We start from the raw sequence: 72089 nt of genomic DNA on the forward strand, positions 1-72089 counted from the left end.
TATATATATATATATATATATATATATATATATATATATATATATATATATATATATATAACAAAAAGTATATATATATATTTAAATAACAAAAAGTATATATATATATATATATATATATATATATATATATATATATATATATATATATATATATATATATATATATATATATATATATATATATATATATATATATATATATATATATATATATGAGACTGAGCCAGCCGATAGGCTAACTGGAAAAGTGCCTGGCTGAGCCACATAGCCACATAGCCACATAGCCATATATATATATATATATATATATATATATATATATATATATATATATATATATATATATATATATATATATATATATGAGACTGAGCCAGCCGATAGGCTAACTGGAAAAGTGCCTGGCTGAGCCACGTGTAACGTATAGGGCAAGCCGAATAATATAAGTTCAGTGTGCAATTAAGATAGGCTAACTGGAAAAGTGCCTGGCTGAGCCACGTGTAACGTATGGGGCAAGCCGAATAATATAAGTTCAGTGTGCAATAAAGACAATTAGCACGTAAGGTATACTTACTCTACGTATTGCTTACTTAGACGTACTCCACTATTTTGCTCCTATTGCATTTAATACTGTTTACTGTTTATACTGTTTATACTGTTTATTCCATGCTATGTTGTGTTCTTTCTTCTTCTTCTTATTCTGCTTATTACTATCGCATTACTACTGTGTATTTTATTTTATGCTATCTGTGTTATGTGAACGAGCAACTGTAACTTGTTCCAATTTCCCCCCGGGGATCATTAAAGTCTTTCTGATTCTGATTCTGATTCTGATATATATACATAACAAAAAGTATAGTTAAAATTAATTCCTACATAAAACTCATCATGTTACATTTAAATTGTTGCATTAGATTTTAATCAATCTATCAAGACCATGTTGTCAGCTAAAAAGAAATAAAAAAATTAATTTGGACTCCTGTCATATATGTACATTACAGTAGCCATATAGCTGAAGCTAGAAAATTCAGAGCGGAAAATGAATCTGTCTGTTTTCAACAGCTCTCACTGCTCTCTGTGCAGCTCAGGATCCTGGTGATGGTAAGAAAGGTTATTTACACTGTTTAATAAAACCTCAGCTTTTTAGTGTATCAGTGATCATCCAGGTTCCCATCAATTTTGAATTGTGCCATTCTAAAACATTGAACACTGAATAATATCAATATTTCAAGAGGACAGATGACCTTCAGAACATAATTGTTTTGTAAGCAAGAGTAATAAAATTAAGTGATTTAATAGTGACCATTAATTTTTATGGCAACAATCACTTTGTTAGATTGAGGTATTGTTGTTTTATATATAATTTTGGAACCTGATTCAGGTTCAAATATACATACTACTGCATGCGCTGCGACGCGTCATCAGTGATGTTAACTGGGGTCGTGGGGTGTTTCGGGTCTGTCAACATCATACACCCTCGCCCAGTAGACCCAGCCGAGGCCGATTACGACCACGACCCGCGTCCCAGAAGCAGCCGCTCACGGATCAGCCTTCCTACTCTTTCTGCAATGTTGCCCGCGGAAGGGTTGATCATGCCCAATCCGCTGCAATAGAGTTTAGTGCTACACCGCAGTATTGAGAGACCTTCGGTGCATGGAGGTCTAAGGCCCTGTGGGGTGATTTCAGGCCGGGCACCTCCTTCGTCTCACCAGAACCTCCCGTGGAAAAAGGCAATCCTACCATGCCGTACCATGGGCAGGGAGGATGCCTCAAGGAGGAGTGTGTGCTGCACGTCATTCACCTGCGCCAAGCACCTCGCTCTAGCCTGAAGGGCCACAGGCCGCGCCGATGTTTACGTAGATTTTCAGGAGGCTGATCTGTAGCGTTTGTGGATTTCTCCCTCACGAGAGAGCCAGGCTGGGGTGCTAAAACCCATCCCGTACCGGATGCCGTCTCTCCGACCATCAACTGTCTCTCCAGCTTGTCACCAAACTATACTTGGTTGTCACCTAGTCTATTCCCAAGTGTCACTGGCCAGGGGGAGTCAGGGGTTTAGGTTCAAATATACATACTACTGCATGTGCTGGGACGCGTCATCAGTGATGTTTGTGATGTGATTCATTCTTAATGGCACTTAAGACCTATTCAGCATCACTAGTTTCACAGTGAGGCACTTGGACATAGATGTGTATTGTTATTTCTACACAATCAAGCATATCTTTTAATAATCTTCCAGACCCACCTAAACCATCTCTGAAGCTGAAGACAGGCTGGTCAGATGTGTTCCAAACTGAGAAAGTGGAGATGAGTTGTAAGATTGATGGCAGCTCCGACTATACCTTTACATGGTTCAGAGGTGCACAGGAGCTCCATAATGACACAACCCTGTCCCTGGGTGCAGAGGGATCATCACTCACCATCTCTTCAGTCGGTCCAACACATCGAGGAGGCTACACCTGTAAAGGTCATCACAAAACCTGGAACATCAGCTCTGCACTCAGCAACACAACTTATATCACAGTTTATGGTGAGTTTAAAACATTTTTTGTGGTCAAATAAATATTTGGGAGCAGCTGCCAGTGTGCGGACTCTATTTTTATTACTTTAAAACATTTTGTCTCAGCTAGTTTAAAACACATTTACCTGTTTATAATGTATTTTAATTTACCATTTTTGTTTAATCTGACAAAAGACAAAACACTTGCATTGTTTGTAGCAGACACTGTTCCTTTGAGTGTTGTTTAAAACTCCTGCCAGTCCTCCAAATGCTAACCTGAACTGAAGACACATACTAGGCAGATGGACAGTATCATTTTGGTTCCTAGAATGCAAAGTATGTTTTACTGTTTACTGTCTGAAACTGTTCTGATTCATTCTTAATGGCACTTAAGAGCTATTTAGCGTCACTACTTTCACAGTAAGGCACTTGCGTATAAATACATAGATGTGTATTGTTATTTCTACACAATCACGCATATCTTTTAATAATCTTCCAGAGCTACCCAAACCATCTCTGGAGAGACTGACTAAGTGGAAAGATGTGTTCCCTTCTGAGAAAGTGGAGATGAGTTGTAAGGTTGATGGCAGCTCCGACTGGACCTTTACCTGGTACAGAAATGGAGTGAAGCTCAACGAAGACTCAGGAACTGTGTTGGCTGCAGACGGATCCATGCTCACTATCTCCTCTGCATCACAAACATATTCTGGCAATTATGTCTGCAAAGGAGTACACAAGACAAAACCACTGGTTACCACTCGAAATAGTAACTTACTTCGCCTCAAAGTCTATGGTAAGTTCTATTATGTTCCATCAGTCAAAATATTGTAGTATTTCAGGATAACATTTAATGTTGAATAATTGATATGGTACCTTTTGTCTTTCCTTTTTAATTAGAAAATATGCCAAAGCCCATAGTGACCCAATCTCCGAGCTTTGACAAGATGTACACTGGAGAGCCTGTTTCCATCAGGTGCATGGTCAATGAGTCGTCTGGCTGGGCATATCAGTGGTACAAAGATGGAAAAGAACTTCAAACAACTGCTATGCATTATACCATGAATTCTCCAAATGCATCTAACAATGGACAGTACTGGTGCCGAGCCAAGAGAGGCAAGGCCTCATTCTACACATCAGACAGTGAAACAACGACTCTGCAGTTCTCTGGTAAGTTCTTCAGTACAATATAGAGTCATCATCAAGCCGGGTCCTGCACTTCAAATGACCACCTCATACTTGTGCACATACCTCTGTACAGAACCTGGGTGTATTTTTGCACATATTTATGTACATATAGAACTTTCATTTCTAAACTAAGCTAACAATACATATTTGCTCATTCTGGGTATAAGCTCTTGCACTGCAAATCTGTAAATTCACACAATTTTACAATATACATATCTGTAAATCTATTAGTGAGAAGTGAGAAGTCTTTCTAGCAAATAGGAATTTGGTGCTATAGCACGATCAAGATGTTTTTAATCTTATGTATTTGTATTGCTATTTCCTGACTTATTCAATTTGCTATTTTCAATTCGTAGACTGATGCTAAGACTCCATTCCTGTTCGATTCGCTAACACCACCCATCTTTACTATCAAAATCTTTGTAAATTTTCCATTTGTTGCATACTTCCAGACCCACCCAAACCATCTCTGAAGCTGAAGACACGCTGGTCAGATGTGTTCCAAACTGAGAGAGTGGAGATGAGCTGTGGGGTTCATGGCAGCTCTGAGTGGACTTATACATGGTACAGAAATGACCAGAATGTGTCCCTTGGTGTGGATGGATCATCTCGCGCTGTGTTCCTTGCTAAAAAGGAATACGCGGGAGCGTACACCTGCAGCGGACAACACAAAACCAGGCCTGTAAAAACTGAACTCAGCAATCCACAACTTCTCACTGTTTATCGTGAGTATCCTGTAAGATCAGAATAACTTGTCCTCTTCTGGTTACTGTTCTTTATACAAATAACAATTGATGATGTCACAAAAATAAACACATTTCTTGTTTTGGGTATTTAGCGAACAAGCCTAAGCCCTTGATGACTCAAGATCCAAGTGATGAGAAGGTGTATACTGGAGAGTCTGTCACCTTTGGCTGTACAGTCAATGTCTCATCTGGCTGGGAGTATCTATGGTACAAAAATGAAGTGCTACTGCCTCCCAGTGGTGGTGATAGTTATAGCATCCCTGCTGCTAATTCATCGGACGATGGGACTTACCGGTGCATGGCGAGAAGAGGCAGTACAGCATTCAATACAGAGCACAGTGAGGAACGGAATCTACGCATATCTGGTGAGCCAAAGAAGAAGAAAATTGTTGTCATGTTTTTTTTTTTTTTGGCGTAAGTTTCAGCATATAAACACACCTTCCCGTTATTACATTTTTCATTTTTTTTGTCATGTTTTAATGTATATAGCAGCAATAATGTGGAAATATATACCATGATATATCTATGAATATGAAAAAGGGCTAATCCTGTATCTGTTTCTCTTTAGAAATCCCGGTACCACTCTTGAAGCTAATGAGCCCGTGGATGGATGTGTTCCCCACTGAGAGTGTGGAGTTGAGTTGTGGCATTCAGAGCAGCTCTGAGTGGAAGTATCACTGGTACAGAGACAGTGAGCCGCTGCCAGCTGCTCCTTCCATTTCTCTGACTGAGGATGGAGGGAATCTATCCATCCTCTCTGCTTCAGACTCACACCAAGGACAATACAAATGTAGAGGACAACACAAGAGCAGGCCTGTCAGCACCAAGACCAGTTCTGGACCTACACTCCAAGTCTATGGTGAGATGTTCTTTTTTATTAACCATATTCAATATTGTAATGATACATTATAGTTATTGGAATTCAAGTAATGAACTCTAGTAATGACCTGGGGTGAACTGTCCTTTCCATTTAGACAACAAACCCAAACCAACAGTGAGCAAGGATCCTGACTTTAAGCAGATATATGTTGGAGAAGCAGTGTCCATCAGCTGTAGGGTTGGTGAGTCGTCTGGCTGGGAGTATCTGTGGTACAAAGACCGACAACAACTCAACACTTCTGACACCAGTAAATACAGTTATATCATCAGCTCTCCTGCGCCCTCTGATGGAGGGAAATACACATGCAAGGCCACCAGAGGAACACCAGCATTCGTCACAGAGGACAGTGAGGAATTGACTCTAGATATTATTGGTAGGTAGAAACTATTATTTCAAATGATTATGTTTTAGTCAATTATATTGCTTGTTTGTGTATATCTAAAATGCTGATCTTCACATATGCAGATGACATGGTAATTTACTCTGCTATCCTCACTAAAGCCTTTAAAAATATCCAAGTTGATTTTAAAGTCACAATGGAATATTTCAAGAACATCTTGCTCTCCTAATTTGATATATTTGCTGCAGTTCTCTGGTAAGTTCTCCATTACAATATAGAGTCATCATCAAGCCTCGTCCTGCACTTCAAATGACCACCTCATACTTGTGCACATACCTCTGTATAGAACCTGGGTCTATTTTTGGACACATTTATGTACATATAGAACTTTCATTTCTAAACTAAGCTAACAATACATATTTGCTAATTCTGGGTATAAGCTCTTGCACTGCAAATCTGTAAATTCACAGAATTTTACAATGATACATATCTGTAAATCTATTAGTGAGAAGTGAGAAGTCTTTCTAGCAAATAGGAATTTGGTGCTGTAGCACGATCAAGATGTTTTTAATCTTATGTATTTGTATTGCTATTTCCTGACTTATTCGATTTGCTATTTTCAATTCGTAGACTGATGCTAAGAATCCATTCCTGTTAGATTCGCTAACACCACCCATCTTTAATATCAAAATCTTTGTAAATTTTCCATTTGTTGCATACTTCCAGACCCGCCCAAACCATCTCTGAAGCTGAAGACAAGCTGGTCAGATGTGTTCCAAACTGAGAAAGTGGAGTTGAGCTGTGAAGTGACTGGCAGCTCCGACTGGACTTTTACCTGGTTCAGAGATGCACAGGAGCTCCATAATGACACAACCCTGTCCCTGGGTGCAGAGGGATCATCACTCACCATCTCTTCAGTCGGTCCAACACATCGAGGAGGCTACACCTGTAAAGGTCATCACAAAACCAGGAACATCAGCTCTGCATTCAGCAACACAACTAATATCACAGTTTATGGTGAGTATAAAACATTTTTTGTGGTCAAATAAATATTTGGGAGCAGCTGCCAGTGTGCGGACTCTATTTTTATTACTTTAAAACATTTTGTCTCAGCTAGTTTAAAACACATTTACCTGTTTATAATGTATTTTAATTTACCATTTTTGTTTAATCTGACAAAAGACAAGACACTTGTATTGTTTGTAGCAGACACTGTTCCTTTGAGTGTTGTTTAAAACTCCTGCCAGTCCTCCAAAAGCTAACCTCAACTGAAGACACATACTAGGCAGATGGACAGTATCATTTTGGTTCATAGAATGCAAAGTATGTTTTACTGTTTACTGTCTGAAACTGTTCTGATTCATTCTTAATGGCTATTCAGCGTTACTACTTTCACAGTAAGGCACTTGCGTATAAATACATAGATGTGTATTGTTATTTCTACACAATCACGCATATCTTTTAATAATCTTCCAGAGCTACCCAAACCATCTCTGGAGAGACTGACTAAGTGGAAAGATGTGTTCCCTTCTGAGAAAGTGGAGATGAGTTGTAAGGTTAATGGCAGCTCCGACTGGACCTTTACCTGGACCAGAAATGGAGTGAAGCTCAACGAAGACTCAGGGACTGTGTTGGCTGCAGACGGATCCATGCTCACTATCACCTCTGCATCACAAACATATTCTGGTAATTATGTCTGTAAAGGAGTACACAAGACAAAACCACTGGTTACCACTGCAGATAGTAACTCACTTCACCTCAAAGTCTATGGTAAGTTCTATTATGTTCCATCAGTAAAGTTATTGTAGTATTTCAGGATAACATTTAATGTTGAATAATTGATATGGTACCTTTTGTCTTTCCTTTTTAATTAGAAAATAAGCCCAAGCCCATAGTGACCCAATTTCCGAGCTTTGACAAGATGTACACTGGAGAGCCTGTTTCCATCAGGTGCATGGTCAATGAGTCGTCTGGCTGGGCATATCAGTGGTACAAAGATGGAAAAGAACTTCAAACAACTGCTAATTATACCATGGATTCTCCAAATCCATCTACCAATGGACAGTACTGGTGCCGAGCCAACAGAGGCAAGGCCTCATTCTCTACATCAGACAGTGAAAAGACAACTCTGCAGTTCTCTGGTAAGTTCTCCATTACAATATAGAGTCATCATCAAGTCTGGTCCTGCACTCTGTATAGAACCTGGGTCTATTTTTGGACATATTTATGTACATATAGAACTTTCATTTCTAAACTAAGCTAACAATACATATTTGCTCATTCTGGGTATAAGCTCTTGCACTGCAAATCTCTAAATTCACACAATTTGGAATTATACATATCTGTAAATCTATTAGTGAGAAGTGAGAAGTCTTTCTAGCAAATAGAAATTTGGTGCTATAGCACGATCAAGATGTTTTTAATCTTATATATTTGTATTGCTATTTCCTGACTTATTCGATTTGCTATTTCCAATTCTATGCTGATGCTAAGACTCCATTCCTGTTAGATTAGCTAACACCACACATCTTTAATCTCAAAATCTTTGTAAATTTTCCATTTGTTTCATACTTCCAGACCCGCCCAAACCATCTCTGAAGCTGAAGACACGCTGGTCAGATGTGTTCCAAACTGAGAAAGTGGAGATGAGTTGTAAGATTGATGGCAGCTCTGACTGGACCTTTACCTGGTTCAGAGATGCACAGGAGCTCCATAATGACACAACCCTGTCCCTGGGTGCAGAGGGATCATCACTCACCATCTCTTCAGTCGGTCCAACACATCGAGGAGGCTACACCTGTAAAGGTCATCACAAAACCAGGAACATCAGCTCTGCATTCAGCAACACAACTTATATCACAGTTTATGGTGAGTTCTGTAAAACATTTTGTCTCAGCTAGTTTGAAACACCTTTACCTGTTTATCGTTTATTTGAATTTACCATGTTTGTTTAATCTGACAAAAGACAATACACTTGCATTGTTTGTAGCAGACACTGTTCTTTTGAGCGTTGTTTTAAAACTCCTGCCAGTCCTCCAAATGCTAACCTGAACTGAAGACACATACTAGGCAGATGCACAGTATAATTTCTGTTCCTAGAATGCAAAGTATGTTTAATACTGTCTGAAACTTTTTGAAATTGTAATGATACTTTATGATATGTCATTGACATATCAGACTAATTTTGTATTAATACATTATCATGTAGGCCTCGTGTAGATGTAATTGTGGTTTCACATATTTAAGGCTTCAAGTAATGAACTCTAGTAATGACCTGGGGTGAACTTTCCTTTCCATTTAGACAACAAACCCAAACCAACTCTGAGCAACGATCCTGACTTTAAGCAGATATATGTTGGAGAAGCAGTGTCCATCAGCTGTAGGGTTGGTGAGTCGTCTGGCTGGGAGTATCTGTGGTACAAAGACCGACAACAACTCAACACTTCTGACCCCAGTAAAGACAGTTATATCATCAGCTCTCCTGCGCCCTCTGATGGAGGGAAATACACATGCAAGGCCACTAGAGGAACACCACCATTCTTTACAAAGAACAGTGAGGCATTGACTCTAGTTATTATTGGTAGGTGACAATTATTTAAAATTATTTGTTATGTTTTAGCTTTTTGTGTATGTAAAATGCTGATCTTCATATATGCAGATGACATGGTAATTTATTGTTGTACTGTTATCCTCACTACGCATTCTGGTGAGCTAAAGAAGAAAACACTTTATTTGTGTTGTCATGTTTTTATGTGTATAGGAGCAATAATGTGGAAATATATAGCATGATATTTCTAAGAATATGAAAAAGGGCTAATCATGTATCTGTTTCTCTTTAGAAATCCCGGTACCACTCTTGAAGCTAATGAGCCCGTGGATGGATGTGTTCCCCACTGAGAGTGTGGAGTTGAGTTGTGGCATTCAGAGCAGCTCTGAGTGGAAGTATCACTGGTACAGAGGCAGTGAGCCGCTGCCAGCTGGTCCTTCCATTTCTCTGACTGATGATGGAGGGAAACTATCCATCCTCTCTGCTTCAGACTCACACCAAGGACAATACAAATGTAGAGGACGACACAAGAGCAGGTCTGTCAGCACCATGATCAGATCTGGACTTACACTCCAAGTCTATGGTGAGATTTGTTATTTTTCAATTTAGTGATGCAACACTTTAAAGGAATACTTTGACATTTTCACCAGACACTGGAGAAGGAGAGAGACATTCTATTAAAAAAAAAGAATATTACAGGAGTAATTTTAGGAAAACTAAAGGTTATGAATATAACCCGGGTTTTATAAAAAGGTGAGAAGATTCTCACTCGATATCTTTTGGATAAACTCTACTGCACTATATTACTGAAGAAATATGTCAAATTATCCCTTTAAGACAAAAAGGCCAGTTGCTCCTTGCACTGGAAAATGCAGTGTCAAATTATTAACATATTGATGACAATAGCATGATGACCTACCCTCAGATAAGATGCCCCAGGCTATACTGACGCAGAAACCAGAGCACAAGGAGATGTACATTGAGGAATCCCTCTCCTTCACCTGTGAAGTTAATGTCTCCTCTGGATGGGAGTATCTGTTGTTCCACGATAGCAAACCACTCCAGGTGTCTGGAAAGTCTCATGTCATCAACTCTGCTGTCAAACCAAACAGCGGAGAGTATCAATGCCAAGCGAAAAGAGGCAAGAACAAACCATTCCAGACCAACTTAAGCCACCCTCTAAATCTTCACATTCAAGGTAAGCTTCTGTTGACGTCCTCCTTACATTTGTCTGTAAGTATGCAGGTGTTGAATGCATCCATCTAATTTGCAACTGTGGTTCTGCAGTGCGTCCATGGGCAGTCATGACCCTGTTAACTGGCTGGTCAGAAGTCTTCTCCACCAACAGCCTGGTGCTCAGATGTGAGGTGCAGGGAAGCAAAGACCTCTGGAACTACACATGGTATGATCCACAGCTCCAGTTAACGCTCTGGAATGAAGTGTAACAAGCAAATAGTAGGAATTTAACTTAGTGTAAGTATGCAGCACAATCACAAAATTGTAATTGCAGTCCTTTAAAGTGACATAATGTTTGGGCAGGGAGGGACGGTAGAATAACGTCAGTTGGGGGGAAACCTGGGCCGTTACTAAGCCGGCTGTGCTCAGGGGGCACCGGGCGGGAAAGGGAAGGGGGGGCCGGTTTGAGGGGCTGAACACAGTCCTTTGGGGCGGATGGCAGTTGGGAAGAAGCTGTCCTTGTGACGAGAGGTTCTGCCAGACCTCAGTCTCCTGTCGGGGGAGTCCTCAAAGACTTTGTGGCCTGGGTGGGAGTTTGGCTATAATTTTCCGAGACCGCTTCAGCGTCCTGGCAATGTACAGGTCCTGAAGGGATGGCAGGCTGCATCCGATCACCTTTTCAACACGGTGGATGATGTGCTGCAGTCTGGAGATGACAGCAGAAGCATTCCAGGTGGTCAGGGAGGAGGTGAGGATGGACTCAATGATGGAGGTGTAGAAAAGCACCATCGCCGCCTTTGGCACTTTGAACTTCCTCAGACACTGCAGGAAATACATCCTCTGTTGTGCCATCTTAGCTCTGATGTTCAGCTCCAATTTCAGGTGCTGGCTGATGACTGAACCCAGGAAGTGAAAGGACTCCACAGTGTTGACTGGGGAGTCACCCAGGGTGATGGGGAAGTGGGTCTGCGTTCCTCCTGTAGTCTACAACCATCTCCACTGTCTTTTCAGTGTGTGTGTTTTTTTAAGATTATTTTTTGGAGCAATTTGCCTTTATTGCCAGGCCAGTGGGCAGACAGGAAGGGTGGGGAGAGAGAGTCTCTTCTCTTGTCTTCGCTTTGCCTCCCACATAAGAAACACATTTTCACCCAATTTGTTATGTTTATGACTCTTCTCATGACTTGTTAGTCAGCCAGCCAGCTAGCGCAGGCTAGCGCTGGCTAGCGCAGGCTAGCGCAGGCTAGCGCAGGCTACTGCAGGCTAGTGCAGGCTAGTGCAGGCTACTGCAGGCTAGTGCAGGCTACTGCAGGCTAGTGCAGGCTAGTGCAGGCTACTGCAGGTTAGTGCAGGTTGGCAGGTTAGCAAACTGAGTCCTGCCCTGTCTGGTCGAACGGCCGGAGAGCGATCCAATGATCCATTAGTCATGAATGCATATTTCATGTGTACTATGTGTCATCTCACCTCTTTGAACATTCAAACATGCAAAACTGTGCAGGTTCAGAGAGGGAGAAGAAATCCACCTGGCCCACTCTGAAAAACACATCGTCACAAACCAGGATAACCCCAACCAGAGCCAATACATCTGCCAGGGTATCCGCACCAGGAGGCCAACTTTTTCAACAAAGAGCGAGCCCTTCAAGACCAAGAACCTCCGTGAGTATTACTGGAGTCAGCTCGGAAGAGCCGGTAAAGGGTGGCAACAACAACAATAACAATTTACAGCCCCCCGGGGCAGAAATCACTTGATGCTGGATGTTCTGCTGCGGCTGTGGTGTACAGTTCCATTTCAGGAACAGTGCCCCCTGCAGTTTACAAAAAAATCTAGATGCAGCTATGTGTGATAACCCCCCCCCCCCCAACCTCATTGCTATAATACCCTCCCACATATTAATCTCTCATCTCTTTCTGTAGTTCTGAAAAGAAGGATGCTTCTCGCCATCTCTGGTTGTCTCTTCTTTGGCCTCATCTCCGTCTTTGTTGCATGCATCGTCGTCAGACTGACCCGCAAACCAGGTTTTACTCTACTTTTTGGGGATCTTTTTTTGGACTTAAAAAATATATGTTTTAAATGTGACAATAGCACGGTGGCATACTGATAGCTTGATTTAACAACAACCTATATGTGCTGCATGTAGACAATATTTTATGAGAATATCTGTCACCACAAATGACTCACATATGTCATGGACTATGCAGCCACAATGAGGTGACATGTTCTTATTTATATTCTTATAGCTGAGAAGGAAGGTAGGCCAGAAGAGGGCAACCTGTTTCTCACCATGGCTGAGCTGAAGGCACGTGATGGTATGTGTTAACACCAGGTCTAACTGGGGCTTGTGATTTCTGGGACTGCTTCTGCTTTTACACATATAGCACCAGCACCACCAGGAACTCATTTTGAAACTAACACTGGTATTTCCAAGTAAGTCGAGCCTGTGCTTAGCGATGCACGATCCACTTTTTTCACTTCCGATCCAATTCCGATACCTGAATTTGGATATCTGCCGATACCGATATTATGCCGATACCAATATTTTTCTTGAATATACAGTATAGGCAAAGATTTGGCCAATTAAAGATTTTCTTTTTTTAATATACCTTGCAAAAAGCAGACAAAATTAAGAAAATATACAAGGCAAAGAAGGATACTATTATACATGGGCAAATTACGGCCCGCGCTGGAATTGCAAAAAAAAAAAATCTATTCTGATCCGATCCGATCCGTGAATTAGTGCCAAATCGGCACCCGATACCGATATTGGATCGGATCGGCCCCATCCCTACCTGTGCTCAACACCTATGGCTTCGTATTGAATGTTTGTGCCTTCTTCCGTCCTACAGATATACCCTGTCCACTGGCTGAACATGTCACCGACACCGAGGCAGCAGAGACTGCTTCAAGTAAAGGTAAATAAAATAACACAGATGACAATAACAGATGACAGTAATGCAGTTGATCAGGAAAAAAGTTCATCTCTTACCATTTCTTACTATTTATCTTTGACTGGTTGTGAATGTGTGTGTGTGTGCGTGCGTGTGTGTGTCTGTGTGTGTGTGTGTGTGTGTGTGTGTGTGTGTGTGTGTGTGTCCATGTGTGTGTGTGTGTGTGTGTGTGTGTGTGTGTGTGTGTGTGTGTGTGTGTGTCCATGTGTGTAAATCTCACTTGCAGATGGGGATGACAATGGCACAATTTGCAGTGAGTCAGCACCCCTACCCATAACCTCCCAGGAGGAACAAGGTATTACAGCCATATTACAAAATGCACTGATATTCTCTCTATGATAACGGGCACGTTACCACTTCCTTCACACGCATAATGTAATATTGATCCATCTCCACATCGCCCTCTGTTTTTCTCTCTAGCTGTCACACCTGAGAGCCTTGATGCAGCAGACAGCAGTGGTGAGCTGTTGACCTTCAAAAGATGACTCACTGATGATGTATATCTGTGTACACATTTCTTCTGCATTCAACAGTACTCATGGTTGCACATTACATATTGCTGAGATCTGTAAATGTATTTTTTTAGTCTTCATTATTATTATTATTATTATTATTATTATTATTATTATTGTTGTTGTTGTTGTTATTATTGTTGTTGTTTTTTGCATTGTTGAATTTAGTACTATATTCAGGGGCGTTCCTTAGGGTCTGAAGATATTGGGGGCTTAGCCCAGCCCTCTTTAGGGAGGTCTTCTACATTAGCCTTCATTGACAAACAAACAAGGAAGCTATAAAGAAGGAAAATATATCACTCACATCATAGCGTTCGGATTTTGCAATCTTTTGAAGCATTTTTCAATCAAAGGTGAAACAACATAGATACTGTATGATGGTTGATAGTGGGACTTTCCATGCCTGCCCCATTCACTTCAATACAACTGTCCCCAAAGTCTACCCCCAATGCAAAATGTGAACGCTGTGATGAGAGTGATGTCTCTTCCTTCTATAGGTTACTTGCACACAGACAGGAAGCAAATTGCTGCTGCATTTCTGATCAACTATGTCATATATCATGTTATTTTTAAGGGCTTTAAAGCATGAATGACAGATTTTACAACAACAACAAAAAGAGATCCGGGGCTATTAATAAAACATTCTGGCTATAGCCCCCAATGCCCAGGCCTAACAACACCCATGGCTGTATTATAAACAAGTTTTACTGTAAAATATATAAGTGAATATGTAAATATGTAACAAAGACCATTATTCATGCAATAAGCATACATCTCATGTTATAGCTTAAAAGTTGATCAAACATAGAGGTGGGTGAGTGATCCTCTAGCAATACATTTGATTATCCGATACACTAGCGTGTATTTTGTAGTGTGTATATTTGACATTCATTTATGTTTTTCTTTTCTTTAATTTTCTGTAAACTTAATTTGCACAGATTGAAAATATTTTAGTGAGGCATTATTTTGTAACTTCCTTTAAACATTTTAACTTCACACATGGCGTCGTGGAGGCACTTTGCAAATATTATGCGCTTTGTTGTACATTGTTTCACGTCAATTCTGAGAATAAATACATAATTCCAGCTTTTTGCCTTTTTTGGGGTATTTTCTCCTCTCCAGTTACAATGATATTGTGATGAAATTTCCTGCAATGTATCGCAGAATCGTTCTCTACCATCGTCATCGAAGGCCTCACTCACCGCGTCGACTCAGGCCAGGATGGTCCGCACGATGTCGGACCTTCCACATGTCTCGTGCTTCCATCAGGGTCCACAGCTCCCCAGTTGTTGCAGCTCAGCAGTCCTCTTTTAGGGTGTTCACCATGGTCTTAAGTGGTCTCCCAGGGTTCATCCTCCTATGAGTTGGTTCCCACAGAATGACTCGGCTGGCAGGCAGCTCAGGGTGTCTCGCGCAGTGTCCAGTTAGCTGTATCGAAGGCCAAGTGTCATAATAGTATCATATTGTATCATGAGTTACTCTGTGATTCTCACCCTAATGTCATCAGCTGTGCCTTAAAGCTGAACAAACATCAGATAGAATGTAGCCTTCTCCAGTAACTTCATAAATCACCATTGGTTTGTTTAGTAAAGGGATACGTCTGTGTGATATGTTTATGAATATTTGTCCATGTCATGTTTTTACAGCATTCTAAAGCATGGTGTGTCTTCCTACATAAAATATCAAAATCAGCAGCATCTGATGTGACTGCAAGAAAGGAGACAAAAGGGGGGGGGGATTTCAAATGTGCAGGCAGTCACTGAGGTTCTAGACTACTGAGGTTCAGATCATCCTGTAACAGAAACAAGCAGATGAAATTATGTTACAATCACACACAGAGTGTGATTGTTAAAACTCTGCCTCTGATTGGCTTACCCTGGTGTCCTCATGCCTAAACCAAACCCATCTGCGCCATTTTGAACTGTTGATTAGAGAGAATCGACCCCCGGTCGACCAGTTTATAAAAAATAATTAAAAATGTTTATCAGCCTCGCTGACTTTCGAAACTCGGGAAACACAGGAGACTGCAAGACTGTCCAGTAACTTGTGAGTGTGACAAACTTCCAATCATGGAAGATGGAAACACCTCATTAGTGTTTTGCTTGCACCTGTGTGTTCATCCTGCCTTTTCGACACAAAATGGGAGAAGGGTCTTTTGTCTTATAAAGGATGCTGGATTCAGGTGGTATGATCTGAATATAGCAGCGTTCTGAGAAGGGCTAGCAAAACCTCTAGTTCATTGGAAACTCTGAGAGGATGAGTTGTTATTGCAGGAAGCCTCATGTCATAGCTGACTGCCAAACTCGGCTCGACTCTGCAGCCTTCGATAGCTCTTGTGGTTAACTCAGATGCAGCGCAACGTTAAAATAGAGATGCCTTGACATTATGTGTGTAGGAATGATGTCACATTTAAGTGCCATCTTGTGATTGTTACATCCTGTTTGATCTTGGCGTTTCCTGTTGAGCTTTTTAACCTCCCCCTTACAGGGGAAGTCTCACTGACAGCAATGTCCTCTTTATCAGCAGCACCCTCTTCACATTCGCACCTGGAAGCTGACCGGTTCAACCACGAGAGACCAGAGACCAGTTGATAAGATTTACACAAGAGCTCAGTGTGGACAGACAGCCAAGATGCAAGCTGCTGCTATGATTCGGCCAAGGGAGGAACGCGAGCTGAAATCTTCACTATATATACTAGAATGAAACTGGCGACGACTGACGTCATAACCGACGTCATACATCTTGACATGGGCTGAAACCTCATAGGTCTTAACTGACGTCATACATGACTGACGACACGGGCTGATCAGATGATGATTATGGAGGTTGGTCTACGTCGGTTGAAATTCAGTTTGCGACTACACTACAACCACAGTCTGATCTGCTGGCCACTGAGCAGCTCCACCGGAGCAGTTGGGGTTAAGGGCCTTGCCCAAGGGCACTTCAGATTTCCTGTCCCGGGGATTGAACGACGACCTTCCTGTCACAAGTTCGCTTCTGGGTTGCATTCTGTGATGCTTTTCTGCTCACCACATGAAGAGGTTATCTGAGTTACTGTAGCCTCTCTGTCAGCTCCAACCAGTCTGGTCATATCTGACCTCTCATCAACAAGACGTTTCAGTCTGCAGAACTGTCGTGTCACTGGATGTTTTTGTTTTACACGCCATTCTGTGTAACTATTCTTATTCTTTTATTTTCTTGTGTCAACCATTTTATGTGAAGCACTTTGAATTGCCTCTGTGTATGAAATGTGCTATACAAATAAACTTGACTTGACTTGACTTGACTTGACTAACTAAAGAATGTTGTATGTGAAAGTCGTCAAAATAGCCCGTGTGGCACCAACAACCAACCAGGCCAGGCTCAACGTCACAGAGATCACATTTGTTCCTCATTCTGATGTTTGACAGGAACAATGCAGTAACTGAAGCTGCTGATCAGTGGTTTACACCTCTTTAACACACCCATGTACTTATTTGCTTTACTGACAGAAACTGTGTAGATAAATTGTATGATTGAACTCGCTGACGAGAGTTGCTTATTTGTGTTCAGTGCATGATCCACAGTCTCTAATGAGTCTGATAATGAGTGTGATAATGATAATAATAATGATAATGATAATGATAATGAGTCTGTGTGCTATGTATATCACATAAAGTTATAACTCTCACAGTATTATGACATTTAATTATTTATTTATTATTAATAATATTATCACTATTATTATTATTATTATTATTATCATCATCACTGTTATTATTATTATTATTATTACAAACTGGGATATATGGGGAGCATATTTAGATACTACATTTCTTTTTTATTATTAACATTTTTTATTTTGAATAAAAAGGATACAAGACAAAACAAGCACATGAAACAAGCGACATCAACAGTGAAAGGAAAGTGAATTGTCAACAGAAACCAAGTTATATGTTACACATAACTGGGGCACGTGACAGTGCCTTTAACGGTCGACACGGCTCCGCTATAATAAACAAGAGCAGATAGAAAGAAAAAAATCTCTTTCTCTCTCACACACAAAAAACACACACATACAATAAAACAGACTAAATGAACAGAGTATACAGGGTCAAGTACAAAGGTAAAAGTATCTCAGTCAGAATCTCTCTAGATATGAACACAGGGGTGACCATATTCTCTGAAAAGTGTCAGATTTCTGATGTAGGTCATGAGTCAGTTTTTCTAGAGGTAAGAATATTGAGACCTGTGACAGCCACATGTTTACAGAGGGTACTTGAGGAGTAGACCATAATAGTAATATGCATTTTTTTGCTAAATAAAATAAAACATTTAACAGAGACTCTGTATCTTTGTCAAAATTCGTAACTGGGTCATAATTCAAAAGATACAAGACTGAACTCATAGTAAATTGTATTCCTATAATGTTTTGAATAATAGAGTGGACATCTCTCCAGTAACTTTGAATCTTGTCACAAGACCAAAATAAATGGATAAGAGTTCCTAGATGAGCTTTACATTTAAAACACAAATTGGAAGTGTCTGGGAACATTTTCTGGAGGCGAACAGGGGTGAAATAGATTCTATTAAAGAACTTATAATTTTGTTCAGATACACTAAGAGGAGTACATTTAGGAAAGATCTTATTGCAGATTGCTGACCAGCTCTCTGTGCTGAACGTGGTCCCAAGATCATGTTCCCAGACAGACTTCAAAACGTCAAATGAGGATGAGCTGGCCATCGATAGAAGAGCATATACATATGAAATTTTACCTTTAGAGCCATCAGCTGAAATAAGACACTTCTCAATCTCTGACAATTCCAGACGTAATTTTCCTTCCCTCAGGAGAGACTGTGTAAAGTGTCTTATTTGTAGAAATTTATAAAGATCCCTATTGGGTAAATCAAAACCATTTCTAATTTGTTCAAACGATTTTATATTGTTCTGTGAGAAAAGACCAGAAAAATCAAAGAGACCCTTTGAGAGCCAAGTCAAGAGGCCAATATTTCCAATTTGTGGGGGAATGTCAGGGTTGAGAGCAATAGGAGACCAAAGAGAAATACATTTAGGAATATTTAAGTATTTTCTCACATCCCTCCAAACTAAAAGTGTATTATATACAATCATATTACTTGATAGAGACTCCACCTGATCGAAATTATAACTAAAAGGGAGTGACTTCAACAGTCTTGGATGGCAAGCATATGATTCAATACTAGTCCATAAAGAGTCATGCCTGTCCAAAAATCAGTTTGACATGTTTTTAATTTGAGCTGACCAGTAATAGAGCTGGAGATTTGGCAGTGAAGCTCCGCCCAGGTCTTTTGATTTAATAAGCGTAGAAAACTTGATTCTCTGCTTTTTGTATTTCCATATATATTTAGAAATATGATGATTAAGTCTTTTAAAAAAGGTAGAAGACAAAAAACAGGGAAGGCTCTGGAACAAGTAGTTCAGACGGGGAAGAATGTTCATCATTCATCATTGATTCTCCCAAAAAAGTAAGTTGGTAAAGTCGACCATTTAACCAAGTCTTCTTTGATTTTCTTAATCAGAGATGGATAATTAGCATTGAATAAATCTGTGAGGTCAGGAGTAACTGAAATACCCAAATATTTAAAACCTTTCTCTGACCAATGAAAAGGAAAATGCACAAAAATGTCGGCCTTAGAGGGAATGTTTAAAGGCATCGCCATTGATTTATCTAAATTAATTTTATAGCCTGATAGCTTACTATAACAAGCGATGGAATCCAGAACTATGGGGATCGAGGTCTCAGGATTGGTCAAGTATAAGAGAACATCATCAGCGTATAACGAGATACAATGCTCTACCTCGCCTACTCTTACACCACAAATATTGTTATCGGATCTGAGGGACTCTGCTAAGGGTTCAATAACTAATGAAAATAAAAGAGGGGATAAAGGACATCCCTGTCTGCACCCCCTGCCTACTGAAAATTTCTCAGACAACAGTCCATTTGTGTTAACAGCTGCCAATGGATCGGAGTATAGGAGTTTAACTAAGGAAATGAAGTTAGAGCCCAGGTTAAACTTTTCCAAAACAGAAAATAAAAACGGCCACTCTACTCGATCAAATGCTTTTTCTGCATCAAGGGAAACGATCAAAGCTGGGTGTTTAAGAGTATTAAGATGGTATACAATGTTAAAAACTCGTCTCAGATTATCAGCACCATATCTGGACTTAACAAAACCTGTCTGATCTGGTTTAATAAGGTGAGGAAGTAATCTTTCTAATCTGCGAGCTAGTAGTTTGGCTACTATTTTAAAGTCCACATTAAGTAAACTGATTGGGCGGAAAGATGAGCAATCAAAAGCACTTTTATCTTTCTTTAAAATTAAACTAATAGAAGCCATCTTCCATGTATCTGGCAGAATTCCATCAGACAGGTTTTTAAGTACAGGCATCAGGATCGGACAAATGGCAGGCCAAAATGCCTTGTAAAACTCAAGCGAATACCCATCAAGGCCTGGTGCTTTTCCAGAGGGCATAGATTGAATAGTTTCCCATACCTCTTCTTGACTAAAAGACACATTCATAGATGAACGATCCTCCTCTGTGGCAGTAGGCAGAGTGATTCTATCTAGGTAGGAACTAATGTCAGAGAGTGAACCTGTGCACTGAGAAGTGTAAAGAGTCTTATAAAAGTCCCTGAAGGTGTTATTTATCAGAAGAGGGTCACAAGTAAGCGAACCCTGAGTTGTTCTAGCAGATTTTATCGCCCGATCGTTACATTCTTTTTTTAACTGATAAGCAAGTAAACGACTGGACTTATTACCAAACTCATGATGTTTTTGTTTAGTGAAGAGCATTAATATTAATATGACAAGTATGGTCTAAATTGAGCCTTGTTTTTGCATTAATCAATAAGTTCCAATTATTTTCAGTGGGAGACCTTTTATGTAGCTGCTCTAAATGCATCACCTCCTCCTCAAGATCCTTCCGTTTTTTTGCTAAGATTTTTTTCTGTAGGGATGTATAAGAAATAAGATGTCCACGTAAAGTGGCTTTAGCTGCATCCCACATAGTTGCAGGAGAAACAGGTGAGAATTGATTATCTTGCCAGAAATGTGACAGTTTTTCTCTGACAAATGAACAGAAGTCAACATTATTCAGGAGCGAGGAATTAAATTTCCAATGTGAGGATCTGGGAATTGTGATCCCAAGATTGATCTCCATATACACTGGAGCGTGATCAGATAACACAATAGAGCCTATCTGACAGGAGCTCACTGTGTGTATATAATTGCTGGGAATAAAAAAATAATCCAGTCTGGAATAAGATTTATGAGGATTAGAGTAAAATGTATAGTCCCTGACTGTGGGATGCAGCTCTCTCCATACATCTAATAGGCCTGTGTCTTTGCACATATTGTTCAGAGTACGAGAGGATCTTGAGTTGGCCAGAGGTGTGGTAGAGGACTTATCTAGATTGATGTTCATTATACAATTAAAATCACCAGCTAACAGGCCAAGACCTTTACAATGTTGATTAAAGAGCAGAACCATCTGTGACATAAATTGAGGAGAGTCCACATTAGGAGCATATACATTTAAAATAGTAATATGCTGGCCAAGAATAGAGCCTGCAATCAAAATGAATCTACCTTCTGCATCATGCTCTTCTTTTTCAAGTATAAATGGAATATTCTTATTTATAAGGATTGCCGTGCCTCTTTTATTTGAGTTATAAGAAGAAAAATAGATTTGGCCGACCCAATCTGTTTTAAGTTTTAAGTGCTCTTCACTAGACAGTCGTGTTTCCTGAAGTAAAGCAAAAGCCACTTTCTGTTTTTTTAAAGAAGTTAGAATTTTTTTTCTCTTAATTACATGACCAATCCCTTGAACGTTCAATGTAACAAATTTAAATGAGTCTGACATAGAGAGAACAGTGTGAGCAAAATAGTTCAATAATGAAAATGCTGGCTGAGAGTATACAACTTCTATGAGACCCTGTTACTAACAAAACAAAACAAAACAAAAAACAAGCAAACAGCGACAACAAAGACAACAATAACCACAACAACCTCCCTCCCCAACCCTGACGCCCAAAGACAGGGTACCACACAAACATAACAGTCACCAAACAGTCCCAATTATGACTGACCACAATATCAGCATGGTAGCTTGTGCCCTTATCACCACCCCAAACGCAATGTTCATAGTTCAATATGTTGTCCCCTCAAGTAAATGGAGAAAATGAAAAAAAAGAAAAGAAAAAAAAGATGAATATAAAAATCAAAAACAAAACAAAAGAAAATGTCCCTACCTCACAAGGGCAGCAGGCCTGACCACAGAGGCTAGCATCTAACTGAGTATTAATACTGACATTTAGCTGTAGCTGACCACAATAGCAAGTCCAGCAGTATGTGTCCAGCCTACAAATATGATCACAGAGATGAAGAATTGATTTAGGCTAGAGAGGACGCAAATATATAGGCTATATAGATAATTAAAAAAAAAAAAAAAAAAATATATATATATATATATATATATATATATATATATAAAAAGTTTAATCATTTAACCATGGGCAACCATAGTGACCGAGTCATCATCATGTCCAGCCTGCAAACGAGACCATAAAGGTGAAGTGTTTTCAAGATTCAAGATTCAAGATTCAAGATTCAAGATTTTTATTGTCACTCCATGGTACAAGTATCACGTGTGAAATTCTTGTGCTGTGGACTCCGTTTACGACATAGTACAAATAGGCAACAAGCAATGAGCAATAGGCAATAAGAAATAGGCATCAATAAGCAATACTAAGCAGCAATAGGCAATGCGGCAGAATAGCGATAAGACAAGTCAGTGGCATATTCATTGCACATAGGTGCACGTCATGTGCATACGTTAGACGTGTTTGGACATTTTAATTCGACATATTTGACATACATTACAGTGCAAGTAGCATGTACCTTATTAAACATACAATTAAACATTAGGCATTGTGCATACGTTAGACGTGTTCAGACATTTTAAATTCGACGTAATTGACATACAGGTGCAAATAGCATGTACCTTGTTAGACATACAATTAAACATTAGGCATACATAATGGTAGCAGCTGCAGTACGGTACGGTACGACTACTACACTATTTGTGTATGTTAAGGAGTCTCGTGGCCTGCGGGAAGAAACTGTTCCTCAAGCGATTTGTGCGTGCTTTTGGAACCCTGTATCTCCTCCCTGAGGGTAGCAGGGAGAACAGGCTGTTGTGGGGATGGTTTGTGTCTTTGATGATCTTCAGGGACCTCCTGAGGCACCGCTGGTTATACAGTTCGTGCAGTTCTGGCAACTCGTCTCCTGTTACGTGCTGGGCCGCGCGCCTCACCCTCCGTAGCGCCCTGCGGTCCATGGTGGTACAGTTCCCGTACCAGGCGGTGAAGCAGCCAGTCAGCAGGCTTTCAATGGTGCCTCTGTAGAAGTCCCTGAGGATTTCTTTCCTTAGCCCAAACTTCTTCAGGCGCCTGAGTCCGTGTATTCGCTGTTGGGCCTTTTTGACAACAGTGGCGGTGTGGCCGGCCCAGGTCAGGTCCTGGTGGATGTTGACTCCCAGGTACTTGAAGCTGTCCACCCTTTCCACCACTGTGCCGTTGATGGTGATTGGGGGGTGTGTGCCCCCCCCTCTCCTGTAGTCCACAATGATCTCCTTGGTCTTGGAGACGTTCAGAGAGAGGTGGTTGTCCTGGCACCATTGTTCCAGGACCCTCACCTCCTCTCTGTAGGCCGTCTCGTCGCCCCCCGAGATCAGCCCCACGACTGCTGTGTCGTCTGCAAACTTCACGATGGTGTTTGAAGTTTGAGTCGCCACGCAGTCGTGGGTGTAGAGGTCGTACCAGAAGGGGCTGGAGACGCACCCCTGGGGTGCTCCTATGCTGATGGTCAGCGGGGAGGAGGTGAGGTTGCCCACCCTCACCACCTGGCGGCGGTCTGTCAGGAAGTCCAGGATCCAGTCGCACATCGCTGTGTTTAGTCCCAGGTCCCTGAGTTTGCTTACCAGCCTGGAGGGTACTATGGTGTTGAATGCTGAGCTGTAGTCCACGAACAGCATTCTCACATAGGTGTCCTTCCCCTCCAGGTGGGACAGGGCGGTGTGGAGCACGTGTGCCACTGCATCCGCTGTGCTCCTGTTGGGGCGGTATGCAAACTGCAGCGGGTCGTGGTCCGGGGGGAGTGTGGGACGGATCTTTGATATGACTATATTTATACTGACTAGAGAAGAAGTGGGGATAAGAAAAGAGAAAGGGGAAAAAAAAAACACACACATTAAACTTAGTCCAATGAGGCCAGCTGTGCAGCCCATAAAACTGGCCAGAGATTGAATAGCAGCTGCAGGGGTCATGTAGGGTGATGGTGCTGTGAAGCCCTCACTCTAACCCCTCGAATAAATTTTGCAATTATAATGGATTCTGAGGAGTAAATCTTGCAAGAATTATGGCATTGGCTAGTGCGTGGCATGAGTGAACTCTGGAATTTAAGATCTGGTGCTGTAACGAAGATACAAAGCTCTAAAGCTAAAAACGCTGAATCCAGCGTGGATCACAAAATGGAGGAAGCCATCAGGAAAATGGTCAGCGAACTAAAATCAGACATCACAAGCCAAATCGGTGAGTTTAGATCCGATTTTCAAGAATTCCGAGCTGAGATAAGAAGTGACTTTAACAATTTACAAAAAGAAGTTAAAGCGTTGGCTTTGGATTTAAAAGTTACAACGGATAGAGTGGATGCCGCCGAGATCAGAATAAATCAAGTGGAGGAGCGGGACGGTATTGTTACTGAATCTCTTACACCTGCTGCAGCAACAAACAAAATTAGCAGAAAGAGTGGAATACCTGGAAAATAAATCCCGCCAGCTTAACATCAGAATCTACCAGGTTAAAGAAGGGAGCGAAGGAGAAGACATGGTGGGCTTCTTAAAAGCTTTATTTGCAGATAAACTGGGAATTACCGGAGAAAGTCTCACTATTGTGCAAGCTCACAGATCGGCCGCAAGCAGGCCAGTGTTAGAACGAGCTCCCCCCAGATCCATCATAGCCCGTTTTCTACAGTGGGACATGAAGCAGAAAGTGTTGCACTCTGCTTGGGCGAAGAAAGTAATCACTCATCAGGATGCACGGATCTTTTTTGACCAGGATTTCTCCCCCAAGCTGCAGCAAGAGAGGAGCCTATGCGCCCATCAGGAAACAGCTCAAAGAGAAGCAAGTCAAATCCCATGTGATTTATCCATCCAAGCTAAAAGTCTTCACCGTAGATGGCATCCAGATGTACCCCACCGCTAACGAAGCAAGGCGAGACCTCATCCAGAAGGGCTTCATCACCGGCGATCATCTGAACAAGGCGCACCCGGCTCAGGTGCATTCAGCGAGCCCCAGCAGGGGAGGGTGGTTGCAGCAGCGCGCAGGGACTCACCGACAGCAGATGAACCAAAGCAAAGCGGACGCTCTGCTACAAGCTCTGGCAAGTAACATCGATAAATGAACTGTCCATGAGCCTTGTCCATGCTAAGAGAAATATGACACATTGAACGAATATTACTGTCTCATGTTGGGAATAGCTCTGGAGTATTTGGGGCTGGAATGTATATATATAGGAGTGTGTGGGTGGATGTGTGTGTGTGTGTGTGTGTGTGTGTGTGTTTGTGTGTGTGTGTGTGTGTGTGTGCGTGTGTGTGTGCGTGTGCGTGTGTGTGTGGGTATATGTTTATAAATATGGTAATGTTAATAGTGGTTATATTAAAAACTTTTTCTTTTCCTCCATGGTATTATTTTGGTTTAGCTCTGAGTGCCTATAGGTTAGGTAAAGAAGGGATGAATGTTAACATGTATATGGTATGTATGTTTGTATGTGTATGTGTGTAGTCTAAGTGGGTATATGTGTGCATGTGTGTATGTATGTATATATATATGTGTGTACGGTACATGCGTATGTATGTATGGGTATATGTGTATATATATATATAACTGTTTTTTTCTTTCTTTTCTTTTTCTTTTTTTTCTTTATTTAAGGGAAGGTGAGAGGAAGGGAGGAAGGGAGAGGGGGGAAAGAGGGGAGGGAGGGGGAAGAGGGGGGAAAAAAGGGAAAAAATATATATTTTTTACTATGTAAAAAAGGGAAAAATCTTTCCCCCCCCTTTTTTTTTCTTTTTTTTTCTCTTTTTTTTTTCTTTCCCTTCCCATAATTATTGTTGTCATTATTACTATTAGGATTATTAACATACTTCGGATATTCCTTCTGACATAAATTAGTCGACACAAAATAAAGCCTTATGCTCCATAACTCAGTCTCCTGTTATTAATATACATATTATAGAGGGGACCCCAGGGAGTGTTGGTGTTGTGTATTAGATGCCTTCACCAAACTACTTATGGTATTGCTCTCATAATTTGGGGATGAGATGCATGGGTGGGGGGGGAGGGGTAGTATGTTCACATTTATGTTTGTGTATTGTGTTTAACTGTGTGTTTTTTTTTATTTATTTTGTAATAGGTAGGACAACAGGTGTTGAGTTTGTCCAGGGGGCAAGGGTTAACAGTAATTTGACTCTAATGATCATTTGTTTGATTGCATTTCCTTTGTTGATGGTCACAGGCACTGTGTTCGGGCGGATTGCGCATTTTTTCGGAACCAACAATTTGAGGTATGGCAGAGCTTAACATCTTGAGCTGGAATACGGGCGGGCTGAATTTCCCTCATAAAAGGACTAGTACTTTAAGTTTATTACGCCGCAAGAAAATTGACATTGCATTATTACAGGAGACACATCTTTTGAGTTATGATGTTAGACGCCTTGCCGATAAAAATTATCATGTGATTGCTTCATCATCATCTTGTACAAAGACCAGGGGTGTAGCCATTGTAGCAAAAAGGAATCTCAAAATTAGGATTCACGATACGAGGTCGGATACAGCTGGCAGGATGGCCATGGTTAAAGCGGAAATCAGTGGCAGGAAGATGGCACTTTTATCTGTGTATGCACCAAATTCCTTTGACAAGTTCTTTTATAGCAACTTGACAAAAAATATGCTGGAGCTGACTGATTACTCATTTATAGTCGGGGGGGATTTTAATACAGTCTGGAATGCAGCCGTTGACAAAACAGGTCAATCTGAAACAAGAGACCAGAAATTGGCATCTTCTGCCTTAAAAGCCTGGGCCAACACGGTGGGGCTTGTTGATATGTGGCGTTTGATCAATCCTTCAGTTAAAGATTTTTCCTTTTTCTCTGGCCGACATAAAACGAGCTCAAGAATTGATTATGTGTTTGCATCTCCTAAGTCATTTCAATGCATCTATGATGTTGCTTTGCTTCCTATTGCCCTCTCTGATCATAAAGGAGTGCTTTGCTCAATAGTCTTTAGTAAGGTCTCATCTCGTGCACCGCGATGGCGGTTTAACACGGCCTTGTTGGAACAAGAGGATTTTAGGACACAATTTATAGGTAAATTTACAGAATTTTTAGAATTTAATGTGGGATCAGTTGACGACTAGAATATTGTGGGACTCGATCAAGGGTTTCATTAGGAGTAATACTACGCTATTTGCTTCTAATCAGCGTAAAGCATGCTTATCTAAATTACGAGAATTAGAGAATGAATTTGGTAGGTTAGACTCCGCTTTATCAGTTAACTATTCAGAACAAATAGCTCTACAACGTGAACTAGTCAAAAAAGAAATTAATGTTATTCTTAAACAGCACTCAGAGTTCTTAATTCATAGAACTAGACAACGATACTATTTCCATGGATCGAGACCGAGCCACCTATTAGCCATGAAAATTAGAACGAATGATCAGTTTTCTGATATCCCATCAATAAAGTCACAGGCAGGTAACATTACTACAGATCCCACCGAGATTAATAACACTTTTCGCAGTTTTTACACTGATCTATATAAATCCGAGGTGTCTTTTGACCAGGACAAATGTAATGAATTTTTAGCTCAACTAAATATGCCTTGTCTGAGTGAGGAAGTTGCGAATGAGCTAGCAAGCCCGATTTCACTTGAAGAACTTAGAAACGCTGTTCTTAGTATGAAGAAGGGTAAGTCGCCCGGGTTTGATGGCATTCCGCCAGAGCTGTATCTGACCTTCTGGGACATAATTGGACCATTTTTTCTCAGTATGATATGCTGTTCGATAGAAAAAGGTAATTTCTCTCGGGATGTTAATATTGCAGTAATCTCTTTACTTCTTAAAAAAGATAAAGACCCAACAGAATGTGGTAATTATAGACCTCTTAGTCTCTTGAATGCAGATGTAAAAAATTTCGCTAAATTACTCTCATATCGCCTACAAACGCATATGTCCTTCTTGATTCACTGTGATCAGACAGGCTTTATTAAATCGCGGCTTGCCGCTGACAACACACGGAGACTGCTACACATAATCAATGCATCTTCAGCTTCTCAAACCCCAGCGGCTGTATTGTCCCTTGACGCGATGAAGGCTTTTGATCGTCTTGAGTGGCCCTTTCTGTGGTCGGTGTTGAAAGTGATGGGCGTCGGAGAGGGTTTTATACGATTGATAAAGGTCCTTTATTCAAACACCTCAGCTATGGTTCTCACTGGTAAAATCTGCTCTGCCTTGTTCCAGGTATCTAGATCTTCTCGGCAAGGTTGCCCCTTGAGCCCGGGGCTCTTCGCGATTTCGCTGGAGCCTTTGGCTTGGTTGATTCGACAGTCTCCTGTTATCAAACCTATTATTGTTCATGATACACAGCAGCATTTGGCGCTTTACGCTGATGATATCCTCGTTTTTGTCCAAGATCCAGTACAGTCCATTCCTCATCTTTTGTCAGCGCTAGAAGAATTTGGTGCATTATCTGGTTTCAAGATCAATTGGTCGAAGTCTGCCCTTCTGCCACTGAATGCAGCTGCTAGGTCTACCATCTTGCCCGCTAATATTCCCTCTGTTCAGCATTTCCGGTATTTGGGTATCGAAATATTTTCCTCTCTTGATGCCATTGTTAAACATAATTTCACAGAGATGCTGAACACTGTGCTAAGTGATTTAGAGAGGTGGTCAAGTTTGCCAAACTCATTGCAGGCACGCATTTCAATAGTCAAAATGAATGTGCTACCTAGATTAAATTTTGTTAGCTCCATGATTCCGCTTTGTCCTGCTGCAAATTTCTGGAGTAAACTCCGTGCAGCCATCTCCAAGTTTATTTGGAACGGGAAGCGCCCTCGCCTAAAAGCCACAACTATCCAACGGGCAAGACTAGACGGAGGCCTAGCGGTCCCTAACTTTAAATTATATAGTTGGTCTTTTAACCTCAGACCACTAGTCACTTGGTTTGATCCACAAGCAACTGTGTCGTGGCGATCAATGGAGGAAAAATTGGTGCACCCCTGGTCTTTGTCAGACATATTATTTGTCAATATTTCTATCAGACAATGTCAGCAGCAATTCGGCCCGATTGTAACTCAACTTCTGCGGACTTGGCGCTCAGCAGAACGATTCTGTAAAGTTTCTTGCAAATGGCATCTTCACACTCCGATTTTTAATAACAGGGATTTGCTAATTGGGGGGAAACCGGTCTTTTTTCCTCTGTGGCAAAACAGGGGTGTTCATCTCCTGGGTGACATCTATGACATAAATGGGTTACACACCTTTCAGGATATTAAACGCAATTTTAATTTACCAAATACAACCCTTTTTTTTTTTTCAGTTGAGATCTGCTCTCCAAACACAAGGTATAGCGCAGCAACTTCCTTTACGTTCACATCCATTCCGTGAGATGATTATCACAAAGAAGGCATCGAAAGGTGCGGTGACCTCTCTATACCAATATTTCATTGAAATGTCATACAAAAATCTTTCTTTAGAAAGAATTTGGAGGGGGGATGTACCCGAACTGGTACACGACTTTGATTGGGACATGGTATGGAGGAACATTAAATTAGCTTCTCGAAATCCCAACCATCAACAGATCCATTATAATTTCATACACAGGACTTATTTAACTTAAGGTAAAGGTTTAACGTAAGCTTTTTCTTATGGGGGCTATTGATGATCCCTCGTGCACCCTTTGCTCGTTAAAGAGCCTTGGCACTTTATTATAACATGTTTTAAGATTTCAGGGGTAGCCTATTCACCATGTAGCCCCACCCACTTGACCCATTGTGTCACGACTTCCTGTTCAAAACAACGGCGGTTTTACCTTCTCAAACTAGTCTGACTCACAGGAAGTGTAAAGTTATGTTCACACTTCCTGTTAGTCTCTCAAGCCAGACTGTCTCTTCTACATAAGGTGAACAGTATACAGCAATAGGCCTTTCTTCTATCAAATAATGCTGCATACAGAATCATTTTATATTTCAATCATGAGAGGCCAGTTGGTAGGATTTTAACAAACTTTATTTAGCAATCGGCATGCATGGCAAATACTTTGGCGCATGACTCCATTAGCCAGTGGCGCTGCTCTTGAGGCAAGAGGAGGGCATCTGCATAGGCTAGGAGATCCCCCCCCCGTGGGGGATCAGGAGTCACGACTCGTTGGTGGCGGACTGGGGAGGTGGGTGGGGCAAAACAACGCTTCGGAGGACGGCTTCAGGGGAGATGGACTGCCGTGAAGCTAGCTGCTGTTATGATCGGCCAGAGAGAGAGAGGTGACGTAGAACCCTTGCTATATATATGAGAATTAACTGACGTCATATCTGACGTCATTACGGACGTCATACTAAGACTTTGACTGACCACGTCATACTAGAACTTGACTGACGTCAGGGGTGATCGGATTAGATTATGCACGAATGGCCTTCTGCTTGAAATATGGTCTAGAGACCTCACTTCAATCATGAGAGGCCAGTTGGTAGGATTTTAACAAACTTTATTTAGCAATCGGCATGCATGGCAAATACTTTGGCGCATGACTCCATTAGCCAGTGGCGCTGCTCTTGAGGCAAGAGGAGGGCATCTGCATAGGCTAGGAGATCCCCCAAAAGGAAGATCTCATTACCGGAGGTTAATTGAGATCTGCGGGCACCGGTAGTTGATTGTACTTTTCTGGCCTTCGACCTTTTAGCGACTTACAGCTATTTGCGGCTGGCGCTCCCAACTCGGTCGGGCCTTCGATCTTGGTACATTAGTAATTGGTTGTACTGTTCTGGCCTTCGACCTTTTTAACGACTTATGGCTACTTGCGGCTGGCGCTTCCCAACTCGGTCGGGCCTTCGATCTTGGTCCCCCTACTTTGATTGATAACTTTATTGAAACAATAATAGCAGGTAAGTACAGGACAAACTCAACAGTAACATATTGCTCAAAAGGAATAAAACACAATAAAGCCCGAGGGCTTGTTTCCATTGTGGTCCTTGTGTGTGGGACAAGAGTAGTGAATCTGTATGCAGGTATGAGCGCGTGTGTGCGCAGGACAAAAACATATACAAACAGATGATATCATTTACCACTCAAATCAAAATTCTAAAACTTTAAGTTAATTAGATACCTAGTAAAAATGCGTCAATCAATAAATAATAAGATAGAGACCAGCTCATATACTAAAAAGAGGAACCTACCTAGGGATTTAAAAACCCCGCCTATTCAGGTGACATTAGAAAAGGAAAATAAAAGGTTTAAGAAAGGAAAAAAATAAAAAGGAAAGTAAAAGGTTTAAGACCACATTTGTGAGCCCACCAGCCATTTTTTCAGGGCAAGCTTAAAAGAGAACCTGGAGTTAAGTGTCTTAATACTCTCAGGGAGTTTGTTCCATAAAACAGCTGCTGAGTAGGAGAAGGTGCATTTACCCTTTAGGGTTTTAAATTTGGGGGGAACAATGTTGGAGGTGCTTCCTCTTGTGGAGTAGCCATGTACCTCACTGACTTTACAAAAGTAGTCAGTGAGGTAACGAGGAGCCTCCCGTTTAATAATCCTAAAAACCATGCATAATTTAATTTGGGAAACCCTCTCCTCCACTCTGAGCCACCTGAGGCTATGGAAGTGGGAGGGGAGGAGATGGACTCTGGGATGAAGCTTCAGAATAACCTGAATTAATTTATTCTGGGAGGTCTGAAGCCTGTTTTTGAGTTTGGTGGTGATTCCCGTGAACCAAGAGGAGCAAGCATAGTCAAAGTGACATTGAATCAGAGCATTTGCCAAGGTTTCAAGGGCGCTCTTGTCAATGAAAGAAGAAATTCTGGCTAGGAATTTGGTTCTTTGACTAACTTTGGAAATCACTTTTGCGGCCATGCTTTCTCCTGAAAGTTTGTTATCTAAAATGCAGCCAAGGTATGTAATCTCCTCCTTGGTGTTAACAACTACGCCACCAACCATGATTTTAAACTCGGGGGACCTTTTTAAATTAAAATTTGACCCAAATAAAATGGCCTCCGTTTTCCCCAGATGAAGTGATAATTTGTTATCTGAGAGCCACTCACTAACACTGTGAAGCTCGCTGCTCAATTTCCTTTCGATCTCCCCCTTGTCCTTGTGCGAGAACAAGAGGGCGGAGTCGTCCGCGAAAAGGAACAGGTTGCAATCACAGGCCGATTGCATATCGTTAATATAAATTAAAAATAATAAAGGCCCTAAAATACTTCCTTGGGGGACCCCACACGTCAGGGGGAGGGGACATGACATCGTTCCATTTACGTCCACCACCTGCTCCCTACCCTCCAGGTAGGACCTAACCCAGTTGAGGGAAGTGCTGCCGAAGCCCAGAGCCCCGAGCTTACACAGAAGAATATCATGGTTAACGGTGTCAAATGCCTTTTGTAGGTCCAGCATGACCATACCACAGCATTTGCCAGCGTCAACTTCCTTTCTGATGTGGTCGGTTAGAAATAGCAAACAGGTGTCAGTTGAATGAGATTTTCTAAAACCTGACTGAAATTTAAACAGGAGCTCCCGAGATGCAAGATAACTGTCTATTTGTTCAAAAATGACTCTTTCCATTAGCTTGGAGATGGAGGAGAGGATTGAGACTGGGCGATAGTTTCCTGGTTCCAGTTTACTTCCTTTTTTATGAAGGGGGATTACCCTGGCTTGTTTGAAATCATGGGGGACATGACCTTCTTTAATAGACAGATTGATTATATGAGTTATAGGCTATATGGTGAAATCAAATCAGCTGCATCTCGGATGAACCTGCTCGGGATGTTGTCAATACCTGTAGCTTTAGACGGCTTGAGGGCCCTGAGCTTCAACAGCACCACCTCCTCTGACACCTCCTGAAACTGGAAGTCGCCCGGCCGAACTCCTAAGTTAGAGTAAAAACTGTCAATGTGGTCTTTACCATAACGTCCAGAGTGGGAGGGTAATTTACTAACCAAGGTGCTCGCAATGGTCGTAAAGAAACGATTGAAGATGCCAGCGACAAGGGATTTATCAGATGTTAAGGTGCCTTCAGAGTTTAAGTTCACGTTAAGAGATCTAGTTTTAAGTTTATTATTATAGCCCAATTGATTTAAGGATTTCCATAGCTTTTTGGGATCATCCTTATTCTCTGCAATTACCTCATTATAGTACTCTGATTTTGCCTTTTTGATTAGCCTATTTACTTCATTTTGGTGTTTTTTAAATAGGCCGAAGGAGGCTTCATCTTTTGTAATCTTAAATTTCTGCAGGCTGTTATTTCTAACCTTAATGGCTTCTATGATATCTGCATTTATCCAGGGTTCAGTTCTAGTTTTAAACCTGACCGATTTGACCGGGGCCAGCCGGTTAATGACCCCTAAAAATTTAATCTTAAACAGGCACCATGCATCCTCTGCCGCTGACATATTGAGCACCTGTGACAAGTCCGATTTTCCAAGCTCGTGTTCTAAGGACTCCTTATTGTAGTTCCTCGTGGATCTAATTTTGACCGTATGGTGGCAGTTTATTACTGGTCTCTGAGTTTTGCGTGTACAATAAATGAGTGAATGATCACTTATGCCATATTCGATTACACCACTGTTGGATATATTGGACTTGTCAGAAGTAAGCACAAGATCAATAATGGTATTTGACGTGGGGGATACTCTAGTAAACTGGGAAATTAATTGATGTAGACTAAAAAGTTTACAAAACGCCTTAAGGGCTTTGAAGCTAGAGGAGTCATGTTTGAGCATATCTGTGTTCAAATCTCCAATCAGAATTGTTTCGCGTTTACCGTGGTCAATAGCGTTGGAAAATGACTCCTCCAGATACTCGTAAAAGGCTGACTGGGAAGGTGGGCGGTATAAAATCCCGACTAGAAGGGGCTTGGTTTTAGGCATTAAAATGTCCAGCCAAACCGCCTCTAAATGGGCACATTCTAGATCAGACCTCACATTAAAGCCAATGTCTGATCGAATGTACCCGCACACCCCCCCCCCCTCTCCTGTTTCTGTCTTTCCTTATAATAGTATAATTTTGAATTTCGATCTCTGAATCGTTTATGGAGCTATCCAGCCACGTTTCAGAGAACAAAATAATATGGGCCTTGTTGCTCGCAAAGAGGAGCCTAATTTCATCAATTTTGTTTACAAGGCTCCTAACATTCAGGTGTATAATATGCAACCCCCGGGCCGACCACAGCCTGTCCAAAGACATGGACAAACTGTCAGCTGGGGGTGGGGGGATTTGGGGAGAGGGATGGGTTGGGCTCTCCATCTGTGCTACTGGGCCAGGATTAACATTGATGTTACCAGATACTAAAAGGAGTAATAGAATTGCTGATCGGGTTAAGGCATTTTTAATACCGTTTTTTGGACGTTTAACCTTAGCTTTACATGTTTCAACAGTCATAGAGTCATGCAGGGTAAAAGATTTTAACACCAGTAAAACAGGAGGAAAAACGGATCTTATGTGATCTACTATGAGTAAATTAAACAGACCACCCGTAGTAAAGTTAGAGTTACCTTGACTGGCAGTGTCCGTTTTATCGCTAGGCAAATGCGCAGGGACATACAGATCATTTGAATGCATATCGGGTGGGGAAGTCATGGAGATAAAAGTTAAAATAAAATAAATCATGTTGAGTTTGGCCATTGCTAGACCAAGGTAACTGTCCGGGAAGCGATGCTGGAGATGAGGTGCACAATCCCGGTTAAGTCCTGGGGTTTATGGGCTGTAGCTGAGAAGCGTCGCTAGCTGTTAGCCTCTTACCAGGGAAGTACCAACGATACACACGATGGCTAGCTTTAGCCTCCGGTGAAGGCCAGCGGCTGCTCCGCTAGCTGCCACCAGCGCGATAGGCCCCGCTTGTTGACGACGGGCAGGAGTGGGCACGTCCACCACGGATCCTGGGCTGAGGAGCGTCGTTAGCTTGGCCTCTTACCAGGGATGTACCAACGAAGTGAAGCTATCTGGTAGTAGTTAGCTGCTCCGCTAGCTGCCACCAGCGCGATAGGCCCCGCTCCGTTGGTGCCGGGTAGGAGTGGCACGTCCACCACGGATCCTGGGTTGAATGCTAACCCCACCGTGGTAGTAGATGTTGACGAGCGTCGATAGCTTGGCCTCTTACCAGGGATGTACCAACGAAGTGAAGCTAGCTGCGTTGCGGCTGGCGCTTCCCAGCTCGGTCGGGCCTTGCGCGCCGCACGACTTGGCCTTCTGACTGACCCTGACTCTCTCTCTCGACTCTCTCTCCCCCAAAAATCCGGGAGATTTACTGCGCCTACTGGGCGCTGTGCTTTTCGGGGAGCCACCACCAACGAGACATTTTGGCACGGAGCCCGGGACACTGTTTGTTGCCATGCTCGCCGAATGAGGAAGGAGGGTTCTTTAAGCCACGGTATGGCCGCCTGCTCCGGGCGGGTGTAGCTGGAGAGCTGATGAAGACCAGCGGGAGCGTCCGCTTGAGGTGCTGGATGACTTAGGGGTTGGTGACTTAGTGACTTAGGGGTTCCCAACTTGGCCTGGGTGACTTAGTGATTTCTTGACTGGGCGCTGGACTTGGATGACTTAGGGGTTGGTGACTTAGTGACTTAGGGGTTCCCGACTTGGCCTGGGTGACTTAGTGATATCCCAACTTGGCGCTGGACTTGGATGACTTAGGGGTTGGTGACTTAGTGACTTAGGGGTTCCCAACTTGGCCTGGGTGACTTAGTGGCTTCCCAACTTGGCGCTGGGGCCAGTCTGAGGCCTGAGCCTGATGTAGCGAGCCATGGGGAGTAGATTGTTTCCAGGAGTTAGGATGACTTAGGGGTTGGTGACTTAGTGACTTAGGGGTAGGTGACTTAGTGACTTAGGGGATGACTTAGGGGTTGGTGACTTAGTGACTTAGGGGATGACTTAGGGGTTGGTGACTTAGTGGCTTAGGGGATGACTTAGGGGTTGGTGACTTAGTGGCTTAGGGGATGACTTAGTGGTTGGTGACTTGGTGGCTTAGGGGATGGCTTAGGGGTTGGTGACTTAGTGGCTTAGGGGTTCCCAACTTGGCCTCGGTGACTTAGTGACTTCCCGACTTGGCGCTGGACTTGGATGACTTAGGGTTGGTGACTTAGTGGCTTAGGGGATGACTTAGGGGTTGGTGACTTAGTGGCTTAGGGGATGACTTAGGGGTTGGTGACTTGGTGGCTTAGGGGAGGTTGGTGACTTAGTGGCTTAGGGGATTACTTAGGGGTTGGTGACTTAGTGGCTTAGGGGGTGACTTAGGGGTTGGTGACTTAGTGGCTTAGGGGATGACTTAGGGGTTGGTGACTTGGTGGCTTAGGGGTTGGTGACTTAGTGGCTTAGGGGTTCCCAACTTGGCCTCGGTGACTTAGTGACTTCCCGACTTGGCGCTGGACTTGGATGACTTAGGGTTGGTGACTTAGTGGCTTAGGGGATGACTTAGGGGTTGGTGACTTAGTGGCTTAGGGGATGACTTAGGGGTTGGTGACTTGGTGGCTTAGGGGATGGCTTAGGGGTTGGTGACTTAGTGGCTTAGGGGTTCCCAGCTTGGCCTCGGTGACTTAGTGCTGAACCGAATTGTACGATGAGGGGTCCGGAATCCGAATCCGGATCCGGATCTTCCCCCCAGAGGTTGTCGGCTTTTAACATGTATGGTTTTTATTACTATTATTACTATTACTATTTATTACTATTGTTATTAGTGGGCGTTTAATGATAGGATGATCGGATCACAGACCAGGTAAATTGTCAATCAACCCGCTTTATTTAATCAAAACAGAAGGGACACCTACAGTACATGTGGTGTTTTCAAAGCAATGTAAATCAATATTTCTTGTTTGGTGGGGGGCGGGTCCTTTGCGGGCAGCGGGAGCGGGGGTGGGCGTCCCCGCAGGTGCTACATGCGTGCAGGAAATTACATTTGGGATATGTGCACACGTTTTCATTGAAATATCTGCAAAGGGAGTCGGGGGTATGGGCATGCACCTGGGAGGACCCGCTGGTGTCGGGCGCCCAGGAGGGGGCGGGGGTGGGGGCGGCGCCGGACTGAAAGGCCGCCTTTGGGCAGAATTGTGCAGAGTGCCCCGGTTCGCCGCACGAGTAGCAGGTGTTCGCCGGCCGCCCGCTAACCAGCGACGTGAAGATCTGCATGTCCATAATGGACCAGTTAAGCCGCGTATTAGCCTGGGTGATCATCAGGGCGGCTTTAGCGGAGAATGCTTTATGATATTGGTAGAATAGTTTACCGTGGTTGGAGTAGAGGTCCACTATTAGCGCTATATATTTATCTAGCTCGTGGCGGCGCTCTGGGTACACCTCGCAGATCACGTCGCGGTAGACGCCGAACGTGTTCAGGAAGTCACATAGGGAAAGGTCTTTGGGCAGGCCGGGGTCGGACGACTTTAAATAGACAGGGCCATCTGGGTCACCCGCGACCTTCCTTTTGCACTCGGGGGATGGCAGGAGTATGCTAACTAAATTAATGTCTCTGCCCTTCAAAATCTGGGACCTCAGCCTGGGAGAAACATTGGCACAGGGAGAAACAAAAGGCATACCGAATGGGATGGCGGGCATGGCGGACGCCAGGGTGTTCATCTGGGCGGGTTGGGCGGTGGTGGGGAGCACGTCGGCTTGCTGCGTGGGCGGGGGCAGGATCGGCTGCTGCGCCGGCTGGGCTGCGGCGAACGTGGGGGAAAAGGGGGGGGGGTTTCCAGGGCTCTCAGACGAGCCTCTACTGATCTGCTCGCATCCATCGACTTAATGCTCGCATCTAGCAGGGACCGCAGAATGGCTCTTGACGACCCCTGTCGGCTCGGTGGAGCTACGAATGGGGCCGTTTCCGCTTCCGGGGCGGCGGCCTGGAGGTCAGTGCGACCAGGAAGGACATGGCGTCTCGCGGCGGCCCCGCGGCCTGCATTTCCCCGGCGTCTCCCCGCTCTCGGGGCGGCTGCCTCTGCTGGTCTTCGTCCGCGGCCTCTCGCACGTCCACGCCGAGCGGCCTCCCCCTCCGGCACGCTCGCACGCGTTCTTGGGCGTCCGGGCGCACGCGGCGCTTCGTCTTCTGCTCTCCTTCCACGGGCCGTCGCAGTGGCGCGCCCCGCGCCAACGTCTTCGTCAGACGTCTCGGAAGGCAAGTACGCGCCGTGGCCGATCTGGAACAGGGTCTCGTTGACTAAGCTGTCGTCGCTGTCCATGGACTGCTCTGGCTCGGAACTCGACATGCCAGGAATGGAGTGGGAAGCGTTGAGAGATCTGCGGGGAATATCTGCGGGGAATTTCCACGGGTAGAGAAGGCTTGAGGGTGCTGATTCGGTCTCCAGATATGGTGCAAAACAACGCTTCGGAGGACGGCTTCAGGGGAGATGGACTGCCGTGAAGCTAGCTGCTGTTATGATCGACCAGAGAGAGAGAGGTGAAGTAGAACCCTTGCTATATATATGAGAATTAACTGACGTCATATCTGACGTCATTACGGACGTCATACTAAGACTTTGACTGACCACGTCATACTAGAACTTGACTGACGTCAGGGGTGATCGGATTAGATTATGCACGAATGGCCTTCTGCTTGAAATATGGTCTAGAGACCTCACTACATCACTCCTCACTCCATGATAGAGAAAATTTACATCACATTAGCCTTTATTTGGACAATCACTAGTTATTAATATATTCATATACATTTCCATTTTAGTTACATATAGTTATGACACAGACATACTTCATATTTAGATGACCTGTGTACATACACAGATAGACATCATATTTGGATAACCTGTGTACATACACAGACACACGTATTTAGATAACTTGTACCATACATTTGCAGCTCCTCTCTATCGCACACTGTGCCCTGTCACCGTGCCACGGTGCTCTCTACAGGGCCAGAATAACAGATAGGTTGAGTCTACAGAATGGCCTTCCAGTGTGTGGCACCCCAGATGGGACCCGAACCCACAATAGAACTGGATAACTGGATTGTGGCTCCCTTTATGACTTAACCCAGGACACAAAAACTCGTCATACCTGCACACTCTGACATAGAAACAAAATTACTTCTCCATAAAAATTTTCTATCATTCCATGTCTACTGTAACACTATGGGGAGCAGGTTGGAATACTCTATTATAACATATTTATTATTACCCCAATATATGCTAATTCTATAAAAAAAATGAAATAAAAACCCACTATATTTTAAATCCCAACTAGTTAAAAGTCATGAAAAAGGTGATTTGAAAGCTTTAGAACTTTAAAATGTAAAACTTTAAAACTGAGCGCAGCCTCTGAAAGACGGTAAGTTAGCTCAATGGTGGCCAAGCACAACAGTGTGTGGATACGATTACGATATGATAACACACGCTACACGCCATTACTGCATCATCTCATTTCTGCATTCTGCAGCAAGTGTGTGCATGCAAATGATTACATGCTTACAAGTTAACACATTGAGTGCCAGCGAGGCCATATGGCGTCAGGAGAAATTTACCGTAGGCTGCCAGCGACGCCAAATGGCGTCAATAACTCCAAATTCATATTTTGACGGGGGGATGTCGATCTAAGCCTCTTACATCGCCTCTTACAATATGGGAGCTATTGAATGTGTCTAACCTATTTTACAGAACCCTTAGGTGGCGACAGTCCTCTCCAGATTAGAGAACGGCCAGGAGAAAAGAGAGAAGAAGTCATGAGGAAACGGAAATCGCAATGATATGCATGAAGCGTGCATATCGTTAGCTGTGCCTGTGAACAGCAGTCATCTGCTGCCACAATTGAGCCCCTACCGTGTCCGCTGCGATAGTCCATCCATATGATTTAGTTGCCGACACGGCGACACCAGCGTCTTTCTGAAAAGTTACATTATTCTCAGCTGGGAGCTGGCGACACGCTGTAAAAAAGCGGGGGGCTGCAGCTGACTTTTCAGTGCAGATCAAACAGAGCAAACGCAGCAGAGATACTCCTCCCACCACGGAGGAGAAGGAGGGGTGGGGGGGTGGGGCACGCAGGGCACTACAGCATACAATCATTGACAGTACACTGACACACCCAGGCAGCAGGCTCGATGCATAGAGAGCAAACAAGCTAGAATAGGCTATCTGATGCCCACCAGCAGTAAATCAAGACCAGCAAGAAGGTGTAGGGTCTGCGCACGCAGGTTCTTTTCAAGAAAATAAAACAATGCAGGAAATTTTGTGTTTGAATATTGTTATAATGTTACACAAAAAATGAAAGCTTAGAATGTGTAGTTTCATCCAGAAAAAAAAAAAAGTTGATATCTTCTTTCTTTGTGGAAATATGGACTTCAATATCCAGCATGACCCCATGAAAGTGAGCATTTTGATGTTAGACCAAGCTGTATACTAATATTTGTAGAAAATAAACAACACATTCTTTTGACATACTTTTTCCCGCAGGTAAACTAGACATTCTAACCTTTCATTTCAGCTATAGCATTTTGTTCAACTCAAAGCAGAATTCATTCTGTCGCCTTTCTAACATAAAGATGTGATTATCTCAGAAACTAATTTCAGCATGCTCTTTTCGGTCGAAAACACTCTTTTTCAGAGGGGTGTATTTCCAAAATGGAACGGTTTATAAACACACTTTTTTTTAAAAATGAAACAGAAGGGTTCAAAGTTTCATTGAGGCTATTGGTTGTCCATATAAGAGGAACACAAAAAATGATATGGCTATATTAAAATGCATTGCGGCCTATGTGGCACAGTACAGCAACCTTTTGCCCAAGGGCCGTGGCACTCAAAGTGTAAGGCACAATGGGATGTTTTTTTTCTTAAGATGCCCGACAGCAAGGTTGCGTAGATTTATGGGCATGGAACTGGAGCCGAAGATACGCATGCGCAGAACGAGTGTGCATACGCACAACCGATTTATGAAGCATAGGTAGGATGGATGTCATAGACCAGGGCCTTCAACCCTTCCTCTACCTCCGGCTGCTCTCACTCAAAGCAGAATATGCAGAGGTGGAGCAAGAGTAAATACCTGCATTCTAAACCTGTGGTGAAGCCATGGTAATGGTATGTCCTCCTCCCTCCTGCATGGTAGGCTCAACCACGCTATACCCACAGGCTCTGACTACGACTAGTGCACTTTAACCATGATGCACTTCTACATGAAACACTTACGCGCACTCAGGCATCCACTCACCAGTACATATTCCACACAGACATGTTCTTAAAGGACTGCAATAGAAACAAGCTTTTTGCTTTATTGCGTTTTCATCCTTTTGATAGTGGTGGGCCTATGTATATATGTATGATATGTATATATGTGTTCATTGTCACTAAAGTCTTCAATCAATCAATCAATCAATCAATCAATCAATCAATCAATCAATCAATCAATCACGTTATGTATCATCCAGTCCCTGTGTGGCTTGTGCAGCCAAATTGGCAAACATCCTTCAAAGAGTAACTACACCCAAAAACCCTAATGTTTGTTGAAGCCTGACACCTGATGATGGGGGAAAAAAATAGGGTACTAAACTGGATGTCTCTCATTGGCTGGCCTTTGCGCCAGCCAGGTGATGTCACCACCTGTTGTACTCGAATAGAGGGTGACATCACAGGGCACAGAGACCAGCCAATAAGAGAAGGCCAGTTCATTATTCTATGTTTCACATACTGCTATACGTGACATTCCTGAGTGCCCTTGAACGGGCATAATAATAATAACCATCATCATCATCATCATCATCATCATACATTTGATCACTACATATATGTTATGATTATGGACAGACATGGATGTAAAACTGCACCTTGGTTTGTTGGCGGAGGCATACAACCGTGAGGCAGTTATTTCTAGTTGACTTATGAGAATTGATAAGTGTGAATAAAATGCTTTCCATTTTTAAGTAGAGAACGGAAGATGACGACTCCTCCTAGCTGTCAAAAGAGAACCTCACTGTGGTGTCTGTGGGTGATGGGCAGGGTGCACAGAAAAAAGATTCACGAAACTGTCGTTTGCAGTTCCTCTAATGCTCCAAGTTGGTTATGCAAACACAGTTGAAAGGGAACATGCACATCGGTGAAAATAAGATGACCGTAAGCCATTCGTATCTTCGACTTGATTGCATAGGGTTTGGTTTCAGGTCTTCTTTGCTTTCAGTTGAATCAGTTCTAGACTATTTCCGTTCTCAAAACGCTTAATAGAAGAAAAGTCATTTGAGATCTTTTTTGTCAAATCTTTAAAATTTAGAACATATGTCTGCACAATATTTGGTTTAGACCACCATTCGCCAACTTGTCAACACATTGACATAATTGCTAAATGTTTCGAGTCCTTAACTCCTGTCACTTTTTAGTGCTGATCATCAGCAGTAACAAATTCATGTCAAACATCTGAGTGTGGTTGGCCAACACATTTCCTGTTGCTTCAAAGGAAATGTGACAGAGACAGAGACAGAGACAGGCAGAGACAAGAGCGCTGCTGTCCTGAGGTGAGATTCACCTCAAAACACGCCCATGTATACGCATTTCCTTTGTAACAGAAACCATGCAGACATACTGAACCCGCTGACAAGCTGTGCTTTGTGCATGTGTCAGTCTCCACACATGTGAAGCTCCATGGAAAATGTGGCTTATCAAGATCTTCAGCGTGATATGTAAGTTTAATTTTAATCTCAATCTTTGTGATTCAGCAACTGATGAAATACATTTTTAAATGTTCATTTTAGAGATAAGATTAATACAATAATTAATCCCCACATAGATTTAATCATATTATATTTAAACTGTGTTGCATTAGAGTTTTATGTCAAAGGAATTATGTCAAATATGTCTTGCAGTATATAGCTGAAACTAGAACATTCAGAGCCATAAATGAATGAATGAATGTCTCTTTTCAACAGCTCTCACTGCTCTCTGTGCAGCTCAGGATGAGGATGGTGAGATTTTTGTTTTGTTTACATCTGTTTAACAAAACCTCAATGTGTCTTGTGTCATGCTGCAGATATGCTGCAGATGACGTAATTTGGAATTTGCAATTTAAAGCTATGTGAGAACTTTCCCCCTGCATGGGTCTCATAGATCATTGGTTCTCAAATGGGGGTCCGTGGCACTTTGCAAGGGGGTCCGCGAAAAGTTTTCAGGAAAATAAAAATAACTTTTTTTTGTGTGCAAAAGCTTCATAGTTCAACGGAAATATTTTATGCTTTAAATCTAAAATGGTTCATGGATTACATTCTAATCTAACAAATCTATCAATTTAAAAGTCAAGCACGTTGTTACCGTGGAAACAATTAAGCTTAGCCCAAAATCACAAATCAGAATGCAATGTCCCTGGTAGATTTGTCCCTGGTAGATCTTGTAAAGGGTCCTTGGCTGAAAAACATTTGAGAACCTCTGTAGATCGAAGCAGATGTACTCTTCTTCGCATTTCCTTGAGACAGAAAATTAGCACAATAAAGCAGACACAGAATTCAGATGTAAAAACAAATCTACTAGTCAAGTGTTGTCACCCTAAAGTAAATTAACTAAACCGTGTTAACAATTGGAATAACTGTGCAGTTTTGAAGCTTTGGGAATTAATTTGATTTGTTGAGTCCATAAAATTATCATTTCCCTCATAGACTTAATTTCAAGCTCAGACCCCGGCAACCTGCTGTATTGGGGAAGCTAGCACTGGGGTCTGTTGCATTGATCAGGAGCGTAATAAGCAAATGCGGGGGGATATCCAGTCCAATGTATGCCCACAAATGTGTGCGACACCAAAACTCCAAAGTGAAGAGCTTGCCACATAAGTCTTTATGAATAAATAAAAGACAATGTTGCTATGGGTGTCCGGGTAGTACAACAGCGGTAGTTTCCCTGCCGGGGAAAATAAAAAACATTGGTAACCCTTTATTTTACAGGTACCCTAGTTACATATGAACTATTTGTAATTACACATGAACACCAAATGTAATTACACAGTAATTACCAATAGTTCTAAATTACGTTCATATGTAGTTACATTGTAACAGACCTGTAAAATGGAGTGAGTCTGTTCAACTGTAGTTCATATGTAGTTACATTGTAACAGACCTGTAAAATGGAGTGAGTCTGTTCAACTGTAGTTCATATGTAGTTACATTGTAACAGACCTGTAAAATGGAGTGAGTCTGTTCAACTGTAGTTCATATGTAGTTACATGGTAACAGACCTGTAAAGTGGAGTGAGTCTATTCAACTGTAGTTCATATGTAGTTACATGGTAACAGACCTGTAAAGTGGAGTGAGTCTGTTCAACTGTAGTTCATATGTAGTTACATTGTAACAGACCTGTAAAGTCGAGTGAGACTGTTCAACTGTAGTTCATATGTAGTTACATGGTACCGGACCTGTAAAGTGGAGTGAGTCTTTTCAACTGTAGGTCATATGTAGTTACATGGTAACGGACCTGTAAAGAAGCTCCCGGCTGGGACAGAGATTGCTAAAACCCAGTGGTGGATTTGAACCACTGAACTTCTGATTGCAAAGCAAGCGGCTTTAACCACTCAGCCACAAAGGCTTTCCAACTTTCTTAAGCTGTGTTCACACCGAGATATTTATTTTTCGCTCTGTCGCTTGATTCAACCCTTTGGAATCGCTCTGTCGCTCTGTTTAAATCGCTCATCAACAGGCACACGAAATGACGGACATGTGGGGGATATAACGTTACGCAATGTCATGCTGTTTGTCCACTACGAGCCACCGTCATTGTTTACAAGCTAAGCCTATCAGCGTGCTCCTAATGCGAGCTGCATACCGGTAGTACAGACTTCACTTCATGTCAGCTGTCAGCCTGTCAATGCGGTTTGTTGCCACACAATAAACCAGCGGTTTGTTCCAAGCCAGAGTGATCCTTGACTCGCTCTCACACGGCAGCAAATCAGTGTTGAACAGCGAGCGACTGATGCCAGCGTATTTTCGCTCGAGTTGGGATATTTCATCTTGAGCGACGAGCGTATTTTCTCCCTGTCGCTCTGTCTCTGCCGCTCGGACGCCCAGCGATTATTCTCCCAGGCGAATATACGCTCAATCGCTCGTTTGCATTGACTTTGTATGTAAACTCGACGCCAGCGACAAACTTTAATAGGTCGGTGTGAATGCACCTTTAGTGGAGTTTAAGAGGATAACTGTATGTCAGTCAGATGTAGTTGCTGTCACTTCATAGCTTTGTTATTATACACAGAGACTTGGGGGAAAATATTGATACTTTATTTAGTTGTAGGTATGATTTTGTCCAGAATTCCAATACAAAAATTCTAATAAAAGTATTGTAGATATAGAGGTAACAGTGAAACTATAATCAAAATAGCCATTCTTCTACATTCTAATTGTTAGCTTATTGTAAATGAGTCATTTCCCCATCAATTTCCCAATTTCTCAATTTGTTGGGGACCCAGTCAAAGCCCCTCAAAGACCCCTTTGGTCAGCAGACCCCCGGATCATCTCTCCCCAAAGTCTATACCCCCCCCCCCCCCCCCAAGTCTATAAATCCCCTAATCCGCATAAGGGGGGAACTCCCCCCTATTTGCTAAATAAATTGTATGCACTGTGCTCTAGAACATTTAGTTATATTTAAAGATTTTAAATAAAAAAAATCCATTCTAATAATTTTCGGAATTGTGGTGTAAATAGTCCCATGAGCCATTTACAGCTCATTGGGGGATGGGGGGGGGGGGGGGGGGGGGGCTGGCACAGTCACACTGCAGAAATGCATTCACATTAATCAATATTGCCTGTCTTTCAAGCTACAACTAACAAAGTATCAACATTTTCCCCCAAGTCTATGCTTATAATAACAAAGCTAGGAAGTGACAACTACATCTGACTGACATACAGTTATCCCAAACTCCACTAAGATAGTTGGAAAGCCCTCGTGGCTGAGTGGTTAAAGACGCCTGCTTTGCAATCTGAAGTTCAGTGGTTCGAATCCCCCACTGGCTTTTAGCAATCTCTGTCCCAGGCCAGAGCTTCTTTACAGGTCCGGTGCCATGTAACTACATATGAACTACAGTTAAATAGACTCACTCCACTTTACAGGTCTGTTACCATGTAACTACATATGAACTACAGTTGAATATACTCACTCCACTTTACAGGTCTGTTACCATGTAACTACATATGAACTACAGTTAAACAGACTCACTCCATTTTACAGGTCCGTTACAATGTAACTACATATGAACTACAGTTGAACAGACTCACTCCATTTTACAGGTCTGTTACAATGTAACTATGAACATCATTTATAACTATTGGTAATTACTGTGTAATTACATTTGGTGTTCATGTGTAATTACAAATAGTTCATATGTAACTAGGGTACCTGTAAAATAAAGGGTTACCAAAACATTATATATTTTTAAAATGTTGCTCTTGGCCAGGGAGGGACGCACTTTTTTTGTACAACAATGATTGGTGAGAAACAAATCACGGGTGATGAAATATCAACATAGTAGAAAACAGACATTTGTTGATTGCACAATTAGTCTTCCTACTGAGAAAGGAAATCTAACAAAAAAGCTATTTTTCACAGGAAAGAAACATTCCCATTTTAACATAGTATAATAGTAAAAACAAACTGTTAGAGTGGGACCAGTACTATACAGAATTGTGTCATGCGCATAATAATAGACATCACATTGCAGGTTCCCATCAATTTTGAATGGTGTCATTCTAAAACGTTGAACACTGAACTGCAGTCAATATTTCAAGAGCAGAGATGATCCTCAGAACACAATTGTTTTTAAAATTAAGACCCTTATGTGTGTATTTTTTTATGGCAACAATCACTTTGTTAGATTGAGGTATTGTTGTTTTATATATAATTTTGGAACATGATTCATTCTTAATGCCACTTAAGACCTATTCTGCATCACTAGTTTCACAGTGAGGCACTTGGACATAGATGTGTATTGATATTTCTACACAATCAAGCATTCTTTTTTATTAATCTTCCAGAGCTACACACACCATCTCTGAAGCTGAAGACACGCTGGTCAGATGTGTTCCCTTCTGAGAAAGTGGAGATGAGTTGTGAGATTGAAGGCAGCGCAGACTGGACCTTTACCTGGTTCAGAGATGCAGAGGAGCTCCATAATGACCCAACCCTGTCCCTGGGTGCAGAGGGATCATCACTCACCATCTCTTCAGTCAGTCCAACACATCGAGGAGGCTACACCTGTAAAGGTCATCACAAAAGCGGGAACATCAGCTCTGCACTCAGTGACACAACTGATATCACAGTTTATGGTGAGTTCTGTAAAACATTTTGTCTCAGCTAGTTTAAAACACCTTTACCTGTTTATCGTTTATTTTAATTTACCATGTTTGTTTAATCTGACAAAAGACAATACACTTGCATTGTTTGTAGCAGACCCTGTTCTTTTGAGTGTTGTGTAAAACACCCAGTCCTCCAAATGCTAACCTGAACTGAAGACACATACTAGGCAGATGCACAGGGTTTACTGTCTGAAACTTTTGATATTGTAATGATACTTTATGATATGTCATTGACATATCCGACACAATTTGTATTAATACATTATCATGTAGGCCTAGTGTAGATGCAATTGTGGTTTCACATTTAAGGCTTCAAGTAATGAACTCTAGGAATGACCTGGGGTGAACTGTCCTTTCCATTTAGACAACAAACCCAAACCAACACTGAGCAAGAATCCTGATGTTGAGCAGATATATGTTAGAGAAGCAGTGTCCATCAGCTGTAGGGTTGGTGAGTCGTCTGGCTGGGAGTATCTGTGGTACAAAGACGGACAACAACTCTCCACTTCTGACACCAGTAAAGACAGTTACATCATCAGCTCTCCTGCGCCCTCTGATGGAGGGAAATACACATGCAAGGCCACTAGAGGAATACCAGCATTCTTCACAGAGAACAGTGAAGCATTGACTCTAGTTATTATTGGTAGGTGACAATTATTTAAAATTATTTGTTATGTTTTAGCTTTTTGTGTATGTAAAATGTTGATCTTCATATATGCAGGTGACATGGTAATTTATTGTTGTGCTGTTATCCTCACTACGCATTCTGGTGAGCTAAAGAAGAAAACACTTTATTTGTGTTGTCATGTTTTTATGTGTATAGGAGCAATAATGTGGAAATATATAGCATGATATTTCTACGAATATGAAAAAGGGCTAATCATGTATCTGTTTCTCTTTAGAATCCCCGGTACCACTCTTGAAGCTAATGAGCCCGTGGATGGATGTGTGTTTCCCCACTGAGAGTGTGGAGTTGAATTGTGGCATTCAGAGCAGCTCTGAGTGGAAGTATCACTGGTACAGAGACAGTGAGCCGCTGCCGGCTGGTCCTTCCATTTCTCTGACTGCAGATGGAGGGAATCTATCCATCCTCTCTGCTTCAGACTCACACCAAGCAGACTACCAATGTAGAGGACAACACAAGAGCAGGTCTGTCAACACCATGACCAGTTCTGGACTTACACTCCAAGTCTATGGTGAGATTTTTTATTTTTCAATTTAGTGATACAGCACTTTAAAGGAATACTTTGACATTTTCACCAGACACTGGAGGAGGAGAGAGACATTCTATAAAAAAAATTATATTACAGGAGTAATTTTAGGAAAACTAAAGGTTATGAATATAACCCGGGTTTTATAAAAAGGTGAGAAGATTCTCACTTGATATCCTTTGGATAAACTCTACTGCTCTATATTACTGAAGAATGTCAAAGTATCCCTTTAAAACAAAAAGGCCAGTTGCTCCTTGCTCTGGAAAATCCAGTGTCAAATTATTAACATATTGATGACAATAGCATGATGACCTACCCTCAGATAAGATGCCCCAGGCTATACTGATGCAGAAACCAGAGCACAAGGAGATGTACATTGAGGAATCCCTCTCCTTCACCTGTGAAGTTAATGTCTCCTCTGGATGGGAGTATCTGTTGTTCCACGATAGCAAACCACTCCAGGTGTCTGGAAAGTCTCATGTCATCAACTCTGCTGTCAAACCAAATAGTGGATCATACCAATGCCAAGCGAAAAGAGGCAAGAACAAACCATTCCAGACAACCTTAAGCCAGCCTGTAAATCTTCACATTCAAGGTAAGCTTCTGTTGACGTCCTCCTTACTGTCTGTCTGTTAGTATGCAGGTGTTGAATGCATCCATCTAATTTGCAACTGTTCTGCAGTGCGTCCATGGGCGGTCATGACCCTGTTAACTGGCTTGTCAGAAGTCTTCTCCACCGACAGCCTGGTGCTCAGATGTGAGGTGGAGGGAAGCCAAGACCTGTGGAACTACACATGGTATGATCCACAGCTCTGGAATGAAGTGTAATAAATGTGTATCTCTCATGTGTATCTCATGTGTACTGTGTGTAATCTCACCTCTTTGAACATTCAAATATGCAAAACTTTACAGGTTCAGAGAGGGAGACAATATCAAGCTGGCTCACTCTGAAAAACACACAGTCACACCCGAGGAGAACCCGAACCAGAGCCAATACATCTGCCAGGGTATCCGCACCAGGAGGCCAACTTTTTCTACAAAGAGCGAGCCCTTCAAGACCAAGAACGTCCGTGAGTATTACCACGGTCAGCTCAGAAGAGAGGGTAGAAAGGGGTGGGGATTGCTCTGGCGTCTGGCAATACATGAATTATATTGCTCAGAATTATATCTCCCTGTCCCTGGTTACATGCCACCACTCCGACATTCCGCCACTCAGAAATATCGGCACTCAGAAATATTGCCACTCAGAAATCTCGCCACTCCGATTTTCATAAGGTTCGCCACTCCGTGATTTCACTTCACGTTCAGGCAGCTGTGCAGGGTGCTGAACCGGGTGTCAGATAAAGTACTCGGGCGGAGCCGCGGCCTGCAGCTTGCACTCTGTGATTTCTTGTGTCTATATAATATATCTGGTGTGTCTAAATATTAACCAAACCTGAACTATCAACCAAACCGTGAAAGCTAAATCTTTCCCAAAATCTACTTTGAATTATGGAATTGATTAGAATCGTTCTTGTCACTAAATATTTTCGTTTGGACTTTTAAACTTCTGTAGGCTGTGTGCCAATTATCTCTCTCTCTCTCGCTCTCTCTCTCTCTCTCTCTTTCTCTCTCAGATGATTCTAAATGGGTTGCCTCGAATCCTCGAAATGATTGTGGAGCCCAGCAAAATTAAAATAAAGACGTGTTGCTCAAAGATGTTTGGCACATTTTAAATTGCAAAATGCAATTTAAAATGTGCCTTTTTTAATCCATTTTCATATTCTTGCTTATTCATTTTCATATTATTTGATATATTATTTCATATTATAATTATTTTTCACCTTTACTTTACCATTAGACAACTGTTTTACTTAAAGCACAAGCAGAATTGTGCCACACTGTATATCAATCAACTCTTTATTGACAGACACATAGGTCCAATAAGAAGACACACAAGCAAGAAAAAAACAAAACACTACATTTAAAACACAAAAAATAAAACAATCAGAACACTACAGTAAGGCACTATACCAGTGTTTCCAAATGTACGATTGGTATTTCACACTACTGAAACTGGGTTGAGTCAACAGCATGATAATCAAATTATGAGATACATTCAAACGACAAATAAACTTAAACGTCAGATTTCTCAGAAGAGCATGAAAAGTGCACACTCCTACTTCACAGAACAATTGACTGGCACTCGACCATCTAGGTTTTCTAAGTAGGACTCTCATACAATCATTATAAGCAACCTGCAGTTTTTTAATGCTTGTCTGCTTATATTTTACCCACAAGGGGGCAGTATACAGAGGAGTGCAGTAAGCTCTGAACACGTTTATCTTGACATCATTAGAACAAAAGTAGAACTTCTTCCTCAACATGTTGGCTTGAGCATACAGCATACGCCTCTGCCTGTATAGGTCATCATCATCACTCAGTTGGTCAGTAATGATGTGACCCAAATACTTTGTTTTATCACACACTGTCAGAACCTGACCTGACAGATAGAAAGAAGGAAAAGAAAGGTCCTTGTCCTCTTTTGTTCTACAGATCATGATGACACTCTTTTTAGCATTATATTTCACATCACATTTTACACCATAATCAGAACATATATTCAGCAGCTGTTGAAACCCAGCACTGCTAGGAGACAGGATGGCCAAATCATCTGCATACATAAAATGATTTATCAGAGTGTTACCAAGCACACATCCCGTTCTACAGTTGCTGAGCTGTACAGAGAGGTCATTCATGTAGAGATTGAAGAGGGCCGGGGAGAGAATCCCCCCCTGTCGGACCCCATTCCCAACCTTAAAAGGTGCAGAGACTTTATCGCCCCATCGAATCTGCATGCTCTGGTTAGTATACCAGTAAGACAAAATTCTAATAATATTACCAGGCACGCCCCTCTCTTTCAACTTTGAAAACAGTTTCTGATGGTTGACTCTATCAAATGCTTTTGACGCATCAATAAGTCCAACTAAAACTGATGAATTCTTACCTTTATACATACCAATCACTTCTTTCAATGCATAGATACAAAGGTCAGTACCATGCTTAGCTTTAAAGCCAAACTGATTGTCAGTAGTGATAAGAAAAGAGCTTAAACGATCTAATAAAATTCTCTCTAAAACCTTAGAAATTATACTAGCAAGTGCAATGGGCCTATAGTTGTCCATGCTTCCCACCTTACCTGCCTTGTCCTTGATGACAAGGTATACAGGTTAATGTATACAGGTTAATTAAGTAGGCTACTAACTTGCACAATAAATAATTAAATAAATAATTTGCTATAGACTACATGATGTCAAAAATATGCGTGTTGAGGGATGCATGAAGCTGGGGCGGGAGGAGAACAATGATGCGATGAAGGAGTAGTAGTAGCCTATACCGGCAAGAATTTCAATCCACTTTCACCCCTGGGTGAAAGGAAAATCACTCTTAATAAAACGTCTCCCACATTTACACCTTTATAAACCTCTACTTTGCTGCGCCCTGCAGCTGTGTAAAATGTCATACGAAATAATTATAAATTCCAATAGGATAAGCTTGCCTGATTAACTGAAAACAATTATACAATAAACATATGTGGGTGCAGCTCTCTCTCTCTCTCTCTCTCTCTCTCTCTCTCATTGACGTCACTGCAAATTTCACTTCTCCATGGTTTCCATTATGTGGATTGCTACAATTGAGAAAAAAAATAGCCTAGAATTACGGCCAAAAGTTCAATTCACCACGAAAAGCAGACTGTTTGAACCAAAGTGATGTGTGTCTATCTCTCCCTCCGTTCAATTTCAGCACCACGGACAGCAGGGATTCTGCTAGGATTTTTACTGGCCCCAACGCAACCGGTATCGTTCCAAAATTCCGGCCATATAGAATATTTACCAACCCAGTCAAAATGTAGCTATTGAAAAAAGATCGATTTAAACTTTTTTTTTTACATACATAACATATTTTTAGCAAACAAAATTTTCATTTTGAAAATCATTTATCGTTTATTTCAAAATAATTATATGCACTGCGATCTGCAGTGCAAAGTTAGTGAGGAGGGCCTCACCACTCGTTAATTAATTAATTCGGTTCAGGTTTTAATTTACGTTCAGAAATAACATTTAAACAGCAATAAAACACACAAAAACAAAGGCTATGATGCAATCATCCAAGAAATGTGTTTTATCGATATAGCCTAAGGGCGGCTCGACCTCTTCTTCTCAGGAGTAGCAGGAGCTTGATGCTTTTCTGTCGTCTTTCTGGCCTCGGCTGAAGTAGCTACTTGCACCATTATGTTTAAAAAATAACTTGCCCAGCTATGTCTGCTTTGCCATTTTGATCTCGTGTCGGCCGTCCGTGGGAATCGGGATGCTGCTGCTGTGTGCATATGGTTTTTTTGGCTGCTGGCTCGCTGGCTTTGGAGAGACAATGCACATTTGATTTAAATTGGCAAGCAGGTAGACATTTAACTGCTGCGAGCCAGCAAGCAACATGTTATCGTTTTTTGTTCGTTTAAAATTGGTTGTAATTCTATTTTGTTTGATCATGATGTTGCAGATGGACTTTGGCTGAAAGAGGATATCTTTAGATTTTCAGACTAAATCCTTCATCAAAACTATTGGAGAATGGGCAATATAGGCTATGGGTTTCTCATTGGCCCATGCTACACCCTTCTACCAATTTCATGAAAATCAGTAAAACGCGAAACCATAGCATGCTTTACACCAGTGATACTCAACTGGCGGCCCGCGGGCCACAGGAATTGATTTTTTTTTTTTTTTTTTTTTTTTTTTTTTTTTTACCATGCACCTGAACACAACATGCAAGATACCCGCTGAATAAGTGTCCAAATGTTCATGTCATTCTGGCCAATACTCAACTTCTGTTATAGCATTTCAGTCTGGAATATGGAATATCTTTCAATAATCTATGATTTAGCTGCTAAATTGTCAAATACCGCCGTCTGCTCGCTACCCAGGCACTTATGTATGTACTTAACCTAAATAACTATCCGGTGTGCACAACTTTGTCACGACTAAACTCCGGCTGACACCCCAAAAACCTACAATCCGCTACAGAAAAATGTATATTGATTTTAGTAGAAGTTTACACCGTCGGTAAGAATATTCCAGTGATAGGCTACCATCAGGCGCGCGGGAAGCCATCTCCCACAAGGGGGGCTGACGCATATACCCAGACTTGCGCGGCGCACCGTGCCGAGCACTTTGCGCGTGCACGTGCAAGAAAGTGCGCTACGCGGCGCGGCCTTTTGCGAGCATGCTGCGTGAAGTTGGCACATTGTCTTAAAACTTGAATGGAATCAGGGGCGCCGATTTATGTCTGTGCCAGTGGGTGCCCATGCTTGCGCATGCCCGTCGCCCATCCCATCCCCCGATAAAGCGATAAAGCTGTAGTGACGCAAACGCACCATAGGAGATTTAACAGCGACCTACACACACACACACACTTCACACACCACTTCAGTTCGACAGAATAGGAACAAGCGACCGAAGCATGCTGTAAACCACACACTCATCTCAGCACCATAGAACATGAACAGCGTCAGCATCAGCGACCCACACAGACACATTGATTGAGAGATCAAAGGTTTTAACCAACATTAACATACACTACTACACCTCACCTGGAACTGGAAGTCGTAGGCTACTCGTCACGGTTGCACTGGTGGTGGAGGTTTTGTGATCAAAAATCTCCTAATTTTGTTTTGGCTAGTTGTGTTGAGATACTATGTGTCAGTCTGTCACTCTCTCTCTGATACCGCTCAATGCACAAGTGTGTTTACTCACTACGTCAGCAGGGTCACATAGAGTGCACTGACTCATGCAGCAAATCAGATTAACGGCTATGTTTTGATCAACTCGTTTTGTAACCCGCGGCCGCCAGCGGGCCTCGGGGGGGTGGAGTTTGCTATCAAATCAATGTAAAGTGACTCGACCCCGCCCAGCCACAGCCTAGAGCCCAGAGCAGAGCACCCACGGGGAAATGAGGGGAGTGAGAGAGAAAGAGATAGATGCCTGTGGCACAGTCACTGAAGTTTCGGCAAATGAAAATGCAGGGCTGGGGGGGGGGGGGGCTGCGTCAGGAAGGTGCAGGGGCTGAGGCCGCCACCAGAGGGGGCTGCAGCCCCGGCAGCTCCCCACTTCCAGCGCGGTTGGCTACCATCATCTGCCATCATTGTCTATCAGTGTTAGGATTTCCCCCGGCCATGCTGACCCATTGGCCATGCGTCTATATGAGGAGACACCGCCTGAATGGCTCTGGCAAAGCCACCATGTTGAAAGGTGTGAATAAAATGTTTATCAAAGCAGGATTTAGATTTAGAGATTTGTTTTTATATTTTAATCAAGCTTCACAACAGGGTGTGTGTGACATTGGCAGACCATCGTCTGTGACAGCCTGTCGCTGTCCATCGACGGTGGTGTTGAAATGTTCATCAATCGATACATAGAGCGCCTTGCGCTGTCCTCGGTGCTGAAACATCTGAAGCTTCACTGTTCGCTTTCTTAGACATAGCCTACTCCCTACTGTATCACTTGGCTCAATACGTGACAAATTGTTTATGGATAGGACATCTACCTTTCTAGACATGAGGAGTCTTTGTTTTTTTGCCGAAGGTGAGTAGAGCGGGCGGGGGGAGCGCGGGGGCGGTGGGGAGGAGTGGGGTGCGGTGCGGAGGAGAGCCCGAAGAACAGAATTGGGCAGCCAAAAAACCTGTGCCTATCAGACAATTCATAAACGCCTCTGCAATCCTCAATTCGTAATGGATTTCTTATGTTTAAATGGCCCTGTAATCTATGGATTGAGGCAGTAAATTCGGCTATGTCAACCACGCTTCTATCACTTAGATCGAGGGCCAGAACTGAAATGCAAGTGTCGGGTCACAGTCTATGCTCGCTGGTTTACCATAAAGAAAAGTGCCACAGCAAGCTGAGAGAGAAGGTGTAGCCTACCCGATCGGACTGTTGACTGACTGCACGTCTCATCTCTGGCTTGTTGCAGGTAGGCAACTTCTTAATTTAGATTATCTTTCAAGTTATTTAATTTCACGTTCTTGGATGCAAAGAGACATTTAATGTAGGCCCGCCAGTGTCTTTCTTTAGGCTTAATTAAACGGGAATAGCCTATATGACATTTGTTGGACGATTGGATAATAGCTTTTGTTTTTTGTGTTTTATTGATTCATCTTAATGGGTCTGCAAACCCAAACCGAATTAATTAATTAAATAAGGAGCGGTGTGCAGCTCGGTCCCTTTGCACTCGCAAGCGCAGACCGCAGTGAATATTTAGATAATTATTTTGAAATCAAAAAATGATTTAAAATTCAGATTTCGTTTGCTAAGAATTATGCAATAATATGTTATGTATTTAAGAAATAATTAGGCTACATTATCTTTTTTCAATAGGCTACATTTTGACTGGGGGTAAATATTCTATAAGGCCAGAATTCTGGAATGTTGCCGGCTCCATTGGCCGACCAGAAAAAATTGTAGCGGAATCCCTGGCGCAGTGTGCGACTGAAATGTCTGCAATGCAGCACTGTCTGCAGGCAGCTGTGCCATATTCCACAATATCCAAACTTCGGAATGGCGGATCCTTTAGAAAAAAAGAGGAAGGGCTGACATTTCGAATAATGAAGGCAGGAATTTTTGCAGTGGCTGGACCTATCCAAAAAAGGTGAAGGACCGCCAGTCCGATTAATGGAAGTTAACGTTCGGAGAGGCAAGGTTTCGGAAAGGCAGACAGTTACCGTCCAACTCAGCTTACATCGTAGTAACTGCTCGCTCCTGTAGGTTCTCCCTGTACAACATCCGCAAAATCTGTCTGTTTCTCACAATGGAAGCGACACAACTCCTGGTCCAGGCACATGTAATCTCTCGCCTGGACTACTGCAATGTTCTTGTGGCTGTGGTACCTGCCGCAGCCATCCGACTGCTTCAGCTAATTCAGAACGCTGCAGCGCGTTTGGTGTTCAACCAACCTAAACTCTCCCATGTCACTCCCCTCTTCCGTGACCTTCACTGGCTTCCCATCTTGGCTCGCATCAAATTCAAGACACTGGTACTGGCCTACAGGGCAGTGCACATGTCAGCCCCTTCGTATCTCCAATCTACAAGATACAACAACAAGATACAAGATGTTTATTGTCACACGTATGTACAAGTACACACGGTGAAATGCTTGAGCTGAGTTATGTTCCGTTACAAGTTATCATCATCATCGTCATCAACATCATCATCATCATTGTCATCAACATCGTCATCATTGTCATTCACATTATCATCGACATTATCATCATTGTTTCCTGTCATGCTTAACTGGTACATTAACATCAGAACATTGTCATCGTTATTGTCATCTGTTCTGGTGCTTTTCAGGTCTGTGCCATATATTGCGGATGCCCATAGATAATCTTTATAGCCTATGTTATGTTAATTAGTAGTTACAAGTCTTTGTCTATATATTGCGGTTGCCCATAAATACATCTGTACATGTTATCTTAGCAGCTGGTCATAATGGTGGGGTAGATTTGTTTATTGTTTAGGAGTCTGGTGGCTTGGGGGATGAAGCTATTTCGTAGTCTGCTTGTTCGGGTTTTCTGTATCTCCTACCAGATGGTAGCAGGGAGAACATGTTGTTGAGTGGGTGGGTTGGGTCCTTGATTATTTTCCTGGTTCTCTTGAGGCAGCGCTGAGTGTAGAGGTCTGCCAGTTCCAGCAGCCGCAGCCTGTTACATGCTGGGCCGCGCACCTCACTCTCCTCAGCGCTTTTACGTCTTTTATGGTGCAGTTTCCATACCAGGAGGTGAAGCAGCCGGTCAGTAGGCTTTCGATGGTGCCTCTGTAGAAGTCTTTGAGTATTGTGGGTCTCAGGCCGAACTTCTTTAGTCGTCTGAGACCGTGCAGCCATTGTTGGGCCTTTTTGGCAACAGAGGTGGTGTGGCTGGACCATGTTAGGTCCTGGTGGTCAAGTTCCAAACTTCTCATCGCTCCCTTCGCTCCTCCACCCGTCCAGATCTCCTCGCTCCTCGTCCCGATCACGACTCTTCTCGTTCCTGGTGCCACAATGGTGGAATGAGCTCCCCCCTTCAGTCAGAACGGCCGAATCACTGCCAATCTTTTGGCAGAGACTAAAAACTCACCTTTTCTAGGCTACACCTGGGCCCTTCTTGAACTAACATCTTTTAATAAAAAAAAAAACTAATGCTACATGTTACTTATTCCTTCTCTAACTACTTCCTACATGGTGCTAGTCTATCAAAAATATCTTAGCTGTCATTGATTGTGTTGCATAGTTGTTTTCTGTACTGTTGACAAATTGTGATATTGTACTGTAAGTCGCTTTGGACAAAAGCGTCTGCTAAATGACGTAATGTAATGTCACCCTAAAGTAAATGACCTAAACCGTGTTAACAAGTGAGGTTTATACCAAATTTCAAGCTGAGAGAGAGGCCGTCATATCTGTATTACCTGATTAGCCCGTGACGTCAGTCAAGCCCAAGCGTGACGTCAGCCATGACGTCAGTCATCGTCAGTTCATCCTAGTATATATAGCGAGGGTTCCACGTCTCCCCCCACTCTGGCGGATCATGGCAGCAGCTTGCATCGCGGCTGTTCATTCCCCCTGAAACCATCCTCTGAAGCCGTCATTACATACTATATCCGCAGACCGAATCAGCATTACAGTCATCATTACCCGTGGATCATTCAGCGCTCCTTACTCCACTCCTAGCTTGTCGGATTCTGAGCAAGAGCAGTCCATGGACAGCGACGTGGGTTTCAGCGAGACATGACCCGACGACACTGACGAAGCGGTCGTGCCACAGGCCGGGGATTGCAATGAGGCCTCGGTGGGAAGGCCTGGCGCGCGCTCCCGTGGCAGGGGGCGTGTGGAAGAAGAACAGAAAAGGAAGGCCCGCACACTCGTGGACGTGTAAGGACGCGTGCGAGCGAGCCGGAGGGAGAGGCCGCTCTGGGCGGACGCGCGCGTGGCCGTGGACGAAGACCAGAAGAGGAAGCCGCCCCGAGAACCGGGAGCAAATCTTTTCTTTTTTCCCCATGATGGCGAAGGCTAGGCGAAGGCATGACCCGCCCCTCTCTGCCTCTGATCGCCTGACTGCACTCGGCTGCTCTCGCCTGCTTCCCAGGCGAGCCAGCAGTCTTCTCAAATGAGCCAGGATGCTTGCACCTCCATGGATGCCCTCGGACGGGCATCCACGGCCCTCCCCCCGGCCGGCTCAGCACCTGACCCCTCACTCATTCTCCCCTATGCAGCAGGCAAGCGTGTTCCCCACAACCCAACCCGCCCAGATGAATTCCCTGTCGTCTGCCATGCCTGCCGTCCCATTCGGTATGCCTTTCGTCTCTCCATGTGCCAACGTTTCTCCTAGGCTGAGGTCCCAGATTTTGCAGGGCAGAGACATTAACTTATTCAGCATCCTCGTTCGGTGTTATTATTAAACGCCCAATAATAAGAATGGTAATAATATTATTAATAAAATAAAAAATAAAAATAAAAGTAAATAAATTATCATTTAAATAAATAAATAAATTCAATTAAAAGCATCCCCCCATCCATGGTACGTTATGTCAAGCTCAGACCTTGGACTAGCCCCTCTGACCCCCTGTTCCTCATCGCACCCCGTCATCACACGGCGAGATCAGTCACTCTCATCCAACACTTCAAGCGGACGCTCCACGTAACTTCCTGGCAGAGAACCACTGCAGTCACTCCTTCTGGACCGGCGCAGCTACATCAGCTCCCATGCAAGGAGTGTCCTCCGCCTCCCTCCAGCAATTGGGGCGCCGGTCAGGCTTCCCTGCCTACACCCGCCTTCTCTTACTACATCCGCCGGAGCAGGCAGCCATACCGGCGGCCCAGGAACCCAGACCCCTCTTCCCGTAATCGGTGAGCATGGCAATGGGCAGTGTCCCGATACCTCAATGTCATAACGTCTGGTGGTGCCCCCACCCCCCCCCCCCCCCCGAAAGTTAAGTATAGCGCCCGGTAAGGTGCCGTAAGTTACCCCCGATTGTAACGCATGTTCTGGCCAGGTGGTTCCCAATGTCACCGTGCCAGAAGTAAGAAACCGTAAAATGCGTCCGGCGGATGTGGGCTTACATTTCATAATATAACATCTCCACTGTATAAACCCCTAAGTCATCTCCTCGGTGTAAAGCCCCAAGTCATCCCCACCGTATAAACCCCCAAGTCATCTCCACTGTATAAACCCCTAAGTCATCTCCATCGCATAAACCCCTAAGTCACCCCCACTGTATAAACCCCCACGTCATCTCCACTGTATAAACCCCCAAGTCATCTCCACTGTATAAACCCCTAAGTCATCTCCATCGCATAAACCCCTAAGTCACCCCCACTGTATAAACCCCCACGTCATCTCCACTGTATAAACCCCCAACTCATCTCCACTGTATAAACCCTAAGTCATCTCCATCGTATAAACCCCCAAGCCATCTCCACTGTGTGAACCCGAAGTCATCTCCACTGTATAAACCCCCCAAGTCATCTCCACTGTATATACCCCTAAGTCATCTCCACTGTATAAACCCCCAAGCCATCTCCACTGTGTGAACCCGAAGTCATCTCCACTGTATAAACCCTAAGTCATCTCCACTGTATAAACCCCCAAGCCATCTCCACTGTGTGAACCCGAAGTCATCTCCACTGTATAAACCCCCAAGTCATCTCCACTGTATAAACCCCTAAGTCATCTACACTGTATAAACCCCTAAGTCATCTCCACTGTATAAACCCCCAAGCCATCTCCACTGTATAAACCCCTAAGTCATCTCCACTGTATATACCCCTAAGTCATATCCACTGTATAAACCCCCAAGCCATCTCCACTGTGTGAACCCAAAGTCATCTCCACTGTATAAACCCCTAAGTCATCTCCACTGTATAAACCCCTAAGTCACCCCCACTGTATAAACCCCTAAGTCATCTCCACTGTATAAACCCCCAAGTCATCTCCACTGTATATACCCCTAAGTCATCTCCACTGTATAAACCCCCAAGCCATCTCCACTGTGTGAACCCAAAGTCATCTCCACTGTATAAACCCCCAAGTCATCTCCACTGTATAAACCCCCAAGTCATCTCCACTGTATATACCCCTAAGTCATCTCCACTGTATAAACCCCCAAGCCATCTCCACTGTGTGAACCCAAAGTCATCTCCACTGTATAAACCCCCAAGTCATCTCCACTGTATAAACCCCTAAGTCATCTACACTGTATAAACCCCTAAGTCATCTCCACTGTATAAACCCCCAAGTCATCTCCACTGTATATACCCCTAAGTCATCTCCACTGTATAAACCCCCAAGCCATCTCCACTGTGTGAACCCAAAGTCATCTCCACTGTATAAACCCCCAAGTCATCTCCACTGTATAAACCCCCAAGTCATCTCCACTGTATAAACCCCCAAATCATCTCCACTGTATAAACCCTAAAGTCATCTCCACTGTATAAGTCATCTCCACTGTATAAACCCCCAAGTCATCTCCACTGTATATACCCCTAAGTCATCTCCACTGTATAAACCCCCAAGCCATCTCCACTGTGTGAACCCTAAGTCGTATAAACCCCCAAGTCATCTCCACTGTATAAACCCCCAAGTCATATCCACTGTATAAACCCCCAAGTCATCTCCACTGTATAAACCCCCAAGTCATCTCCACTGTATAAACCCCCAAGTCATCTCCATCGTATAACCCCTAAGTCATCTCCATCGCATAAACCCCTAAGTCACCCCCACTGTATAAACCCCTAAGTCATCTCCACTGTATAAACCCCAAGTCATCTCCACTGTATAAACCCCTAAGTCATCTCCACTGTATAAACCCCAAGTCATCTCCACTGTATAAACCCCAAGTCATCTCCACTGTATAAACCCCAAGTCACCTCCACTGTATAACCCCCAAGTCATCTCCACCGTATAAACCCCAAGTCATCTCCACCGTATAAACCCTTTTGGGGGGAGATCCGGATTCGCATTCCGTTTCCTCATCGTACAATTCGGGTCACCGTACAAACCCCTAAGTCATCCAAGTCCGGAAGCGCCAAGTTAAGTCACTAAGTCACCCAGGCCAAGTCGGGAAGCACCAGCTGTGAGTTGCTGTAAGACGCCATAAGTCACCGTATAAACCCCTAAGTCACCCAAGTCCGGAAGCGCCAAGTTAAGTTAAGACGCCATAAGTCACCAAGGCTGAAGGCCAGGCCAAGTTGGGAAGCTGTTGGAGTCGCTGTAAGACGCCAAGTTAAAGGCCAATTAACTTCTGGAAATTAGATCTTCCTTTTGGGGGGAATTCTCTCTAGCCCAAATAGATGCCGCCCTCTCGCCTAAAGAGGATCGCCATTTTACAATGGAGTCATACGCCAAAGTACTTGCCATGCATGCCACTTGCTAAATAAAGTCTCTTGTTAAACCTTACCGGCTGGTCTCTCATGATTGAAGTGAGGTTTCCATACCAAATTTCGTCATATCTGTATTACCTGATCAGCCCGTGACGTCAGTCAAGCCCAAGCGTGACGTCAGCCATGACGTCAGTCATCCTCAGTTCATCCTAGTATATATAGCGAGGGTTCCACGTCTCCCCCCACTCTGGCGGATCATGGCAGCAGCTGGCATCGCGGCTGTTCATTCCCCCTGAAACCATCCGCTGAAGCCGTCATTTCACCCCACCCACTTCCCCAGTCCACCACCAACGAGTCTTGACTCCTGGAGAATCCCGGGGGGGGGATTCTCTCTAGCCCAAATAGATGCCGCCCTCTCGCCTAAAGAGGAGCGCCATCTTACAATGGAGCAGCGTATGACTCCCTTGCCAGGTGGCGCTCCTCTTGAGGTGAGAGGAGGGCATTCTATATAGGCTAGGATAGAGAATCCCCCCAAAAGGAGGATCTAATTTCCGGTGGTTAATTGAGATCAATCCGTAACTTTGACTGGCCTTCAACTTGGCGTCTTACAGCAACTCACGGCTGGCGCTTCCCAGCTTGGCCTGGCCTTCAGCCTTGGTGACTTAGTGACTTAACTTGGCGCTTCCAGAATTGGATGACTTAGGGGAGGGGTTTATATTGGAGGTGACTTAGGGCTTTATACAGCGGAGATGGCTTAGGGGTTTATACAGTGGAGAGGAGGGCATCTGCATAGGTAGGGAATCCCCCCAAAAGGGAGATCCAATTACGTACTTGCCATGTATGCCACTTGCTAAATAAAGTCTCTTGTTAAACCTTACCGGCCAGTCTCTCATGATTGAATTGGAATAACTGCGTTTTGAAGCTTTGGGAATTAATTTGATTTGTTGACCCCCCTCAGGAACTGACTCTAGATTGTATTGGTAGGTAGAAACTACTAATTTGAAATTGTTTTAAGTGTTATGTTTTAGGAAAATATATTGCATGTGTCTGTATAAATGCTGATTTTCATCTATGCAGATGACATGGCCATTTACTGTCGTCCTGCTATCTTCACTGAAGCATTTAAAAACCTCCAAGCTGATTTTAAATCTGTACAAGCTACTTCATTTACCGTATTTCCCCAAATAGTAGCCCGGGCGTTTAATACGCAAAATCGATTTGGACCCCAGGCGTTTAAAAGAACCAGGCGGGTATTTGCTGCAGGCGTTTATTTATTTTTGCACCGACCTGCACCAGGCCATTATTCGGTGACAGTTCCTCTCCAGCATGTTTTTTAGTGCAAAGGTCCTCACTCCCATCAACTGCCACCGTCAGCCCACACACCTTATTGGAGGATACCAAAAATCAGCAATCAGCCGTGGCTACCTACCCTGTAGCGCCCACACACACACACACACACACACACACACACACACACACACACACACACACACACACACACACACACACACACACACACACTGCAACAATCACTTGCAAATAAGATGACGTTGACCGACGCAATTCTATCAACACCAGCAAATAGGCTACGACCAGTATGAACATAGCCACATCCCAAACACAACACAGTGTTGTCAACACTACAACAGCTTGCAAAAACACTACACACACCACGGCGGGTGCTGATTAAACATAGTCACACACAATCATTACGCACGTAATCGGTATAAATATAACACAATTTCAGTCTTACCATTGACGTGTCTATTTCCAATAGCCACTATCTCTTGAGCTCATCTGGGACTTCAGTTCAAGTGAAGACCGCGGTAGCCGTTGTCAACAGAACTCTTTACATAATCCAAACATCGTGGAAATGCTTCCATGCCATCAATTTCCCTGCATTGCTTTTGGTAACGTAAGTTGAGCTCCGTCGATTAGCGTTTTCTTTCATGTGTTTCTCCGTGCTGTTTCATGTATTGCGCGACACTGGTGTTGCCTTCAAGTGCTGTCAGCAACGTAGTAATTTCGGGGTTACCTTAAGAAAATGCAAATAATGGCCCCGGCGTTTACTCGGACCGGCGTTTAATACGCAAAATGGGGTCAGACCCCCGGCGGCTATTAGGGGCCCGGCGCGTATTTGCTGCCGGGCTATTATTTGGGGAAATACGGTAATTTAAAATGTATTCTTAATGCCCAGGGGCCGGTTGCACCAAGTGGTCTTAATTATGCCTGGTCGTAACTCCTACGTCGGTCTTAGTTAAAGGCCGGGTTTTCCGTGGGGAATATGAATATATATTAAATCTCACGCCCCTAAGGTTTTAGAATCCGTTGAAATTTTTGAAATTGGTTGTTTACAGCCTGAGATATCACCAGAAATCCACTCTGTGTGTGTGGGGGGGGGGGTGGTGGGGGGGGGGGGGTGCGGGGACTCGAAATACTACATTTCCCACAATGCACTGGGCTCGCGTGGCCTTCGTTTCCATGCCCACCCCTCAGGCGTTTGGCTGATATCAAACTCCAGTAGGTGGCGGTAATGCACATATATGTTTGCCAACCGCCATAAAACTCAAAGAAGAAGAAGACATGGAGAGAAGACATGGAGAGAAGAAGAAATAAATCGAAAATAAATCGAAAATCAATTGCCTCCAAATTGCACCAAATGTAAACGGTAGTATATATGTCGGGAGATGTCTTCATAAAAAAAAATTCATGCATTTTAAGGCATTTTCGTAGGAGTTACGCGCATCTGATGTTGTAACTATTTTCTGTAAAAATGTGTAAAAACGGGTACATTGCTCAGCGTTGATTTCGTTACTTCAACCCACCTACTACTAGATGTAAAATTTGACGAGCTTTCCAATGCCGCCAGTCCCGTGTCGATTAGTGCTTCCGTTCCCGAGATAATGGTCTCTTTGCAAGGAACTATGGGAAGCTAATATTAGCTACAGCAGGCTAGGCGGTTGACAAGATGGCTGCGTTTTTGTTTTGGTCAAGGCCTCTGAAGGGGCGTGGAGGACCTCTAGAGGCGGGACCATGGCCAACAACAGTTGTAGTTCATAGGTGCACGACTTCCGCAAGGCGGACTTAGGCCAGATGACGCGAAACGCGTCGGCTGGCCCAAAAAATATGTGAGAGATGCTTGATATCTCTGGCAGTGAATATCCAATTTCAAAAATTTCAACGGATTCGAAAACCTTAGGGGCGTGAGATTTAATATATATTCATATTCCCCACGGAAAACCCATCCTTTAAGACCAGTCTTTAGAGTGGATTTATGCCTGTTGCACCAACACGGTTACGTCTGGTCTTAACTACGCCGGTTGTAGCAATGCGCGTCCATGTGAATTGCCAGGGATGATTGGATGATGTTGCAAAAATGTGCCTCGCGACCTGCTTGGAGCGTCACTGTGCCACTTAACTACGCTCTATCAGGTTATCTATAGCAGTGGTTCCCAACCTTTTCCAACTCAGGGCCCACTTTTATGTCTCAAAAATGTTCGCGGCCCACCTCCGACCCCATAAATACAAAGGCCATATAATGCGTTCTCAGAGCACTTTTTTATTGAAAATTGAACATAAAGGACTGAACTGAATACAGGAAAAACATGTTGGAAGCTCCACAGTCACTAACACAGCACCTGTAACATGTTGCAACACCTTCAGTATTACAGTTTTCAAGGAGCTGTCCACACACACACACACATACACACACACACACACACACACACACACACACACACACACACACACACAGACACACACACACACACACACACACACACACACACACACACACACACACACACACACACACACACACACACCAATCATTCAAGGAGCTGTCCATCAGCACCACACAGATGTCAGAAATGACAAGCAAGGGGCTGTCTGTAACAGGCTAATTAACAAATGATTAATAAATAACGGTATCCTTCAACAATGGAAAAATGCATTCTCATAACAATTTGACATCCAATATCAGATCCAAACAAAATCCAAATATCAGAAGAAAGCCCATTACATCGATAGGGTTACAAATAAACACAAACCCAATATAAAGATGATGTAAAGATGAAACTTCAATTCAAGCAAAAGCAATAACATCAAAGAAACAAAAATCATACTTTTTCAAGTATGATTTTTCAAAATCTTTCAATTTTTTTTTTTTTTTTTTTTCAAAAATCATACTTTTTTGGAAATGATTTGGCGGCCCACTTGCAATACCTTCGCGGCCCACCAGGGGGCCGCGGCCCACAGGTTGGGAATCACTGATCTATAGGTTACTTTTAAATAGGAATCCCTTAAAGTTACTTGTTACTTGTTAAAAATTGTACTCAGTAACGTAATCCGATTACCACTATTCAAAAGTAAAGTAGGGATTACTTTCAGTTACTTTTGGATTACTTTTTTTTTTTTAATCTAGGAATGTCCCATTGGGATACAAGATCTCTTCTTCCAGGGAGTCCTGGTCAAGAGTCCTGGCTAAAACCCTTATTTAACTAGATGAAGCATGTTTTACCATTGATAACCAGATAAGAATGTTTATACCAACATGAAGTTAAGGAGAATACAACAAGAGTTATTTTTAAGACCACTTTAATTTACGTTATGGGTATTTTTCATGATGTGGAGTGGAAGACGCAGCTTGTTGCTTTAATCTTGAAACACGACGTGAAACACTAACCTTGCTTGCACCTCCTCTTACTGGACCACAGGGCAGGACAGAGAAAGAGAGATATGGGGACAGAGAGAGGGAGAGGAGAAACGCGCTGCCTGCATATGGATTGAGAGAGAGGGCGACACCCACACACGAGTCGACACGCGCCGCGCTGAGGCTGAGGTGATCTGAAGGAGATAGTGAAAGTAAACCTCTCGCCCCATGCAGACTAGAGCAGCGTTTGTCAGCACGGGTGTCAGGCGGAGAAATTCAATGCTGATTTTCCACTGCCTGGCAGCTCGTAACGTTCAGCTGACAGCCCCACACACAAGCGCCTTCCACATGGAAGACGCTTGATCTGTCTAAACACTGAGCGAACGTAAAAGTGAAATGCTTGTATTTCCATGACGTGAATGCACTTGTGGGAGGAGGCACCACAGGCGCGGGTGCCTCTGTCATCATGAATGCTGCCTGCAGCTGCTGCTGTTGCTCCGCCTCGCTCGTCCTCGTCACAGTCAGTCACGGCTACACCGTTTTTTGTTGTTATTTTGTAAAATTAATGAAGAGGCAAGAGCGAATGTAATCCCGCCTGTTACGCCGTTACTATACCCCTGTTACTGTAATCTAGATTACACATCTTAAAATGTACTGTGACAGATTACAGTTACCGTTTTTTTGTAATCAGATTACGTAACGGCGTTACATGTAATCCGTTACTCCCCAACCCTGGCCACTACTGTATGTGCATCACTACACCCTCCCTCCTCCCACCCTCCCTCGCTCCGGGGGAAAAATGGCGGCGATTGAGTGCTAGACAGTCTGAATGAAATTGAATGTAACGTTCCCAATTCTATGTATTAGATTCTAAAAAACTAACGGCAACATTTGGGAAGGCTAAGCCACACAACTAGTTCGTTATACTCTAACATCATGCTTCGATGGCGACGTTACGACGGTGACAATGACGGTAAGGACTCAAAAAGGTCTCCGCTGATAGACGGAGATCTCTGTTACAGGCAGGCACTACACCTCCTCCTGACCAGGCGTAAGAGTTACGCCTGGGCTTAGTGAAAATAAGGCTTAAGCCCTCTTGGTGCAACCGGCGTAGCTGTTAGGTTACGACCGGCGTAGCTTAAGACCAGTCGTAAGACCACTTGGTGCAACCGGCCCCTGATGACTAAACCTATATTGTATACCAACTCAAAAACTAGGCCAAAATATCTTATACTTTTACTACTGTAGAATACATGGCTTTTGAGTATTTAGGAATTTTCATTGTTGACTGCCTTTCATTTATGCCACATTCAGCTCCTTTCCACAAAACTAAAACTGACTTTGGGATTTTATTTTGCAAGTCATGTTTTTTCTCTTTTTTTGCAACTATAATGAAACTGGTCACTGCTTGTTGTAGGCTATACAATCTAGATGCAGCTATGTGTGATAACCCCCCCCACCTCCCCCAACCTCATTGCTATAATACCCTCCTAATGCAATGTAGTCTCCAATTGCGCGATGCTCTTTAAAGGCCCTATGTGTAGGATTCTGCACTATTAAATATCACCAAACCAATACCTTGTATATGTTGAGGACTTAGTGATTCATTTCTGTGTTTACAACTAAGCCACGCCCCCTCCCTGTGTTGTGATAGCCACCAATCCTTCCTCCCAGGATCCCGAATGGGCGTGATCTGTTTACATAGAAATCCCTCCCTGGAGAGGCCGACCTAGTGAGCCCCCCCCAGCCCACAGCCCAAAACAGAATTTTGTGGACAAAGATGGCGGACCCCTGATGCGGGCATTCCAGGCATTCCATTCTCTGATCCACCTTAGAAACCACATACTTTAGCCAAATCGGCGTCGCCGCCGAAAAGAAAGATCTCAGACCAGAGTCAACCTTGCCGGTCTGGCTTTCACTAGATGGAGAGCACTACGAGCAGCTATATCTGGCCTGCAAAGTGACTCGGAGCTGGCGTGTTCTCCTGTACTTACACATGGTAAGTAACGTTATAGCTTTTGCATGTCCCATTTCAGTAACGTTACGCATGATAGCGAAATGTACAAGTTGTTATCGATATTGTGAATTTGTTCTGGGAATGTTGTAATCACTTGGCTAACTGTTGCTTTTCATGGATATTCAAATGACTTTACACTGCTAGTGTAACCCTGTTGCTGGATTTGATTAGCTTGTCGTTCGTGTATAACTTATACACAGACATTCTGGTGACAAGTTGACATGCATGACATAACGTTACTTCACATTGCAAATTTCGCATGCATTTTCTGTTATAATTACGTCCAATTGCTGTCACTATGACGCAGAACGGTGTAGTAATGTGTAAACACTTAGAAACGCCATGGAGAAAAGCTAGCTTCGCTAATGTTAGCAGTTTGTTTTTCTATTCTGTCTCACTAAGCAACGTTACATTAGAAAATAGTTGTAACACCGTCCAAACAAATCAAGGTTTGGTAAAAGTATCTAATTCATGACAATGTGGAGGAACCCTGCCTTGATATCTAGCAGCTACAAAATGGATGATTCAAATGAATACTAAACACATTTCCATTTGTCTGATTTCCAGTCATCCAGAAGAGCTGACGATAGTCAAGATAGAAAACAAGTGGACCCACGATTATGATATTTGAGATGGAGAAATTGTGCTTTTATAGCAAACCTGTATGATACATGTTCCATCATCTTTGATGTTTTGATGTTTGCTGTCTGCAATCTTCTGTACACCAATAAAGTTGATATGACTTCATCCATGTCTCTTGGCCACTATTCTCCATTGTGACTGTCTGTTGTCCATTGTAACATTAGATTTGCCTAAAGCTGAGTGTCTCTAGCTACAGTAGCCTACCAGTATTTGTGTTTCTGTGTATATATAGCCTACTTTATATGTACATTGATTTCACAACTTCGTTTATCAGAAAAAATACTTTATTTGCAAACCTAAAATATGGGCTACACCAGAATGACGTGACCAGTTCCATCAGCTATGCGGTTCTTCAGGATGTCGACAAGATCTGCTATCGTCCTACAGCCGACCTTCCTCTCTGTGACCCTGCCTCCTCTTTGTCCCACTGGTGCTAGCCTGGGCTTCAGGCATATACCTTGGTTTGCCTGCCTATAAAAAACAGCAGTGATTCAAGCGTTTGAAATAATGGCGACATACAATTTATTTTCAGATGAGAGGAGAGAGAGAGAGAGAGAGAAACTCCGCGCCGCAACTATTGTTCCGGGGAGCCCCGGCGGCTCCCTGGAAGGTGTTAACTGTGACACCTCTACTCTGTGAAAAACAAAAGAAGTCGTTCACGCTGGCTGCAGGTCAAACAATAGCTCCCACTATGCGTGGCTCAAACGCCCGCTGATCCGGATTTCGGTTCAGGCGAGCCAAGCGAAAAAAGGAAAAGGGAGGCCAGGTCTAAACCGCGGCTGTTCAATGAAAAATACATTTTGTATGGATTTACCTGTACCTCAGCGGATCCACCGCAGCCACAGTGTTTTTTCTATGGCGAAGTCCTGGCAAATAATTAAATGAAGCCAGCTCATCTGCAACGCCACCAGAGCACCAAACACGCAGCATGTCTTGGTAAGACGAACTACTTTTTCACTCGAAAACTCTCAGAGTTCAAGTCGAGTCGGGCTACAATGAAGAAAGTGTTTCAAGCAAAGCACTGGAGGTGTCGTACTCTGTGTCACTGCTTGTGGCTAAATCAAAAAAGCCTAATTCAATCATTGAGGATCTGATTCTTCCTGCAGCCCTGATGTTAGCTGAAACTATGATCGACAAGAAAGCAGCAGACGCTCTCAAAACGGTTCCATTGTCAAACAACACAGTCTCTCGTCGGATCGATGATATGTCAATTAATATTGTTGGACAAGTTGTGAATAAAATGAAGCAAGCAGGTCAATTCGCTTTGCAGTTAGATGAAATGACCGATGTCAGTGGGGAAGCCCAGCTGCTGGCATTTGCTCGTTATAAAGACATGTCGGACATAAATAAACATATTTTGTTTTGCAAGAAGCTTGTAGGAAAGACAACTGGCGAGGAAATATTTCAGATTATAGACAGCTTTTTTAAAGACAACAATCTGGAGTGGAAATCTTGTAGTCATATCTGTACCGATGGCGCAGCTGCAATGACGGGGAAAATCAAAGGACTGTGATGTGCACTGATTTGAACTTTTGCTTTTTGGATCTACTTATCTTATGTGTGATATTTTGCCTGGTAACAGCTGCCCCCAGAACGGTCAATGCTTACCCTGCTGAAAAAACCAGCATAGACCAGCATGAATTTCTTGCTGGTCTATGCTGGTTTATGCTGGTTAGTGCTGGTCTGATGCTGGTCTATGCTGGTTAGTGCTGGTCTGATGCTGGTGGACCAGCATTACCTTGCTGGTCCACCAGCTAACGCTTGCTGGTGAAGCTGGTAAACTACCATGGCCTTGCTGGTGAAGTTGCTGGACCAGCATGGTGAAGCTGGTGGACCAGCATGGTGAAGCTGGTGGACCAGCATGGTGAAGCGGGTGGACCAGCATGGTGAAGCTGGTGAAGCTGGTGGACCTGCATGGTGAAGCTGGTGGACCAGCATGGTCATGCTGATGAAGCTGGTGGACCAGCATGGTGAAGCGGGTGGACCAGCATGGTGAAGCTGGTGAAGCTGGTGGACCAGCATGGTCATGCTGATGAAGCTGGTGGACCAGCATGGTCATGCTGATGAAGCTGGTGGACCAGCATGGTGAAGCTGGTGGACCAACATGGTTGTGCTGGGGATTGCTTGACCAGCATGGTCATGCTAGTGGAGGAGATTGTGAAGTGCTCCACAATGGAAATGACCTCCTCTGTACCCTGCTGGTCCATGGCATGGATTTAATTTTAACTTTCGTGTCCAGGCCAAGCCCAGGTCCCTTTTTGGGGTGTTTTACAAAAGTTAACCCTTACAGAAAACACACATGAGTTTCACATGTGTCCACATGAGTTTCACATGTGACCACATGTGCCATATGTGGACACATGTGAAACTCATGTGGACACATGTGGACATCATGTTACCACATGTTATAACATGTGGTAACATATTATAACATGTGGAAAACATGGTATCACATGTTATAACATGTGAAAAATATTTTGCCACATGTTGTATTATGTGATGACATGTGGAGCGGATGTGGAAATCATGTTACCACATGCTGTGACATGTGGTAACATGTGGAGCAACAGGTTTTCCACATGTGGAGCACATGTGGAAAACATGTAAAGCACATGTGGAAAATGTGTAGAGCACATGTGGGAAACGTGTAGAGCACATGTGGAAAACATGTAGAGCACATGTGGGAAAACGTGTAGAGCACATGTGGAAAACATGTAGAGCACATGTGGAAAACATGTAGAGCACATGTGGAAAACATGTAGAGCACATGTGGGAACCAGGAGAGCACATGTG

The sequence above is a fragment of the Poromitra crassiceps genome, assembly GCF_964638095.1.
Source record: "Poromitra crassiceps genome assembly, chromosome: 8".
In the NCBI taxonomy this organism is placed as follows: Eukaryota; Metazoa; Chordata; class Actinopteri; order Beryciformes; family Melamphaidae; genus Poromitra; species Poromitra crassiceps.